The 72,089-nt window shown below is 39.1% G+C and overlaps 2 protein-coding genes across 5 annotated transcripts in view; one reads left to right on the plus strand and one right to left on the minus strand.

The window, feature by feature from the left end:
• Positions 1-26,116: 26,116 nt before the first annotated feature.
• LOC121375159 lies at positions 26,117-30,801 on the minus strand. The gene is made up of 2 exons (XM_041502430.1): positions 30,681-30,801; positions 26,117-27,637 (listed from the first exon to the last, which is right to left on the minus strand). Exons 1-2 carry the CDS (start codon positions 30,716-30,718, stop codon positions 27,025-27,027), a joined length of 651 nt encoding a protein of 216 aa, XP_041358364.1. The 5' UTR covers positions 30,719-30,801; the 3' UTR covers positions 26,117-27,024.
• A 9,621-nt stretch (positions 30,802-40,422) lies between these two features.
• LOC121374175 (LIM and calponin homology domains-containing protein 1-like) overlaps positions 40,423-72,089 on the plus strand; it is a 190,846-nt gene continuing 159,179 nt past the window's right edge. For all 4 annotated transcript variants that reach the window (XM_041501150.1, XM_041501148.1, XM_041501152.1 and 1 more), the window contains exons 1-3: positions 40,423-40,777; positions 68,933-69,006; positions 70,742-70,811. In XM_041501150.1, the coding sequence (XP_041357084.1) occupies positions 40,670-40,777; positions 68,933-69,006; positions 70,742-70,811 (252 nt within the window). In that variant the 5' untranslated portion in view covers positions 40,423-40,669. The remainder of the gene's footprint in view (positions 40,778-68,932; positions 69,007-70,741; positions 70,812-72,089) is intronic.

A 72,089-nucleotide genomic window follows, 5' to 3' on the forward strand; every position in this document is an offset into this window, starting at 1 on the left:
AATACACTTTGGAATCTGTATTATCCTACGCTGACAAATGTACAGCCGTAGTAGTTAATTAATAACAGCAATAATAACAACCCAGAACTGATCACTTAATTAGTTAATTTCTAGGTGTCTAGTTACACAACATGTGAATCACTTCACCGTTACACCACACCCACACGTATGATAATTGAGAAACGCTTCCAGGAGAAGTTAATTAATAAAGGAATTACAACACCATTCCTAACTGGTTAATTTTTAATTAACCCTTACTACTCGTTCAGTAACGTGTGATAATTTAGAAACGCTTCCAGGGGAACTTAATTAATAAAGGAATTACAGCTCTATTCCTAACGGGTTAATTTTTAATTAACCCTTAACTACTCTTTCAGTAATCTTGCAACACAGAATTAATACTGGTACCTATCACAATAAAGACAATAACCTACAGTTTACCTAGGTCGTCTAGGATGACTGGCTAAGCTTTATATTACCAAATACTCGTATAATGTTAGAACAAAAAGTCTACGATTTACTTCGTCAGATGACCGAAGACACTGTCTAAAGAATATTGGTATAATACAGTATTAAAATATTTAAAGTCACATCAATCACATCAAGGTTATACACAGAGCAGAAATAAAAATATTTACCAAAGTCCAACGGACTACGTTCCCTGGGAGCCGTCCTTTTCGTTCTCCTCGATATCTCTAAAACACTAGCTATTTATTATAAATCAGGATACGCCTGGGGGTACAAGGCGGTACCTCACGTATCATCTCATATTCTACCTCTACTAGAGTCGGTATATTTCTCTCTGATCGTCAGTCTGGCTGTCGCCAACCGCGAGCAATCTCCTGGCCATAAACAGCACTACCGGAGATATTACGTAACTACTAGCCACATGGCCTCCGCACCTGGCTGGGTGTGTATTAGGCGTACCGATCGAGGACCGTCGCGCAGAAGTATTACGTAACAAGTTGCCCATCTGGGTTAAGTGCAATGAAACTGCACACGGCCCTCTAACACAATTAAAATCGCCACAGGCGAAACAAAATTAAGAGCATGTACCGTCACAATTGTCATAGTAAGTGAATCTACAAATGTCAAGCGTAGCCTGTCCAGAGGCAATTAGATGCTTTCCATAGTCATACTTTCTTAGTTTATACACAGGAGAGATGTCAGGACTGAACGGGTACTAGTATTCCTGAAGGTGTGAAGATCGGTTATTTGCTACACCTATACTTTGGCCGCTTAAAATACAAGTATTTTAGCGATTTGGGATCCGATTTGGCTGGCCGCTGGCCGCGTTAGACAGGTGACCGCTTATTACAGGTGCATTTACGTTATAAATCGTTTGGGAAGGAAAAAAGTGGCCGCTTAAGGCAGGTGACCGTTGAATACAGGTGGCAGCAAGGACAGGTTTGACTGTGTGTGTGTGTGTGTGTGTGTGTGTGTGTGTGTGTGTGTGTATATATATATATATATATATATATATATATATATATATATATATAAAAAACAACCGCGTGAATTTGTTTCTTTTGTGCCTTTAAAAATAAAACCTAGCGATTGCATGATGAGAATATTTTTTTCAAATTGGTTACCTAAACGTCACCAACTAATAACTTAGATGATATATAACCTGATACTCTATTACTCTATGACGTGAATTATGCGCTATTTACAGACCCGTTTATTTCCAAGCATGTGGATAATGAAATGAAGATATTAAAATGTCTGCAGCAGGTGCAGCTCGGATTTCTAAGATCAATCTTGAATACTGCTACGAACTGGAGCATGGTGCACCGCGAACACTGGTGCACCGACGCTAAAAACCGCTGCTGCCCAGCTTTGCGGTTCGTTTGGCGACTGGTGGAGTCTATAATCACTGGATAATGATGTCATCTCAATGGTTGACTTTCCGTCTTAGATATAATAACATGGAATAGGACATGTAAACGCCACGCAGCACGCACCTGGGGCTTATGGATTACCTGTATTGATTCCGAACTCTGAGGATTAAGAAAAGCAAAACGCCAGCATCTAACTGTAACCCTATTACACTCTACTGTAGACTTCTTTCTGCTTGGTTAACTGCATAATGTTAACTGTAAACCAGCTGCATGTAGCCTAACTGCAAACGTACTGCATTTAATTGTAAACAAAGTTCAAGTTCAAGTTCTTTATTGCGTTAAGTTTTCCAACTTAACAGCATTATAACAATGAAATACAATATTATGTACAATAGTGCGGAACAATGGTGGAGAATGTCTTATATAAATACATACACATACACCGATAAAACAATCCATCAATATCTATATATAAACAATCGGCAATATGTGTTACACAAATATAGATATATTAAGTTGTTTGTAGTAATAGCATATCCCTCATTTTGTTCGCCTGTAGTAAGTATTTGCCAAGGTTATTTATCTCCTTATTGTTTGTAGTTGACAATAGCTGTATTAGTTTAAAAGCACTGGGATTCTTGGAGTAGTATTTCTTAATAAATATATTTCTTAACCCAACATACTGCATTTAATTGTAAAGCCACCGACTTATCTTTCACTAACCACTAGCTGTGTGACGGTGGATGAACTTGCAGGACACTGAATTCTATGATGAAGGAATCGAAAAACTAGTCCAGGGTTATGACAAATGCCTCAACTATGGTGGGGACTGTTTTGAAAAATAACACCGGCCTTGGTAGCGTCGTGGTTAAGCCATCGGACATAAGGCTGTTAGGTACAGGGTTCGCAACGGGTACAGGGGCGTGCGCAGGAAATTTTGCAGTGGGGGGGGGGGGTCGAGGTGTCTGGCGAAGCCCGATAACATCTCAGTACTTCCATATCCATTCACAGGAATGTAAAAAATCGGGATATGAAAACCACCAACCACCACCCCCACCACCCACCCCTGCGCATGTGCCTAGGGTAGGTGTAAGACCACTATACCATCTTCTCTCTCACTAACCACTAACAACTAACCCTCTGTCCTGGACAGACAGCCTAGATAGCTGAGATGTGTGTTCAGGACGGCGTGCTTGAATCTTAATTGGAGATATACCGGCCTCGGTGGCGTCGTGGCAGGCCATCGGTCTACAGGCTGGTAGGTAATGGGTTCGGATCCCAGTCGAGGCATGGGATTTTTAATCCAGATACCGACTCCAAACCCTGAGTGAGTGCTCAATGGGTAGGTGTAAACCACTTGCACCGACCAGTGATCCATAACTGGTTCAACAAAGGCCATGGTTTGTGCTATCCTGAGGTGCTTGCATCGCAGGATCGAACCACCTTGGTGGATCCATTTAACTCATTGGGTTTTTCAAAGGTCGTGGTATGTGCTTTCTTGTCTGTTCAAAAAATCATATAAAAGATCCCTTGCTTACTAATTGAAAAATGTAGCGGGTTTCCTCACTAAGACTGTCAGAGTTACCAAATGTTTGACATCCAACAGCCGATGATTGATTAATCAAGGTGCTCTAGTGGTGTCGTTTAACAAAACAAACTTTTTGTAAACCTGCTTGGTTAACTGCATTTAACTGTTGTCAACTTCATTTAACTGTAAACCTGCTCCGAAGCTAAATTCTTTAAACTGTAACCTGCTACAGTTCAGTGTAAACCCACTGCCTGACTAACTGCAATTGGCTGCAAAGATATCGTCTTTGATTGTAAACCTACTGAATGTAAATGTAAACTTCTTATGTACAGTATGTAATACAAATGAAGTAGAAGATGAGTACCATTTCATTCTACAATGTCCAAGATACAATGATATAAGAACACAATTTATAAAACAATATTGTTATAAACGTCCAAGTGTTTTCAAGCTTATACAACTTTTAAGAACTGACAATAATAAGGATCTTAATAACCTTGGGAAATATTTACAACGGGCAAATAAGGTAAGAAATGAACTAGTGGAATAAAGACGTAATGCTAATAGTGATGTACAATGTAGTGCATCATACATGTGTATCCCGGTAGCACCTCAAGTATTTAACATTTTCTCTTATGTAATAACGACCTATATCTTTATGTGATATAAGTCAGCAGTACTGTGGTACTTTGTATTATATATGTCTATAATGTTAAATCACTCTCCACCATTATCCTGTACATTAATGTGTACATATCTGTATAATATATGCTATATTGTTTGTATGATGCTGATGAGTTGTAAAACTTAAGGCAATAAAAGGAACTTGACTGACTACCTATTGAATTGTAAACCTACCACATGGCTAATCGCATTTCGCTGTAAACCTACGTAACTTTAAAGGGACATTCCTGAGTTTGCTACATTCTAAGATGTTTCCGACTAATAAAATATTTCTTCGATTAAACTTACATATTAAATATATTTTCTTGTTTAGAATATTAGTATCTGTAGATTCAATGTGTTGCTGGTCCTCTTAATATTTGTAAGAAGCCCAAACTGGATTTTGTCTTCTAATAATTGCGTATGTACGAAAAAAATTATTTTAGGAAATAAAATGAAATTTAACCTAGTACACATATTAGAACGATCAGATACACGTTTAATATACAGCCACTAATATTTTATCCAGAAAAATATATTTGATATGTGATTACAATCGCTAAAAAGTCTCTGTTAGTCGATAACGTCTTAAAAATGGCCGCAAACTCAGGAATGTCCCTTTAAATCTATTGCATGACTAACAGCATTTAATAATAAACCTACGTGTAATTTCAAACGTTCACGTGCGTATGTGCATATAACATGAAACTGACCTTTACGTTCGTATTATTGAAATTGTTCAGTTAAAAATATGTCTTTCATCTTCATTTCCAGATGGCGGCCATATTTAATAATAAACGAAAAACCGAATGTACACACAAACCAACTTGCTTCTATGTCAGATATTGATCAGCATTTTATAACCACTGTTTGTACCAAATTTGTTGAACCCATCTTCACCAATAAGTCTACAAATTAACAAACGCATGTCATTTTCATTTCAACTTATTTTCTTGCTTATATCCAATTACGGTTCAAGCACGCTGTCCTGGGCACACACATCAGCGGTCTGGGCTGTGAGAGAGTAGAGGGTGTAAGTGGTCTTACACCTTACCCACTTTGTCGTTAAAACTCGTTCTGGGTGGGAGCCGGCACCGGGATGCGAACCCAGTACCTACCAGCCTTATGTCCGATGTTTTAACCACGACACCATTGAGGCCGGTTTGACGCGTGTCAAAGTAAAAAAAAAAAAAAAAATGTTTTATTTAACGACGCCACTAGAGCACATTGATGTTTTATCTTAATATCGGCTATTGGAACGCGTATCAAAGATACAACTGTATAATATGACCAAAATCACAAAAACAAGGGTAACGTTATCAGCAGTGTACGACTTCATATAATGCTATCGAAATAGTCTCTTCGATTTTGGTAGAGTTTTGTACCAGTGACTAAGTACACACTAGGGACACACGGACACATAATAAACAAGCTTCCGTTCCATACTGTTTATGTCCCTACAGGAATAATGTTCATTTCCTAAGATCAGTTTCAATTTGTGCGATTACTGATTAATTTGTGTGAAATTTTAATTTGGAAATCAGCAGCTTTCTTCGTTTGTTTTGAAATATTAATATATCAGTTTAAAGGGGCTATCTCAAAGTTTAATAATGACCAAAAATATATTTTTATTTGCCTTGTGAAATGTAAAGATTAGGTTATACCTTGAATTATATGCGAATAAAAATGGCATTCAAATAATTTCATTTAATATTTCATATACCAGTCGTGGTGCTCTGGCGGGGCGGGATTTAGGTCAGTCGCGTGAGTGCTCGCGTCGCAGGACCGTACCACCTTGGTGGGTCCATTCAACTGATTGGGATTTTTCTCGTTCCAACCAGTGCACCAAAACTGGTCAAAGGCCGTGGTATGTGTTTTCCTGTCTGTGGGAAAAGTGCATATAAAAGATCTCTTGCTGCATCAGAAGAAAACAAAATGTGTCAGAATTATTAAATGTTTGACATGCAGTAGCCGATGATTAATTAACACATTACAGTTTTGATATTCGTGAACTAAATATGCAAATATTTTAAGTGGGATCGATTAATATGACACTTGGAATTTTAACACCGCCCCCCGCTCCCCTTGAAAAATGTTAAAGGTCACAAACTTGTTATGACCCCTAAATATGTTTAATTAATATAGGCACAATAGTTTCATATACGGCATTAAAATAAATTATGTACATTAAATTTTATCTTTTTTAATTGCATCCCTCGTTTCTGCATTTGTGTATCAAAGGCTGTGGTATGTGCTATCCTGTCTATTTGGATGCTGCATATAAAAGATCCCTCGCTACTAATGGGAAAAAAATGTAGCGGGTTTCCTCTCTAAGACTATAAGTCAAAATTACCAAATGCCGATGATTAATAAATCAATGTGATCTAGTGGTGTCGTTAAACTAAACAAATTTTTCAAGACACTTTGTCACAAAGAAATGACGTTCGTGCGCATAATTTTTACTTTCATTTTGCTTGTTATAACCTTTGAGCGAACAAAAGAAAACTGAATGTAAACTGATATATCTATGATTGCTCTCTATGGTACTTATGCCCAAGTCACATTTGCCGCGGCGGCCGTGGGGTCTAAAATATCTACGGCTAATAGCAATTATAGGGCCGCCGCAGCATTCCCACGGTCACATCCTGTAGAAGTCATATATGTTAGGGTAGCCGCACGGCGTATTTTGAATTTGTGGTGACAGAAAACCTGCGGCTTCCGTACGGCCTTTGAAGTGATGACGCACGGTCGCCTTAGGGCGTCCTGCGGCGGCCGTAGGGGGACCATACTTTTGTGACACAGCGGTGTGACGTAAAATTAACTTGTTTGAATTATCGCGCATCTGTCGCAGTTGCATGAAAAGTGAAAAGTGAAATCATAATAAAATGAAATAAAATAATGAAATCGCAATTTTTGGGGGGTCCGCAAAGGTCAATTGTAATTCATAAGACCCTAGGGCAGCCGCACGGCAAACACAAGGACACCGTACGCCCGACGTATGGTCGCCGTGAACCGCTCTACGGCATGGCTACGGCGTGTCGAATTGCTACGGCGAACCTAGAAATGAAAAAAGTTTATAACTCCGCGCTATAATCCCACGGCGACCCCTACGGCCTGTAAAATATAGGGATACGCCCTAGGGCGACCCTGAGGCCACCGCAGATCCTCTGCGGCCGCCGCAGGTATCTCTCGATTTCGGGGGGGGGGGGGGGGGTACGGCCGCCGTATCCTAGCCGTAGAGCAAATGTGACTTAGGCATTAGACTGGTGAAAACGTTACCATATAAACATCAACAATCCTTTGACGTGACGTGACGTCAACAATGCCGCGACATTTCAATATGCTTATTGATGTCAAAGCGATACTACGTACATTCTTTTGATTCTAGTTTAACTTCAGAAATGTGCGTAAAGAATCGCTGTTTGACATTTATAAGCATGTTTACTTTAAATGTGCATAAATGTAAAATGTTCATGGATCTAACACTACCTAATGACGACAGCTAACTACTGTGCTGTTCTGTTGTAATGGTTTCTACAAGTGATGAATGGATAGACGTAAGTGTTTGATTGTTTGTTTGTCGGGAGGAAGTGGGGGTGCGTAGGCATTGGCGGGGCGAGGATTTTATGGGTGAGAGCCCATGCAAATCTCGACCCAGCTAAATCTGTTTGGGCTGTAAGTCAGTGTAAGGGGGTGGGGGGAGAGAGAGATAAAAATGTAACTGGGAGGGACAGGGTCATCGTGCACTTCCGTTGCTATGCCAATGTGTTTTAATAACATTGTACAAGAAATGTTCGCGAGCTTAATTAAGTTTAGTTCAATTCAGTTACTGCATCCATTTAACCATAAAAACTTCCCTCGAGGGGCTGCAAGCTTTGATCCAAGGGGAGAATGTTGAGGTGCGCCCCCGAAATTCGAAATACCAGTATTTAGCAGATGAATATAATGCATTTATTAACATTTTATCAGATGGCATGTAATTGGTTGGATTCATACTTCTGTGGAAGATTACCATAGTTATAATAATGTTAAAGCGACATTCCTGAGTTTGATGCATTGTAAGATGTTTTTGACTAATAAAATATTTCTACGATTAAACTTACATATTAAATATATTTTCTTGTTTAGAATATCAGTGTTTGTATATTCAATGTGTTTCTGGTCGTCTTAATATATGTAAGCAGCACAAACTGAATTTTGTCTTCAAATAATTTCGTACGTATGAAAAAATCCTTTTTAGGAAATAAAATGAAATTTAACCTAGTACACATATTAGAACGATCAGAAACACATTTAATATACAGCCACTAATATTTTATGCCGAAAAATATATTTGATGTGTAATTACAGTCGTCAAAAAGTCTCTGTTAGTCGATAACATCTTTAAAAATGCAGCAAACTCAGGAATGTCCCTTTAACGTAGACTACTTTTCAACAGGTCAGGTCAGGTCAAAGGCCTTAACGTGCACATTCAGAACAAGCTACTGTAGCGCACGCCTGTCATGACCGCAGGTGTCGATTTATGCCGGCTCCTGCGTCCAGGACAAAAAAAGGGGGTTGGAGTGGGACGAGGATACTTGTCAACAGTGCAGCTGCTCTTTTAAGCATTGTACCTCCTCCCTAAAACAAATCATGCATCCTCCCCTGCCTGATGTGATTTTTTTAAAAATTAGCAAAATTACAACTCATCCACACTTTCCCCATCCGTCAGTTTCGCAGCCTCGTTGTTACCCCCTGCTCAGTTTCACGCTGGATTCGCCACTGAATGTTGACGAATGTCGTTAATATCTCTATTACGAAAATAATACATTTATTATATAACATTTAGTGAAATATCTTAAAATATCAGTGAAATAAAAGAGTTATCAGTCATTCAGTGACGATAACAATTTTTAGAGTGAAAATTTCACTCTAAAATGTGTTATCGTGATTGTAGAAAGCAGGACCTATTTTGCTGCTGGCATTTTAAAAATAAAGGTAAATTGCCAAAAGTTATATAATAAATAGAAATTTTCGTGTTTTTTGTCATATATGATTTATATCTCATCTCGCAAGCGCTACTCGTGAGATATGATTGCAAACTTCACTCGATGAGATATAAATCATATTTGACCAAAAAAACCCATGAAATATCCTATATATATCCAGTTGATATTCTACAGTCTACGTGAAGCGATTTATGGGGGGGGGGGGGGGGGGGGGCCATTTGATTTCACCACTAAGATGCGTTTCCATATGGCCGAATGCGGATATGTTTACAGTTGCATCATGCGGGTGCATCATGAAAATGCAGATGTTTGTGTTTCCATATATGCCGATACTGTTGCGTTATTCCTTTTTTTTTTTTTTTTTTCTTCTTCTGTTTTTTTTTTTTTTTTTTTTTATCTTTTCTTTTTTATTTGTGGGTTGGGGGTATTGCACTGTATATTCAAGATGTTTCTGGTCACCCTGGGTGTTTTCGTGCTAGCTCTATCAATGTTTCAAATTAAAAACATTTACCGCATGTTTACTCCAAGGTATATCATTCGCTAAAATTCCAGTAGATATTACGTCATTCGAGGGAATTTCACATATAAACGTAGATTTTATACCGTTTGTTATTATGTACAATCGGCCAAATATACACACGCATTCACGCAACTAAACAGTTAAAATCCGTGTTTGTGTAATGTTAAACAATTAAGAGAACATTGCAAATATTATAGAAATTCTCGTTTATCTGTCAGTATAAAAACTCAAAATCAAACGATTGATAATGAATGAATGAAATGTTTTATTTTACGACGCATTCAACACATTTTATTTACGGTTATATGGCGTCAGACATATGGTTAAGGACCACACAGATATTGAGAGAGGAAATCCGCTGTCGCCACTTCATGGGCTACTCTTTTCGATTAGCAGCAAGGGATCTTTTATATGCACCATCCCATAGACAGGATAGCACATTCCACGGTCTTTGATGTACCAGTCGTGGTGCACTGGTTGGAGCGAGAAGTAGCCCAATGGGCACACCGACGGGGATCGATCCCAGACCGACCGCGCATCAAGCGAACGCTTTACCATTGAGCTACGTCCCGCCCTCAAAACGATTGATAAATTCACAACAAAACCTGATGTACTTTGGTTAGTCTAGTACATTAGTTGGCAATGCCTAATACTTAAAGCCGACTAGAATACCGCAGGTACAAATGTACTAATAGTGATTGTTTGTGGTGGATTAAAATATAAAGTAATTTTTTAAAGGTAGCCATTAACATTTGTGAACCAAATGCAGCAAAAATCGGTTTACATAGTGCGATAAATCCTCTCGTTTTAGAACTAATAAGTATTGATATTTGTTTAAAACTACCCACGTCGACATTCTAATCGACTTTTCTGTTTGCAAAATGAGTCTTAGTGAAGCGGATATTCTCGTTAATTGTGTTCTACTTTTTAGGGTAATAAGTATTTATCAGTGTATTAACGTGTGGGTTATTAATTATTTGCATTTTCGACATAACGTAGAGGACAGTAACAAACGAAAGCACTTTTTATTTGTTGCGCGATACTTAACCCAGTGGTAAAGCGCTCGCTTGATGTGCGGTCGGTTTGAGATTGATCCCCGTCAATGGGCCCATTGGGCTATTTCTCGCTCCAGCCAGTGCATCAGGACTGGTGCATCAAAGGCCGTGGTAAGTGCTATCCTGTCTATGGGATGGTGCATATAAAAGATCCCTTGCTGCTAATCGAAAAGAGTAGCCCTTGAAGTGGTGACAGAGAGTTTCCTCCCTCAATATCTGTGTGGTCCTTAACCATATGTCCGACACCATATAACCGTAAATAAAATGTGTTGAGTGCGTTGTTAAATAAAACATTTCCTTCTTTTTATTTGTTTTGTGTGTGGGAATTGGGGGGAGGTTGTGGATAGGGAGGGGCGGTGGTTAATAATGTGTGATGGGAATTATTGTCAAATGTCTCCTATTCTTTAGAGGAAATAAAGTGTACATGAAATTGGAATGAATTACTGTTAAGTCATATTTAACGACATGACTTTAACATCATATCAGACTCAAAACATTATTTCATACACATCCGTTGGTGAGCAGTGGCGGATCCAGAAAACCCATTTAGGGGCCCCCAATGACATGAGGCGGAATGCCAATGGAACTTTGGGGGAGGTTTGGAGGGGGAATGAAAATTAATATATAATAAAATTATAACTGTCGCAAAATTTAGGGGTGGGGCGGACCCTTCCCCCCTAGAGCCGCCTCTGGTGAGAACATCATTCGTTATTTTTTATAACACATACTTGTTTACACATGAACGTGTGTTAACAATTTCAAGACATACGACTGGTTGGTCCTAGGTGATGACCGGGTCACCAATATCATACATCCAATGAAACAACAGCATATTCGAAATCGATTACACTGTGACGTATAGTTAACCTGACACTCATGTGTCTATGACAAATAAGTTAGCTACAAGTGGAAGGATTGTAAATAACGTTTAGTCCCAAAAAATGTTAACATTTGCTTAAAACCTGTTTTTTGAGGATATGTAAAAAATAGAATAATACATTCGTGTCCGTTAGATACCATTTATCTTAGAACGACTTGTTTAAAAACGTATGAACTTCGCTTTCGCTCGTTAGATACATTTTAAAACAACTCGTTGTAAAGATAAACGGTATCTAACGGCCACTCATGTATTATTCTCTATTTCATACTGAACACTAGTCTAAGTATTCCTGTAAATGCCATGAGGTCAATTATAAAATAATCAAGGATCACAAGGTAAAAACATTCACACACGCATATGAGAAAGACAGAGAGAGAGAGAGAGAGAGAGAGAGAGAGAGAGAGAGAGAGAGAGAGAGAGAGAGAGAGAGAGAGAGAGAGAGAGAGAGAGAGAGAGAGAGAGACGAGAGAGAGAGAGAGAGAGAGACAGAGACAGAGACAGAGACAGACAGACAGACAGAGAGACAGAGCGAGAGACAGACAGACATACAGACCGAGAGACAGGGAGAGAGGGGAGAGAGAGGGGAGAGAGAGAGGGCGAGATTGAGAGAGAGGGGGCAGAGAGAGGGGGGGGGGGCATTTCTTGACTAAAAAGGCAATATTTCAGGAAGATAATCCCTGCTGGGTGCGGATCCAGGGACTTTTAGGGGTCTCCACCTATCCTGCTTGCAAAACTTCTAGTTTTATTAATTTTAAAGAACTTATCTGTAATACGTTGTGTGTGGGGGTTTTCTCGTTCTTGTCGTTTGTTTTCTTTGTTGTTGGTGTTTTTTTGTTTTCATTTATAACTAATTTTAGATCCTCCCTAGAAAAAAATCCTAAAACCGTGCCTGTTTGCATCTCTCGTGTGATCTTTTGAAATGGTGCAAAACTATAAGGGAGCACAAGCAACAAACAAGGTATTAAAATTTATTAGACATGTGATAACCACGGGCGAATCAGTGGGTTCACAAACGTGATCAAACTGCTTGACAATTATACACGTCATACTGGCTCATTTCAAGTGCCCTTTACACTTACGTAAATAGGGATGTGGTCGACCGTCTTTGCAAATTTGTTTTCTTTCTTCAGTTTTAAAAATCTTTTTATTTGCAATCAATATCCAAATCTGCTCCTCGGCTGGGTAATCCAGCTGCTTAATCATTTGGTCGTCTGCGAGTTTTAGTATGGTACGTCCATATTGTATTAGCATCGATGCGAAGAGAAATTATTTTTCGACGCACTTTTTTATAAAATCAAATTAGAGTAATCTTTATTACAGTATTCGTCATAAAAAAGAAGTTAAATTGTGTTTATACTTTTGTATAATATATTGAAGAAATAATGAAAAATATATTATATTTCGACTTCATACAGGTACCGAGTTTAACCAGATAATTAATTTTTTTTATCTTCTTAAGTTACGGAACGGCAACTTTTGCGTTTAGCTCAACATTAAAGTTTTGCGTTTAACTTAATTTTTCATAAACTTATAAGTCCTGAATCAATTAAACTTGGTTTATAGCTTCAATTATGGATGTTAACCACCATGCATATGGAAAACCAAAATTAAAATCTTAACTCTTTCTTATAAACCTGTTAATTCAGTTATTGCAAGAATGTTTAATAAAGAAGAAAAAACACAACAACTTGAACAATAAAACTATTTATTATAAAACATTTAGTGAAATATCTTAAAATATCAGTGAAATAAAAGTGTTTTCAGTCAACCAGTAACAATAACACATTTTAGAGTGAAAACTTCACTATTTCACTCTAAAATGTGTTATCGTCACTGTAGAAAGTGTTATCTTCACTATAAGAAAGCCGGAACTATTTTGCTGCTGGCATTTTAAAAATAAAGGTAAATTGCCAAAAGTTATATAATAAATAAAAATTTCATGTGTTTTGTCAAATATGATTTATATCTCATCTCGTGAAATTTGCAATCACATCACACTCGTCGAGCAAGCGCGACTCGTGAGATACGATTGCAAACTTCACTCAATGAGTTATAAATCATATTTGACAAAAAACATGAAATGTCCTCTATCCAACACATGACCGTATGAACCGGGAAGGAGTGGTGGTGGTGGTGTGGGGGGGGGGGGGGGGGGGGGGGGGGGCAGTGACCCAGAATATTTACTCTTTTAGTTTTATATACACACGTACATACATGTTTAAATAGAGAATAACTAGGATATCTGCTTTATCACGTGAAAGTAAGAATGGGAAATTTAACGAAGCTCTACCGAGCGGAATTTCGCATTCGGCCTGAACAGAATAAAGCAGATATCCGACGTCATTAACTAGTTATTATCGTTATCCTGCAGACCATGAAAATTAAGGGGAAAAGCCTATTATTTCTGTTATTTCAGCCACATTGTGCAATGACCTAGAGCCTAGGTCAAATGAGCGATTTTGTAGTGTAGCTATGCGTGTGACGTCACATGAGTAACGTCAAAAGTCATATCCAGCTAGTAGCAGGATATGACTTTGCTTTATCCGTCATCATATTCTGTGAGTAGAAACGGTGGTTGCAGGATAAAATGTGTTTGTGACCTTCCCTCCACCCGCCCCTAAAGCGTGTGCACTTTATACACACAACCCAACTCTATATTACACTAGCACATTATATATTAGCGTTGGAAAAGGATCATTAAATGCAAGGTATATTTAAAAGTAGTGATATGTTGGAAGCTTGCCAAACCGTGATGAAATAATTAATGAGTACTGATAAGGTCATTGGTCAGTAAACGCTAAATCACCAAACAACATGTAGTACATTACAGCTTCAAGGTGGCGCAGTGGTTAATCCGTCGGACTACAGACTGGTAGGTACAGGGCTTGCAGCCCGGTACCGGCTCCAACCCAAAGCGAGTTCTTAAGGGCTCAATGGGTAGATGTAAGGCCACTACACCCTCTTCTCTCTCACTGACCAATAACCAACTAACACACTGTTCTGGACAGACTGACCAGATAGCTGAGGTGTGTGCCCAGGACAGCGTGCTTGAACCTTAATTGGATAGGCCTGTAAGCACGAAAATAAGTTGAAATGATAATGAAATGAATCAATGTTTAATCCTATACTACTAGCATAGTATAGTTTATTTGTTTTAAACCTTGGGGATCACAGGCATAAAATATTAGGGTCTCCACGAGTACTCGGTACTCGAGTACTCGGGCACGGGCCGAGTCTAGCAAGACTCGAGTCCGTTCACAGGACTCGCGTACTCGTGCAAGGAAGAGGACTTCCATTTAATTATATTTTTAATGTAATTTTATTATTATGCTTGCCGCCGGTTCCATTATATGGTTATCAGACATGAAGGGAAACAAAAGTTGAATGTGTAGAATACAGTATTATCAATGGCATGATTTGGCATCCATGTTCAGCGCAGGAATTAAGATGCATAATGCTATTTTACTTTATTCCTTAGTCTCATTAGCATCTAAAGTGTCGGGTACTCGGGTCCGGATCGAGTTTGACCCTTGAGTATTCGAGTCCAATATGTTGGACTCGCGGAGGCCCTATAAAATATACAATGAGAGATTGTGTAATTGCAGGATTACAGAAATGTGTGATGTTTTATTTGCGAAAAAATATAAAAGAAAAATAACAACATTTTCACCGTTATAACTGTGCTGCGGAATAAGAAAGATATTTATTACATAAAACGTAGTGAAATCTCTATTCAAAGAATATCAGTGAAATACAATTGTTGTTCGTCACCAATGAAGATAGCATCTTTCTTTTCAAACTAAAGACGATATGTACAACACGATACGAGTGCCTCGTACTCTGACCGCAAGAGAGCAAGACGGTCAGAATAGGCGGGCTAGATAATATGACCTTAAAGGGACAGACCCTAGTTTCAACCCGTGAAAATTAATATTAAGTTTAGTTATCTACAAACCTGTAACACATTTGGATAAAGTCACAATTGAAAGAAACATGAGTGTGTGACTTTGAAATGGTGAAATACCCTCTAAAAATAGACTAAAAGTCGACTCCATAACTGTTACATCTCAGACGAACGTGCGTTTTTAAAAATATGATAAAGGCATTTTGTGATATTAAAAACACTCAGGATGACCAAAAACATTTCGAATGTACGGAAATTTGATAATCTAACACCATAAAATCTAAGTAAAGTATGATTTCAGTTATAAAAAACGGCTATAATAGTCAAAAATATGTCTTAATGTTTAAAAACTATAGTATGTCCCTTTAATAAGGACCATTTTCAAAGTGAGCGATTTTTGGCGCGATGTCGGCACGGATCGCGGAAAATGGACGGATTGAAAATCGATTTTATCGATATGAATAGTAAGGTTTCAATATGAGAATCAAAACCAGCGTACATGGAAAACAGGTTAAAGAGTATTTTGTTTAACGACACTACTACTAGTAGTACTACTAGAGCATGTTAAAGGAACTGTCCTGAGTTTGCAGCCATTGTAAGATGTTTGCAATAACAGAGCCTAGTTGGCGACTACTGTTTCATACTAAATACATTTTCTTGTTTAGAATACCAGTGTCTGTATATCGAATGCATTTGCGGTCGTATACTAATGTTTGTAGCACTCAGTTTTTTACTTTAATTCGTGATATATATTTTTTGGTACGTACGAAATTATTGGGAGGTAAAATCCGGTTCGGGCTACTACAAGCATTAGGACAACAACAAACATCTTGTAAATACTGACACTGATATTTAAAAAAGAAAATGTATTTAATTTGTATGTGACGACATCGAAAAGGCTCTTATTGGTCGGAAATATTTTACAATGGTTGTAAACTCAGGACTGTCCCTTTAAGTAATCATCTGGGGCCTAATCCACAAAGGTCTCTTAGGCTCTGCTAAACAACAAAGCATCCTCTTTGCAAGTCTTGTAGCATTGCACTGCGAGATCGCAACGTTGCAAGAGTTTAGTGAATTAGGCCCCTTAAGTTGGATATCTGACATTTTGGTAATTCCGACACACAGTTTTCAGAAAAAAACTCACTGACTTGTTCCAATAGTTAACCTTTGTTATGTTTAACGACACCACTAGAGCACACCGATTTATTAATCGTCGGCTATTGTATGTCAAACATTTTGGTACTTCTGACAATGTAGTGTTCAGAGAAAACCCGTTACATTTTTCAAACAGCAACAAGGGATCTTTTATATACACTTTCTCACAGACAGGACAGAACATGCCACGGACTTTTATATACCAGTCATGAGGCAATGGTTAGGACGGAAGAAAATCAGCCGTAAAAGTGTTATTGTCATTGAAGAGCTCTCGAAGCATGGGTCGAAACTCGGGAAATGACACATAATATATAGTTTAAAGTTGTTTGCTTTTCTATTTGCACTTTTTCTGTGTTCATTTTCACCAATTCTTTTCCATTGTCATATACAGTTTATTAGTTTCCAGGTAAAAAAATCGATATCACCAAAGTTCTGACTCAATAAAAATAACAAAACTGCGCGCGCACACACACCGGTTCCGGAAACATAGGTATCAGAAGATTTAGGGGAGGGGATATATAAATATATATTAAGTCTCGTTTCAACTAGGAAGCGGTCAGTTTACAAACTTCAGATTGGGGGGGGGGGGGGGGGATAGTGTCTTGAGTCACTATCCATTGTGGGGGTTTTGTTGTTGTCTTGTATGTTATTTTTATATTATCTTTTTTTTAAATATCTTGTTTGATTTGTTTTGGATTTTTTTTTTCGGATTTTTTATTTTTTTTTACTTGTTAACGGTGTATTATGTAACTGTACATAATCTGTAATAGACTAGTGACGTGTCATATTTCGAAACAGTCAGTGCTCGATGGCCTTAGTAAACTTGCAGGGAGCGGTTTGAGACTAATGGTAAACCGACGGCAGTCTAACAAATAGAAAATGTCAGGCATTGCATGTTATTATTATTCTAAACGTCATCGCGGAGGATACAGTTTCAGATAACACGAGTCGCTCTGTGATTGCATACTTTAATCGATGATAAACTATAAATCATATTTTACACAAAACATTACGAGATCATGTCAAAACCCAATTATAGCAAAATGACGAAATTACTTGGTTTTGGTTACCATTTATATCATTACCATTTCGTCTTTGTGTTAGCCTATATTTATGACATCGTGTTAGCTTTTAAGACAAAACATCTGCAAATCTCGCATGCGCGGGCGAATTATAGCCCAGTGGTAAAGCATCCATCTGATGCGCGATCGGTTATAACGCTGGTGTAACAAAGGCCGTGGTATGTACGATCCTGTTTGTGGGATGGGGCATATATATGATATAAAAGATCCCTTGCTGTTAACAGAAAAAAAGAGAGAATGGCCACTGAAGTAGCGTCCGCTGGTTTCCTCTCTTATTATATGTGTGGTTCTTAACATATGTCTGACGCCTTGTAGATGAAAATATGTTGAGTGCGTTGTTACATAAAAACATTTCTTTCTTTCTTTCTTTTTGTAGTGTACACAGACCTGATCATAATGCATGTATCGATTAAATGAATCTCAAAACGATTTGGTTGTTTCAATCAGGCCATTCAAAAATTATGAACCAATTTGCCATGGTCTGCTTTGTAATCTGTCGGGTGTGGAGTTGTTTGGAATGTATCCACCAGAACTGGATTTTGACTTCTTTTTTTTCTTTTTTTTTTTCTAGTTTCAATAATGTATGTAGAGGTGTATGACCGTTCAGACGTTGCTTCTAAATTATTGTTAATTGTGTATAGCCGTCGTGTGTTTAATATGAATTAAACGTTGACAAATGCCTGTAAGCGTATGAGACCAGGATCCGAAGGTGTCATCTGTCTCTCCCCCCACCCCTGAAGCCCTGTTAACAGACATCTTGTTGTTTACAAAATGGTTTCACTGTAAGTCGACTAGGTAACTCTAGACGATGCCGTCACGCAGATATATCTGCGCAGTCTGGACTTAATGGCTTATTGCACTTAGCCTTCCAATGTTTACCGCGGTTGCCGTGGAAACCGTAACTTCCAATTGAGTATTAGTCGCGATTTGATGCGTGGAGCCCAGCGCTAATTACTGCTACGAGAACACCTCAGGATCGAGATAAAAGATCTTCTGTCATGTGAGAGTCTCCTTTGTCGTCTGTTGGGTCTTTATTCTCAGAGAACATCGGGGGATATTACTTAAATTAAGAACCATTCTGACAAGATGCACCACTAGTAAAGCGTATTGCTATCGCGCGTTCGCTCGTTCGCTCTCCCAGAGATATGGGTAAGGATTTTTTTCCCCTCAAACAAGGATTAAGAAACCAATATGCCCCAGCCAATCGTTCCAGAACCGTGGCACTAATGTGAATGAATCCTTCTTCCCAGTTTCTGATTTGACCAACTTGGTCTTCACCCTCTTGATGTGTCATCCTATTAAAGTAAAGAAAAAAATAATAAAAGGAACTCGAGCGGATGTAACAAAATTAGTCGGCACCACACTTCCGGTAATGAAAAGATACACTTGGTGATGAAGCGTCTGGTGATAGAATGTATATTAAAAGTACGCCACGCACTTACATGCTGCCAATTTTTAATACAACACCCCAGCACTGTAGATAAACGGGCCTGTTGCGTGTAGGTGTGGATCATGCTGTAATTGCGATGTGGGTGAAAGTGAGAGGACATGCCGCCGTGAACATAATTATATACATATTCGTAACAAAGGGGTCCTTTGTATATATTTTTTTCAGTCCCAAAATATCAGACTTAATATAGCAGTAAAGAAACTGTGGTGTAGTTTTAACCGGACATAAGGCTGGTAGGTACAGGGTTCGCAGCCCGGTACCGGCTCCCACCCAGAGCGAGGTTTAATGACTCAGTGGGTAGGTGTAATACCACTACACCCTCTCCTCTCTCACTAACCACTAACAATTAACATCTACCCCTACCATGGACAGACAGCCCATACAGCGGAGGTGTGTGTCCAGGACAGCGAGCTTAAACCTTAATTGGATATAAGCACGAAAATAAGTTGAAATGAATGAAATGTAGTTTTCATTCATTTCCTCTTAAGCTGAATTTAGTGCTAATATTCAATTAATGTTCAAGCACGCAGTCGTGGACACACACCTCGGATACCTGGGATGTTTGTCCATTACTGGGGTTAATAGTTGTTAGTGAGAAAGAAGTCGCTGTTTTGACCCTACATCTACTCAGAGAGCCGTTAAAATTCCTTTTGGAAGTGCTTATTATCTTTAAGACTAACATTTGTATCACTGTGTCACCAAGACTGGTGTGTAGTTGAAACATCAATGGACATATTAAAGAGAGAGGGCCTATCTCACCTCACACGTTTTGTCAAGTGGGCTAAATCTGGATTACAGAATTGTGTTTAGAGGTACCTGTTCAATATATCATATATACATAACAAACAAAATTACTAGTAGTAGTAAGTTTTATATAAATAATTTTAAACTAAGAAGTACCTTGGTATTACACTGACCAAATGTATAATCTGGCATAAAAAAATACAACAAACAAACAAAATGTGAGCTTATTCTGAATAACCCATAAGGCTTGAGTTTCCCAATTTTCACGTGTCATGATTCACTTTTCACCGTTCACGCTTTAACAGAACGAACAAGTCATTTTCAAAGTGCAGGCCCCATAGGCGTTCACGTGTCACTTTACACCTTCATGTCATGGGTCACGCGTGAATAAAGAAACGAACATGCTCGGGGTTTTTTTTGGTTTTTTGTTGTGGGTGTTTTGGGGTTTGTTTTGGGGGGAGGGGGTTTGTCAAGTACTGTGACGGTACATGCTCTTAATTTCTTTTCGCCTGTGGCGTTATTAATTGTTTTAGAAGGCCGTGTGCAGTTCCAAATCCATTTAGCTAGGTGGGCAACTTGTTACGTAATACTTCTGCGCGATGGTCGTCTAATACACACCCAGGTGCGGAGCCATGTGGCCAGTAGTTACGTAATACCTCTGCGAGTGCGGTTTTTACTACCGTGATTTGGCGACGATGGCGTCAGTAAGTCTGGCGATCAAAGAGAAAAATGCGTCTCTGGGAGAGGTGGAATATCAGATGATAGGGGGAGCACCGCCTTGTACCCCCAGGCGATATTCTGATTTTTATAATAAATAGCTAGAATTTTAGAGTTATGGGGAGAAGCAAAAAGGAGAACGAAATAGGAAGGCGTCCAGGGGGAACGTTAGTCCGTTTGGACTTTGGTAAATATCATTTCTGCTCTGTTGTATAACCTTGATGTGATTGATGTGACTTTTAAATATTTTAATACTGTATTATACCAATATTCTTTAGACAGTGTCTCGGTCATCTGACGAAGTAAATCGTAGACTTTTTGTTCTAACATTATATGAGTATTTGGTAATATAAAGCTTAGCCAGTCATCCTAGAAGACTGTGACGGTACATGCTCTTAACTTCTTTTCGCCTGTGGCGATATTAATTGTTTTAGAAGGCCGTGTGCAGTTCCAAAATGCACTTAGCCCAGATGGGCGATTTGTTACGTAATACTTCTGCGCGATGGTTGTCTAATATACACCTAGCCGAGGTGCGGAGCCATGTGGCCAGTAGTTACGTAATACCTCTGCGAGTGCGGTTTTTACAACCGTGATTTGGCGACGATGGCGTCAGTAAGTCTGGCGATCAAAGAGAAAAATGCGTTTCTGGGAGAGGTGGTATATCAGATGATAGGTGGAGGACCGCCTTGTACCCCCAGGCAATATTCTGATTTTTGTCATAAATAGCTAGAATTTTAGAGTTAGGAGGAGAACGAAAAAGGACGGCTCCCAGGGAACGTAGTCCGTTGGACTTTGGTAAATATTTTTATTTCTGCTCTGTTGTATAACCTTGATGTGATTGATGTGACTTTAAATATTTTAATACTGTATTATACCAATATTCTTTAGACAGTGTCTCGGTCATCTGACGAAGTAAATCGTAGACTTTTTGTTCTAACATTATATGAGTATTTGGTAATATAAAGCTTAGCCAGTCATCCTAGAAGACCTAGGTAAACTGTAGGTTATTGTCTTTATTGTGATAGGTACCAGTATTAATTCTGTGTTACAAGGTTACTGAATGAGTAGTTAAGGGTTAATTAAAAATTAACCAGTTAGGAATAGAGTGGCAATTCCTTTATTAATTAACTTCTCCTAGAAGCGTTTCTCAATTATCACACGTGTGGGTGTTGTGTCACGGTGAAGTGATTCGCATATTGTGTAAACGAGACACCTAGAGATTAACTAATTAAGTGATCAGTTCTGGGTTGTTATTATTGTTGTTATTAATTAACTACTACGGCTGTACATTTGTCAGCGTAGGTTAATACAGATTCCAAAGTGTATTGTGTTTTTGTTGTGTTTTCTAGTGAACTAACCGTGCTATAATAATATATACTTTATATAAGATCGTATCTCTGACCATACCTAGACGAGCCAAAGCGGTTTTGAACTGCCCGTTACAGAAAGATCTAATAGATATACAGTTCGGAGAGATATTTGGATAATCGTGTTTTATTCAGTTACGGGAATTATAAAAATCCCCGTGACAAGTACAATTACACTAGATTTGTAAATATTCATTTTAAAAACATTTTATCCTTGTTTGGCAAAAATAGCTTTGTAGTTGCAAAATGAACCTACATAGTGCAAAAACTATTACATTATGTTGAAAATGTAGTTTCTACCTGCATGGATTTTGGATACATTTTACAAAAATCTATGATTGATGTTAGGTTGCTAACTGGTTGGAAATGATATGATATCATTCGATTATGGTATGGTAAGATATGGTATGGTATGACATATGGTATGGAAATTATGGTATGGTAATTATGGTATGGTGACAAATGAACTCAAGTCTTACGTGAACTTGGTGGAAACCGTCTTGCAAGTGAATTGGGAAACGTTAATCATGACACGTGAAAAGTGAACTTCTAATACAGTAACAAGAAAGTCATGACTATATGAATAAGCCCTGGTGTTATTTTGGATGGCTTGTTCCCGTGATAAGAAGGGAACAAGGTCAAAGTCTTTCTTAATAAATAATTTCACTTTATTCTGAGACAACCGAGAATCGACGATTAAAACGTGTAAGGACAGTCATTCAATAACGTGTTCTTGTCTAGTCATAAATTCATTTCGGTGTTTTCAAAAATCATGTATTTAGTTTCAAAGTAATAACCCTCAGGATCTAATCATTCATGCAACATTTTTACTTTTAAGATATAACGTATGAGATGCTCCGAGCCTAAATACACTATACCCCAAATACATTACACAAGCCCGGTGGATTTCATTTAGGACGTTAACTTTCACGATATAACGCATGAGATGTTCTCAGCCTAAATACACTATACCCCAAATACATTACACAGGGTGGATTTCATTTAGGATCTACTGGGCATAGTAATATCACTGAATTTGAAACATTTAATGTAGTGAGTGTACTACATGTACATATAAAACATTATTCAAGAATAAATTGTAGTAATATTATTTATTGCGACTCAAATCCTATGTATATTTAATAGGTGTCAGTACAGTAATAGTTACATTATCATTTTCTCTGGAATCGCCGTGCGGGGAACAATTATGAGAACGTAGACAAATGGCCCCACAGACACACACATTATGATGACAGCAGTTCCACTTATCCGGAGGAGTTAAAAATAAATGGCAATATTTCGCGTCTTAACTGTGACACATGATTTAAAGTGTAGGGAGGAATAACGCTGTTCCTGCTCCTGCGATATAAACTATTATTTTGCCATTAGCACCTAGGCTTTTACGTGCCATTTCCCGCAAACATGTACTTATTACGACCTTGAATAAACATACTGGTAGCCGTCTTCGGCTGGGGACCTAAACTGGCAAAGGGTTCACCAACTGGTCTTTATTTTGATTATCCTCGAAGGACCGGCCTCGGTGGTGTCGTGGTTAAGCCATCGGACATAAGGCTGGTAGGTACAGGGTTCGTAGCCCGGTACCGGCTCCAACCCAGAGCGAGTTTTAACGACTCAGTGGGTAGGTGTAAGACCACTACACTCTCTCAACTAACACACTTTCCTGGACATAGCCCAGATAACTGAGGTATGTATCCAGAACAGCGTGCTTGAACCTTAATTGGATATAAGTTGAAATTAAGTGTCCTCGAAGTCTTGACCATAGGGGATATACGGATTTTTGATAGTAACAAAAGTTGCTAATACCAAAGTTATAGCACAGTTTTGGGCACACGATAAAGCTGTCTGTACCGGGTTATTTTAGGACATGAATGAATTATGCACCGGCCTTGGTGGAGCAGTGGTTAAGCTATCGGACTACAGGTAGGTACATGATTCGCAGCCCGGTACCGGCTCCAACCCAGAGGAGTTCTTAAGGGATCAATGGGTAAATGTAAGGTCACTACACCCTCTTCTCTCTGACTAACCAACTTACAACTAACCCACTGTCCTGGACAGACAGCCCAGACAGCTGAGGTGTATGCCCAGGACAGCGTGCTTGAACCATAATCGGATAGAAGCACGAAAATATGTTGAAATGAAATTAATTAGATCTCCGTGAGAAAAAAGCAACTTCTGCTACATAAGCTACATTTTATTTATGGATAGCAAAATGGGCTATTATATAGCAATTAAGAACCAATTCCAACAAACATGATACTCCCAGTACCACTACTTGTTTGTTTAGTGAAGAAGAAAAAAAAGGTCATTGATCGGTATGCAAAATAAATTAGTATCAGCAGTGATTTTACTTACATTTGTACTGATCAATCATTCGTGTTGACAGAAACATAAAATATTGACCAGACACTAATTTACCAAATTCATCACGTACAGATATCGTGTTAGTAGAAAATGTATAGAAACCCAAGCCGATGACAGAATAACATGCTCGAATATAGCTCGACTAGATATAGATCCATGATTCTGTGTACTTTAGCCAGCCAAGTCAACCAAATTAAAAGGAGTCTGATAGAAATTATTTCTGCTATGCCCGCGACAGAATACCATTGCATATTCAGCAGATGAACGCATCACCTTCTTTGATGTAGAGTCTGTAGGAATTAAACTCTTCTGATGCCTTCGAGGGTTGACTGTAATTTTGGTTCTTATTTTCATTAAGAAATCACAAGAACACAGATATCCATCCAGCCGTGTTAAAGAGATTCAAATATATTAGCAGAGAAATTTCAGAGAAGCATTCGCTGCAATGTACTTTGTAGTACACGTGACACGAATAACAGTACACCAAAACATTGTTTTAAATGAAAGGCCGAAATGAAAAAAGCACAGGGTTCGGCATTGTTTGAAAACATATTTTATTGTACAAACAGGCTTTCAAGCAAGATTTTGTGAAAAATAAGGGCTTTTTTTAGGGCAAAATTCTTAAAAAATAAGGGCTATTTTTAGGACTTTTTAGACAAAAATAAGGACTGAAATTCAATAATCAATATAAAAGAAAAACATTCTGTACTCACCTCCAGGGAGAACATAAATACAAAAGCTAATTACCAACTCAGAAGATCATGCCAATGGTCATCAACAGCAATATTCAGCATATCAATACGACCAGATTAAAGTAATCTGATATGGTGCAAATCCATGCTGAATATGATGCTGATAACCACCAAGATGTCTTCTGAGAAATACATTAATTCAACATATTCATTATCTAAAAGTATACTAAGGCTAGATTTAATTAATTCCAACACTTATTTTATGTTGCATTTATCAAAAAAAATTGAAAATTTGAAAATTTAGGATTTTCACCAAAAAAATTTGGGCTTTTTAGGATTTTGAAGCTTTAATAAGGAATATTAGGGCTGCTGTCAAAAAATAAGGAAAATTAGGAAAATAAGGGCCCGCTTGCAAGCCTGTACAAAGAACAAAAGAATCGGGCACAGTGGGTGCGGGATATAGCTCAGTGGTAGACCTACAGCTCTTGCCTGAACTACAAAGGATTGTATGGTCGATTGCGATTGGTGGATTTGGGGAGGAGATTGTTGTGGTTGGGGTTGGAGGGAGGGGGGGGGGGGGGGGGGGGATTTTTTCCTTCTAATCTCAAGCAGTACCCCACGACTTGTACATGTAGTGTTCTTAGTGTCCTGTCTATGGTAAAGTCCATGTAAAGGATTCTTTGCAGATTTTTCACGAGAAGCTTAGGTAGCAGAGCATTTCCTCTCTCCCCCTCCCTCTTTCTGTCTTGACAGTGTTTAAATAGCAATGTTAGACACCAAATAGCTGTTGTTTAAAATGTGCAGAGTTGTCATTAAATAAATCTTACTTCCTTTCTTTTGAAAAGCACAGAAGGCCCTATTATAAATTTAATTAATACCTTTTTATACAATGTAAGATGGCCATAACATCAACAACTTAAACACCACAACTGGTAAAAAAGGATGTGGTATGTGCATTCCTGTCTGTGGGAAAGTGCATATAAATGATCCCTTGCTGTTAATGAAAAAATGTAGCAGTTTCTTCTGATGACTAAGATTCATATTTAACAAATGTTTGACATCCAATAGCTGATGATTAATTAATCAATGTGCTCCAGTGGTGTCGTTTTATAAAACTTAAACAACATAAAAAACAAAATTTACAAATAAATAGTACACACACCATTTATTTTGTAATAACATGTGTCCACATCAAGTGTGACTGTGAGACAGCGAGACTGCATAGGTCCAATCTACCAATTGAAAGCCATAAATACCGATTTGATTTCACAAACCATTAGTGAAATGAGCTCCGAATTCCAACCCCATACAGGAGGTCCACCCAATTTTGAATGTTTGTTATGCATCCATAACACACCCATCTCAGGTGGATTAATATATTTCTGGCCCTTCCAGCTGCTGGCATCTGTCAATGCCTATGATCCCAGTTTGTGGGTCATTAGTAAAGACAAAAATGTACACAATGATGTTATAAAGTTATTTATAACTGGTATGCTGCTTGAATAATTTTATGTTACTTTTTCTTTTTAATTTTAAATATTGACAGAAATCAGCAGTCATATGAGGTGATGCAAGCCAAGTGGCATGCCCTCCCCAATTCCCAACACCAATTTAACTTTTTTAAATACTGATATCTGGTCATATATTCAGTCATATATTCTAAACATAGTACAAACAATCTAAAAGAAGAGAATAATAGCAAATCCTCTTTTAAACCCCAAACAATGAAAACACCAGCCTCGTTATATTAAATCAGTTCATACATGAATAATTCTAGTGCATAAATAGTATACTGGGACGGAGGTCCACAGGCAATGTTTAAAATTCAGGTACTCACCACTCACATACTAAAATTAAATCATTTGGCATTATACATACAGTACTTGCATTAAAATATTCCTTTAAAACAACCCATTCAAGCTGTTTCACTATCAACAAAATAATATTACCTCACTCTAATCTGAACCTACCCACCCCAACCCCAACATCATCACTTACAGCAATTCTAGAATGAGCCCTAATAAACAAGACACATAATTTTGTTTAATGTTATGTTTTATTTATTGCCAGCTTCAAAAATAGCATCTACCAGATTTCCTGTCTTTCTTAAGCTGACCACAGCAGTGTTTCTGTCAATTCCCAACTGTTTCATCATTAAACTGATGTCACATTGGTTAAGTCCATCCTCATTGGCAGCTTGTTCACCAATCACCTGAAACACTGCCTTGGGTCTCACAAACTGCACAATATTGTCCTTATCCACCATCTTACCCTTGTGGATTACCTTGATCTTCTCCAGAGGAATCTTCACCTCAGAAGCAAGCACTTTAAAAATATCATCTCCTGACCAAGCTGTTTGCATTTTTATCAAATGTTTTTCTTTGTTAGCTTTGACAGTAACACAACAGCAATCAGAGTCTGGTTTGAGTTCTGGAACATCATGGTGGATTTCGTTATGGTAGAGATAGCCTGGCTTTCTTTCTGTTTCTTTAGACTGGTCTTCATACTCGGTATCTTGCTCTAGCTCTACACCGTCATCATCAAATATAGATTTGGAAAACTTATGTCGTCGGTTCTGTAAATTTTCATTCTTGCTGTCAATAGGTAGCACTGGCTTTGAACAGGTAATTTTATGTGTTGGCCAGTCCTTCCTTTGACAGTCACGAGAACTATAAATACAAAATATATTTTTAAAGTGCCACATTCAAAAATATAGTTTCATAAATTGCATAATACTGTAGATCCTGAAATTAAACAAACCATGCATTTACATTGTGTAAATGTGTAATTTAAGCCCTTGTAAGTTAACATGTAACAAGAATCACTTCATATAAAATTAATTAATATTCAGGCGCATGTGCAGTAATTATAGCAGAGGGGAATCTAAAGGCACAGTGGAAGCAGTAGACATTGGTGGGGGGCTGATTGAAGTCAAGGGTGCAAAGCAAAGTTTCTAGGGGGTTTGGGGATATGCTTCCCGTAAAGTTTTGAAAACCAGATGTCCTGAAATGCTATTTCCTGCATTCTACAAGTAAAAGCCCCCTATGTTGTTAACCAGTACCAACTCTACACGAAGAAACTCCGACATCACCACAAGAAAGTACAGATCAAGTTCGTTTTGCATATGGGCATCAGGTTTCTTCATGTATCGTTGGTACTGGTTACCAAAATGTACCATCAACGTCCCAAACTGCGTTCACCTAACGACAAAAACACGAATACGATATTTATGAAAATACTATTCTACATTTTTTCAGCTACAAGACTTGAAACAAAATAGATTGCAATCAGTTAACGTGAAAAATCATCAATGTGGACATAAAACAAATCCATTCTAGTAAACAGAAGTGAAGCATCCTCCAGTAAACACGAAAGAGTGCAACATTTCTAACTGCATTCAGGTGCATGCGTATGCAAAATTTATTGTACCGCATATGTGCGGTTCCTCATTTCCCATGTTTAAGGCCACTACATGAATAAATATAGGTTTCTTAACTATGCACAATCAATGAAAACTTTGTTTAAAAAAAAAAAATTAAGAAAATTCAGTTTGTTAAGCATTCTGGTCCGATCCACGTTTTACCAACACCCATCGCTAACACATTATGTCAATACGAATAGGCATTACATTCATACAAATGAATAGTTTGTAAAATATTATTTTTTAAATAAATTGATTCTTGATTAACACAATTTATGCACTCAAAATTATTTACAATTGTTATGAATGGATTATGAATGCTATTAACTACAGTAGAGGCACAAAAATGTAGCATACCTTTTGCAAATCAAATATAATAATTGAAAACAAATTCTAACAACAGGGGGCTTAAAAATCGTGAAAATGATTTGGCCTCATTGATATGGCACATGTGAGGTCATGTGACATGCATCAAATGTTAATTCATCTTCCTCCATTTTAAGCCAATTTCTACAAGTCATGTGGACCCGATGGAATCCATGACGTTTCGCCCCCAGCCAGTTCGCCCCCGGTCAGTTCGCCCCCAGTTTGACCTGTTCGCCCCATGTACCAGTTCGCCCCCAAGATGATTCGCCCCCAACTGTTTGCCTGTTCGCCCCCAAATATTTGTCAGTTCGCTCCCAACTTTTAGTTAGTTCGCCCCCAATTATTTGTTACTTTTAAACAATTATTGTACTGTTTCTTTAGAGGATGTTAAAGTGTGTCTGTGTGTGTGCGTTGTGTGCGTTTCTTTTCTTAAAGGGGAGGGGTTGTTGTCCTTCCACAATTTGGACTGATCATGACTCATGAGAATTGTAATACGGGGTTATATTTTTTTCAGATGTAATTAAACGTAGGGTGCCGAATAAGCATAGACACCGACATTTTTTTTTACAAATTCACAAACCACATCATCAACATTTATTAAAACATCCATTCCTGCCAGATATGATCTGTTTTAAGAAGAAAGAAATAAAACAATGGTTACATAACCTTGATGCCGATTATGCATCTTCAGCTAACACCTAAGAAGGCTTTGAACAGCAATTCGATATGGCCTCTTCTGGTGAGCATTATTCTACTTGAGGGATTATTGCGGGGGTTCTTTTGGCCACTAATTAGTAACCATAAAAACACTATGACTGATTACAGTTAACAGGTTAACGTGTGATAATGGCCATAAAAGCGCGTATGACCAGCCTAACCTGGCCTGTCATGACAGGTGTGCACTACAACAGCTTGTTCTGAATGTGCACGTAAAACCCTATGACCTGACCTGACCTGGCATTCGTATTCAACACAGAACAAACATGTATGGATATATCAAACAGAACTTTATTACACTCAGGCCGTTCCATGACCAATATAAAATTTCCATGACTTTCCAGGCCAGGAACATGACCTGAACTGATTGGGGGTGAACTGGTACCTTTATAGGGGCGACCTGGTTATGCACGTGGGGGCGAACTGACATCCTATTTGGGGGCGAACTGACTGGGGGCGAACAGACCTGGGGGCGAATTGACTGGGGGCGAACTGGCTCGGGGGCGAAACGTCTGGTACCCAACCCGATGTCAGTAATTTTAAGAAATAAACAAAAAAGACTTAGTAAAATTAATGGTTTTAGGGGTTTCTAAAGTTTTTATTTTTATATACTTGTCTGAAATTTATTGCTGATGAAATTGTTCACAAACTGAAGAAAAACCTCACAAATGAACGACAATCTGACGAACCGAACCGTGCACGAAAAAACAAACTGAACGAAGTTGGAAGCATAACGCAGTTAGGGACGTTGACGATAACTTTAATGTCGTGACTGGACTCGAGAATAATCAAACTAAAGCTCTCTGGCATCAGATTTAGGACAAAAATTGTATTTTAGAAACAGTAGCTTGCGACCATTTGGTTGTCGACGATTGCCAAAACATTACATAAAGTTTCGTCTAGCCTTCCCGCTGGTGGTGACTAAGCTAACAACGAGCTGCTTCAACATTAAATTAATATAAGCACGTTAATTCCTAACAGTCATTTGTGGGAATACATGTATACTACTGCTTATTTACGAGACTAAAAATAGTACAGTATGTATTTTCTGGATCAACATATTTGATAAAAACATGAACTTGGCAGACGACGAATTAACCTTCAAATCAAAGTTCATCTGCTCGGACGACAGTTTCGCCTCGATTAGATTTTGTCGTCAGTAACTGTGTGTTTTAATGTAACATATACAACAACAAAGTTATGCCTACCAATATACTGCATTATGACACTGTACACATCGCTTCATAATGCGGCTGCCTTGACCACAACTTTGACAACACTTTTTTTGGCATATTTCCTCTGGAAACTTCCGCCATTTCGTGTTTTTTAGTCACCAAAGAACAGGGGAGACTACCCAAACATAAGTTCAGTCACTGTAGATATTTTGGCCACGTTAAAGCAGCAATCAAATTTCCACATCCTAACTTAATTTAAATGTTATTGTAGGCCTGTAGGAACCACAGGTATCCCCAGACAATAACATCAGATATGTTATACTTACGTTATATAATAATACTCTTTATGTATGTAACTATAGTATATATGTACTAGGAGTTTCTGTTTAGGGGTAGGGGGTCTATCTGTGGTAGGAACCAGGAGAAGTCGGAGGCCTGTGCCCCACCCCATGAGGATACAAAGGTACGTGGAGTTTTTTGTTTTTTTGTATTATGCTATACAAACAAACATAAAATAGGGCCTGTGCACCCACACTAAAATCTGCGCCCACTTTACTAAGTTTAGTGAATGCGCCGCAAAATGTATACACAAACTAAGCCATTGCATTTTCACATTTAAATAACGCAAATTACTTACACAAACTGAGGCGTCTCTAAATTTGTCATGGAAAGCTATTACCGGCATCGGTGGCGTAGTGGTTATGTCATCGGCCTACAGGCTGGTAGGTACAGGGTTCGCAGCCCGGTATCGGCTCCAACCCAGACCGATTTCTTAAGGGCTCAATGGGTGGTGTAAGGCCACTACACCCTTTTCTCTCTCACTAACTACTAACCATCTAACAACTAACCTACTGTCCTGGACAGACAGCACAGATAGCTGAGGTGTGTGCCCAGGACAGCGTGCTTGAACCTTAATTGGATATCAGCATGAAAATAAGTTGAAATGACATGAAATGAAAGGAAAGCTACTCCGAACATTTTCTTTCGCTCGTTAGATACATTTTAAAACAACTCGTTGTGAGATAAATGGTATGTAACGGACACGAATGTATTATTATTCTCTATATTCATAACCGTTAAATCCTGGGAAATGCAGATTTTTTCCATTTCAAGACTATATGTCAGAATTACCAAATGTTTGACATCCAATAACCGATGTCATATATCGATGTGCTCTAGTGGTGTCGTTAAACAAAATAAACTATATCATCCAAATATGTCACGGGTCAATCGGTCACATCACTGTCTTGAGATTTTATAGATTCTAGGACAATCAACAACACACTGGGTGAACATTAATTAATGTTTGTTTTGTTTTAACAACACCACTAGAGTACATTGATTTATTAATCATCGGCTATTCGATGTCAAACATTTCATAATTCTGACAAGTAGTCTTCAGAGGAAACCCGCTATATTTTCCCATTACTTGCCAGGTATGTTTTATATGCACCATCCCACAGACAGGATAGCACATACCATGGTCTTTGATATACTTACTAGTTGTAACGCACTGGCTGGAACTAGAAATAGGTCAATGGGTCCAACGGCTCCACTAGAGCACACTGATTTATTTATCACCGGCATCTGTCTGTCAAATAGTGGTTCACTCCCATAAGACAGACATGCCATTTGATAGACAAAACTCTTTATTGGGTTATGTAATGTATCCTGTACACCCCTGACTGCGTTAATGGTATTGCTCCAATCTGCTCAGCAAGCTATGCTGCAGTGCAACAGCAGTCTTAATTAATGAGCTGATTTCATGCAAACAACAGCGAGAGCTTAATTGTAATCTGGTAAATGCAATTAATAAATGTAAAGATACAGTGCTTGGTGGATTTTCCACTGCAATATCTCCATTCAATTCATTTCACTTCAGATTGACAATGTTTTGTTTTTATATCAATGATTACCGCACAGTTATGACAGTACCTATTTAAAAAAATTGTTATATCTACCAATTCCACACAGGCAACTAGGAGAAGTTAATTGTAATCTGCTAAACAGAATTAACAAATGTAAAGATACTGTGTTTTATGATGTCCGTGTTTTTAGAGTTTAGCAACATCCGTATACAATTCATTTCACTTCAGATAGACATTGTTTGTATATCAATGAGTATTATGTCTCTGACGACCAATGTCTTGTATTTCATTGACCATACATTTAAACCATAGCTAAGCACAGAGATAACATAAAAGTTCTTATATATTAACTGCATGTAGCTACCAAAAACAGTCATTCAATCATTCCAATTCTTGTTACGATGAAGCAGGACGTATGTTCATGCTCTCTGGGGTTACCCCCCCCCCCCCCCCACCTGGGGGGACTCATAACAACGTATGGAGTGTTATTGGAGTACCGCGTCGCGTACACCGGGTCACGGGCAACCGTGTCTTTGGTGTACGGCGACCCGGTAAAGAAACCAACTAGGAGGAGAAGGAGGAGGAAGACGGACGCGCCAGGGGCGGACCGGGGGAGGTCAAAACCGGTAGCTCAACTACCGGCGGCGACTTTTCCCGTTGTACCCCCCAAGCCCAAGTCAACACCAGTGAGGCCAGCTGTTCCAGCTTTGCAGGATCCAGTCGACGACTCGCCAGTGGCGGACACGGTCCTTAACCAGGCCCAGATGGAATCGCCACCATCAACTCCGACTACTTCAACCCCCGGGATTCCAGCGATGCCACCCCCACCCAGGAAGAGTGGAGCTGTAGAATCCCAGGCCCGTCTTGTACTCGTTGGAAAACGAAAGGCAAGGCGATGGTGTCACCAGGCGACCAATCAGCCAAGCCAAGTCCGCCGACACAACCGCCCCCACCTATTTCATCTCCAGTGAATGACGACCAGCCTTCTGAACAACCTTGGTCACTGCAGGCCGGCAAGCTACCAACACGCTACTCGAGGCTGGTGAAGACTAACATTGGGGATGTCCGTCAGCTCCTTTGTGGACCGACTCCGGAGTCTTATCAACCTCTGCCATGAACTGAAGGAGAGTTCTCGGTGCGTAGGATCACGATAAACGATGGGCGAGGGATCTGCCTTACCGTTCGCCGGAAGGGACTTTTCAACCAAGGGATGCTTCTCGATGAAATGGACAACCCGACCATCCACCGCGTCATCAAGACCGTTGCCGGGGAAGATTACCGTCCAATCACCGAGAGCATCGCCAAGTCCGCAAACCGGTACGCCCTCGCCCATCTGGACTCGTCCCTATTCATCGCCTCTCCTTGACGACATCCCCGCTAACAACCTTTCCTAGGACAGGTAACAACCTCTTTTTTTGGGCTAGTTAGACTTTACACGTTTTGGAAGCAATTCAAAATTCTTATGTTTATTTTTTTATAAGTAGTCTAACGCATTTTATTTTGGCGCCCGTTCAATTGCTCAAAATCACCTTAAAAACCTTTTGGCTGAGCAGTCTTAACTATTTTGGGTTAAATTTTAGAGTCCGGACATGTTTTGGATGCAGTTACTCTTTGTAGACTTAGGTAAAATACAGGCTTCACCGAGGAATCGAAATTCAGCCAATCAGAGCACGGCTCCCACTCGGTGTACTTCAAGTTTACGAAGTGTCTGCTATTTGGTCCGCGCTCGCGTTGACCTTACTAAATGGCTTTTTTCCAAATTCCGCCCACCTCCGAACGTGCTAAATTGAGACAGATAAACTTTGGAGCTGCCCCACCACCATGAAAGAGAGCGTATAAGCAGAATGAAAATAGAATCGTGAGATTGAAGGCGCAACTAAAACAGAAAACGCCCATTCAGTTCTTGGATGCCGTTGGACATCTGTTAAAATTAGTATAAATTGTGGAACAGACAGAAAATTGAATCGTGAGACATGTTAAAATGTGTATCCCGGGTATATGTATGTGTATAAATAAATCTAATTTTATATAATTTTGTTATGTGTTTTGTATTTAATTGTATCCGACTATTCCATTATTTACTACATGTATTATTCAAGGTAAACGGCAGGTAATTAGTAATGGGTCTTGTGTTGTTTTAACGCGTCTGCGTTATGGGACGTCTGTCTTATGGGAGGACACCCAAACGGTTGGTTCTTGTAACACAGGGGAACCGATGGCTTAACCACGACGTCAGCAACGCCGGTACGTTGGGTCAACTGGGTGTACAAGAAAGGGTTTGTTTTGTTTAACGACACCACTAGAACACATTGATTTATTAATCATCAGCTATGTCAGACATTTTATAATTTTGTGACACGTAGTCTTGAGAGCAGACCTACTACATTTTTAAATGTCATCCAAATTCTTGGACGCGCCAGTCAGTCACCTCAAGGCACTGCCTTGTGATTTTATGGACATTGGGACAACCAAAACATGCAAGATTTAAAGTTTGTTTTCTTTAACGACACCACTAGAGCATATTGATTTATTATTCATCGGTTGTTAGACATTTGGTAATTCTGACACGAAGTCTTCAGAAAAAGAAAAAAAACTCTACAATTTTTCATTAGGAGCAAGAGATCGTTTCTTTGCATTTTCCCACAGACAGGATAGCATGTACCAAGACCTTTCACATACCAATCGTGGAACACTGGTTGGAACGGGGTAAAAAAAAAAGTCAATTGATCCACCGGAAAGGTTTGATCCTAAGACACAAGCACCCCAGACAAGCGCACTACCGTCCGAGCTCGATCCCATCTTTGGGTGTACTAGAATGAAAGAAAGAAAGACATGTTTTATTTAACGACGCACTCAACACATTTTGTTTCTGTTATATGGCGTCAGACATATGGTTAAGGATCACACAGATATTGAGAGAGGAAACCCGCTGTCGCCACTTCGTGGGCTACTCTTTTCGATTAGCAGCAAGGGGTCTTTTATATGCACCATCCCACAGACAGGGTAGTACATACCACGGTCTTTAAAAGAATGAATGAATGAATGAATGTTTAACGACACCCCAGCACGAAAAATACATCGGCTATTGGGTGTCAAACTATGGTAAATGCAAATAAATAAAGTGATGATCAACATCAATATAAAATTCAAGGTTTAAACAAAAACAGTGTAAAGAACTGTGCAAAAATGCAAATACAAATATCACAGAATTTTACGGACACCGAATTTTACTCTAAACTTCAATTTGTGCTGTATTGGCCATTCTCAAAGAGAATGTTACACCCCTGCACCACGGTGAGGTTACAGCACACGCAGGGGTCTTTAAAAGACCACGCACCCTTGAGTAATGTTTTAAAGGTAAATCTAAATGACCAAATCGTTAACCACAATCAAGACCATATATCTCCACAATGCAGTCGAATGGGCATCTGACAAAATAGGGATAACTGATTCTATGACCCATCTCATCTAATGCCTTGTCGTAAGAAGACTGCCACTCCCGAGAAGATCCTTTACTCGACAATAAATCTCTCTTGCGCCGCCACAAAGAAGACTGCCATTCACAGACTAGTTTACTGAATTAAAACTAGCACAGGACAGTTTAGCACAAATATATTTATTAAACATCGTTTGTCTACGTACCATCTTAGGGACGAAACCCGCTACATTTTTGTATTAGTACCAAGGGTTATTCTATATGCACAATGCCACAGACAGGATAACACGTACCACGGCCTTTGATATACCAGTCGTGGTGCACAGGCTGGAACAAGAAATACTCCCAATGGGTCTACCGACGGGGATTGATCCTAGACCGAACGCGCAGCAAGCAAGCGGGCTACGTCCCGACAGGACAGAGTTCACTGGAATAAATGTAGCTGTGATAACATGCACTCATGAATCATTGTCAAGAAGATGCATGGTTTTTTTTTTCTTTTCTATATAAATAGACGTAGCCCAGTGGTAAAGCTATCGCTTGATGCACGGTCGGTCTTCGATCGATCCCCGTTGGTAGGCCCATTTGGCTATTTCTCGTTCCAGCCAGTGCACCAGGACTGGTATATCAAAGGCCGTGGTATGTGCTATCCTGTCTGTGGGATGGTACATATACACGATCCATTGCTACTAATGGCAAAAATGTAGCGGGTTTCCTCTCTACGACTATATGTCAAAATTATCAAATGTTTGACATCCAATAGCCGATGATTAATAAATCAATGTGCTCTAGTGGTGTTGTTAAACAAAACAAACTTTATATCTAAATATAACTGTGATAACATGCACTCATGAATCATTGTCACGAAAATGTACGGATTTTGTTCTACTCTATATAATTAAAGGTGAAAATATGGCTTATGCGTCCCCCTCCCCCACACACATACTTGAGGCTATGACTCCTGCAAGAGATTGTGCCCCCTCCCCCATCCCCACTCCAGATATCATTCCAACGGACCTTAAAGGGACATTCCTGAGTTTGCTCCATTGTAAGATGTTTCCGACTAATAAAATATTTCTACGATTAAACTTACATATTAAATATATTTTCTTGTTTAGAATATCAGTGTCTGTATATTTAATGTGTTTCTGGTCGTCTTAATATTTCTAAGAAGCTCAAACTGGATTTTGTCTTCAAATAATTTCGTACGTACGAAAAAAACAATATTTTAGGAAATAAAAGGAAATTTAACCTAGTACAAATATTAAAACGATCAGAAACACGTTTAATATTTTATGCAGAAAAATATATTTGATATGTGATTACAATCGTTAAAAAGTCTCTTTTTCAATAACATCTTAAAAATTGCAGCAAACTCAGGAATGTCCCTTTAAATTGTTTCGCTGTGACAGGAAGGAGGGAACTACAGGGGTCTGTACCACAGTTAGTGAATATCCCTGTCAAAATACACACGCCACTGGGATATTGATCCACGCTCTCTACCTGATGGCCTTATTAATGTTTGACAAAGTCAGCGACTGTTTAATTATTTGTTTAATGGCACGTGTAGTACATTATCACATATACGGAGGCCAAAACTCTTCCGAAGTTCTCTGAAACATACTCATTATTTATTTTGTTTATTATAGTCTTGTCTTGTGATATTTCCCGACTCAAACAGTGCGCACGACTGGTTTATTAATTAAAGGTTGGATTTTTTTTTTTTTTTTTTTTTTTTTTTTTTTACCACATTCTACAAAATCTCACTCAAGTGTAAAATAAAAATGATGATTAAATGGATCCCGTTGATATATACATTATTTTATTGTATTTTAATGTGTAATACATGTATACTCGTTTCCATTCCCCTGATTTCAATTGGTAAATTGTGGTCATTATAATGATTATGCTAATTAAGCAAATTAAAACTGTCGAATTTATTTTTTTATTCATTTTTTTAAAATTAATTTTTATAAAACAAATAACACTTCAAAATATGGTTATGGACATAGGCCTATTATGCATTCTGGATTCTGACATGGTAAAAATTCTCACTAGTCCTGTTACTAAATTATTTGAACAGTATACTAGTATACCACTTTGATGTATTAGTTCCGGGTCAATGATTGGGGCTATTTTTTTTTTTTTGAAAAACCCACCCACAAACAACCCTTGACTATTGCTATAACTGAATAAAGGTTGTTTGGGCAGTATTTACCACGACCTTTGATGTATTAGTCCCGGGGCACTGACTGGGACCGCAAAACCTCCAGTCCACAGACGGCGATCGATCCTTCGACCCATCGCACCTCGAGAAAGCGCCCTACCACAATTCTACGTTTTGCTCTAAAAGCCTCTGGTTCTATACTAGTAGTTATTAGCCAGTATAAAATACTTTTGGCTATTACAGTGAGGTGGGTGGTTTTATAGCTAACTTGCAGATTAATTACAACTTTTGGCTTAAATCCTAACAAATATAACATGCATTTAAAGAAAAAGTTTAAAAAAATTATAAATATAAAAAATTGTCCTGTTGTTTGTAAGTAGCTCAAAATTAATTTTATACAAAACGAAAACGGTATGGATAGGCTACGTAACCTATATTAGAAAATAGTTTTGGCTCCTATAAATGCATGAAGGTTGTATTTTTCAAGTCTGGCTCTACAACTTTGACACGTGTCATATACAAAGGAGAACTGTTCAGTTTGAACCATGATGTGAATAATAAATTTATGTATACATGACGTTTATTACGCTGTGTGCTGTAGGAAATTCATGAAAAGTATTTGTGACATATTTTATTTAAAGAGTGAGAGCAAGCCCTTATATAGAATTGTTCTCAAACGAATTTGATTAAAGGGACATTCCTGAGTTTGCTGCACGTTTTAAGATGTTATCAACTAATAAAGACTTTTTAACGATTGTAATTACATATCAAATATATTTTTCTGCATAAAATATTAGTGGCTGTATATTAAACGTGATTCTGATCGTTCTAATATTTGTACTAGGTTAAATTTAATTTAATTTCCAAAAATAAAAAAATTTCGTACGTACGAAATTATTTGAAGACAAAATCCAGTTTGGGCTTCTTACAAATGTTAAGTCGACCAGAAACACATTGAATATACAAACACTGATATTCAAAACAAGAAAATAAATTTAATATGCAAGTTTAATCGTAGAAATATTTTATTAGTCAGAAACATCTTACAATGCAGCAAACTCAGGAATGTCCCTTTAAAAAAATGTATACAGTAGGCTAAATACGCGCCAGTGATACTTTACCATTATCACATTCCACAATGTCGGAGTGTGTAAAACAAATCGAAACTTTTTTTCAGTAATGATGAAAACCGCCTATGCATATTAGTGGTTGCTTGTGACATTTTCATCAGACTATAAGATTGTGCTATCACCAATAGGCTACTTTTAAAACATTGACAATTGTTTTAACATCACAGACGCGTGTGAAGAAGGACACTTGAGGATTCGAAACCCTTCCTACTCCAAGCGCAATTTTTTTTTTTTTTTTTTAATTTTTTTTTGGGACGGCATGACTCGACCACCCTAAAAACTTCGCTCGCCACAGTTAGCCCCCCCCCCCCCCACCACACACACACCTGCACAATTACCTATACACGTATTTTAGCGGGGGGGGGGGGGGGGGGTCTGGTCTGCGGCGACCATATATTGAAACCCTCACCCTGCACACGCGACTGAAGAAATACCTAAAACAAAATAAAAAAATCGACAATTTAAATAACTACTGTTTTTTGTGTGGTTTTTTTCAAGCAAGTGTGATTTATTATAGCTAGACTACAACCAATCTAACACGCTGGTAAGTGATATAAGATAAGAGAGAATTAAAGTACGTATCGCCATTACCTGAAGTCTGACAGATCGGTGTTTGCGATAGCTGGTGACCCTTCAGTTATGGTCAGTCATGAGTAGCCTCATGAGATCTTGTGTAAACAAAGCCCTCCTCGGGGCCAGTGGAAGCAGGTATTGCTTTGAAGTATGCCGAAAATCATCGCTTCGTTGAATATATCATATATGTGGTCTGATAAGACATATTTGAATAAAGTGGTCATTACATTTTGCGTGGCGCATTCCTTAGCCATCGATGGAAATTGCGAGTAATTAACTTGCGAACTACAGGTGCCTTAAAAATTAAATTCTATTATTATTTTATTTTATTATATTTTTTTGTTGGATTTAGGAGCTAAGCCTAGGGGAATGGGTACACGTGTATAAACTACATTTATCTTTCTATTTTTGTGGCTGACAAAATGTTTAAAACAGAACGAAGCCTACATACATGTTGCTGACTGTGTACCGTAGTGGTCGAATGAGAGAACATTAATATCGCCTGTCCCAGTTTTAGGAATGGACAGTGGTGATCACGTGACCTCCAAGTTCTCATTCATGGTATTTTTATATATAGCTGATGTGAGTGTGTGGGGTTTTGTTTACGTCAACTTTGTTAAGTCTGTTGAAAAAGCTGGACGTAACGAGTGGGGTCGTCGATGATGTTACCGCTACTCTGACTGGGATTGTACGGGTTTCTAGCGACACCTGACTGTGGAACGTGAAATGATTATAGCGGCTGTTCTCGCAAGATACGGACTGCAACAAGTGCCCGCGGCATTTATCTTCTGCTAAAAGTTCGTCACCATTCCCAAGTGGCAGAACATCCCATTGTTGTACGTAGGAAAATGGCAGACACGGATAACGTGGAAGAATGGAATTACAAAGCTCGCCAGGAGGAAGAGATGGAATTCTTTACAGAACTGGCTCTACATGAAACAGAAAGATGGATCCAGGTATATATTGTAAAATTTTAAGTGTTAAAAATAACCTGTCTGATTTCTGTTTATATTCAAAGTGTAAGAGTTTCACCCGTCCCCCCCATGTAATATAAGAAATATTTATTTTTTAAACATTATTTTCTTTTAACAGTTATATTTTTAAATAATTTAATTAGTGGTTAGGTTCAGGTTAGATGTTTCATTCAAGAATACCAACATAATGTTCCTATTTGAAGTATTTCATAATCCAATATATTACCATGCAAATTCAAGACATCAAAGGGTTATCTTTCCATTCAGAGTAGTGTTAAAGGAACAGACCCTAGTTTTTAAACACTAAAGCATATTTTTCACCTACACCCTAGTTTCAACCTGTAAAAATGAAGACTAATTTTGTTTAATTTACAAACCTGTAACAAATTTGGATACAACAGAGTGAAACAAAGGTCTGTTATGTTGAAATACCCTGAAAAATGGACTAAAACGCGACTCCATAACCGTAACTTCTCAGATGCACATGCGTTTTTTAAAATATGAAAAATTCATTTTGTGATACATGTATTAGAAACACCAGGATGACCAGAAACACTTCGGTTGTATGGAAATGGATAATGTAAACTAAACATTTTAGTGATCATAAACGTCTCTAATATTGAAAAACATGCCTTAGTGTTTAAAAATTAGGGTCTGTTCCTTTAAGCAATATTCAGTATGATCCATTTTTAATTAAACCAATTAACAGTCAGAATATTACAATATCAGTATTATAAAGAAATAAGTTACTTTGAAATTTTAGATATAGGCTTATTATATATAATTATGATTTAAAATTTCCTAAAATTCATGCTTTAAGATATTAATAAGTCAGAATGAATGAATGAATGAATGAATGAATGTTTAAGATACCCCAGCACAAAAATACACGTTGGCTATTGGGTGTCACAAATGGTACTCTGTCAATGAACTTTTAAAAATAAAACTCATTTAAAAAACAAACATTCCTGTCTACAAACCAATGGGTGGTAAATTAGTTTTATCATGCCTGGTTAGACAACATGTGCATATGTACAACAAGCCAAACATGTTTCAATGACTACAGTGAAGGCCCTTTAAATCGGACACATACAGGACCAAGTAAAAAGTCCGGTTTTAAAGGGTAACTTTATAATAAAGTAATGTTAAAACAGACAAACATTTTTTGCCAGATAACTTTACATATATTTTTATATCCAATTAAGGCTTTTTCAATTTGATAAAATTCTGCATTAAATACAAAGTATACAGTACAATAAATGTAAACCATGTATACAGTTCATAGTTCATAAAAAATTTTTTTTTAATTTTTTTTTATTATTCCCATTTTTATTGACCTGATATCCACACACAGATGTATACAGTACATATGATAAAAAGATCCACATGAAAAAACCCGAAGTAGCTAAAGAGATATTTAGCTACGATCAAATATATGTGACTCATAATCAGACATACATGTATGAAAAATTCAAAAGGAGTTTAAGGACATAATAAGTATCAAAATTTTTAATTAATAATTAAGTTAACCTTTAAAGAGTATTCAGTTTAGAGAGGTTCTACATGTACAGTGTTGTTCCTAGAAGTTTGGCAAGGCATGGTTGACTTAAAGGGAGAGTAAACTCAAACATGAGCCTTAGGTGTTAAAAAGATGCATACCCGGACCACCAACACATATTGACACTTTAACAAATGAAAAATGCATAATTTTAGAGTTAATAATTTTTTTTAGATTATTCCTGCTAACTGAGGGCAGCCATTTTCTTTTCTCTAGCTTGGGACGAATTGACGCCAGCTCAGACCATCTCCTGTATGCACAGTGTAAACAAAAGCAGTAATTTACGACAAGGCGCTTCTCTTTGATCAACCTGTCTCGTAAAACAACAAATGACGTGACAATATAATAAACTATTTTGCTAAATATATTTTAAGTTGCATTAATGGAACGAAATGGGATTATGGTATTTTGCTCTGTTAAATAATCCAAAGAAAAAATGTACACTATTTGGTCTATTGGTATGCTACGTTGGAGCAAAAACGACAACCCACGATACCCAAGTGTATCTTTACTTGCCAAACCGGCCTCGGTGGTGTCGTGGTTAGGCCATCGGTCTACAGGCCGGTACGTACTGGGTTCGGATCCCAGTCGAGGCATGGGATTTTTAAGCCAGATACCAACTCCAAACCCTGAGATAGTGCTCCGCAAGGCTCAGTGGGTAGGTGTAAACCACTTGCACTGACCAGTGATCCATAACTGGTTCAACAAAGGCCATGGTTTGTGCTATCCTGCCTGTGGGAAGTGCAACTAAAAGATCCCTTGCTGCTAATTGGAAAGAGTAGTCCATGTAGTGGCGACAGCGGGTTTCCTCTAAAAATCTGTGTGGTCCTTAACCATATGTTCTGATGCCATATAACCGTAAATAAAATGTGTTGAGTGCGTCGTTAAATAAAACATTTCTTTTTTTCTTTACTTGCCAACACAAAAATTATGTTAAATATATTTAATTGTATTGCTGAGTTATTCTCTTTCAAACATGAATTAACAATACCTGTATTTGTTACGCATGGTCGTCTAAATATTTCTGTGTAAACACTCATGGTATTTTAATCCCGACAGTTAGAAGATTTCAGTAATACCTGAATGCTTGCTTTCACATGAAAGTATAAATATACAGCATACCTTTAAGTTTAACGAATGTTTAACCTCTCACATACCTGTATATATAAAAGGTGATGTAACAAGATATTACATATGTATGTACATGTTTACTAGTAGGTCATCAAGTAATATGATACATGTACTACATGTTGATGAATATAATTATGTATGTAATGACACTCTTGTTAATTCAGTTGACACATTTCTTCTGAGTACGAACATTTTTCGCATACATGCTTAATGCAATTAACCTACTAGTTCTATAGCCATCTGTACAAGTTAACACATAACTGTCATATGAACGTGTAATTATACTGTTAATGGTTATATACAGTCAAACTCCATAAAACCGAACACTCAGTATAAAACTGGAAATCCCTAAAAACCCACCCACACTACCTTACCCACCATCTCCTGTCATACTGTCTCCTATCTCACCCTACCCACACTACCTTACCCACTGTCTCCTATCACCCCCCCCACACACACACACACACACACTACCTTACTCGCCCTCTCCTGTCATACTGTCTCCTATCTCACCCCACCCATACTACCTTACCCACCCTCTCCTGTCATACTGTCCATCTCACCCAACCCACACTACCTTACCCACCCTCTCCTGTCATACTGTCTATCTCACCCCACCCACACTACCTTACGCACCCTCTCCTGTTATACTGTCTCCTATCACCCCACCCACACTACCTTACCCACCCTCTCCTGTCATACTGTCTCCTATCATCCCACCCACACTACCTTACCCACCCTTTCCTGTCATACTGTCTCCTATCACCCCACCCACACTACCTTACCCACCCTCTCCTGTCATACTGTCTCCTATCTCATCCCACCCAAACTACCTTACCCACCCTCTCCTGTCATACTGTCTCCTATCACCCCACCCACACTACCTTACCCACCCTCTCCTGTCATACTGTCTCCTATCACCCCACCCACACTACCTTACCCACCCTCTCCTGTCATACTGTCACCTATCACCCCACCCACACTACCTTACCCACCCTTTCCTGTCATACTGTCTCCTATCTCATCCCACCCACACTACCGTACCCACCCTCTCCTGTCATACTGTCGCCTATCACCCCACCCACACTACCTTACCCACCCTCTCCTGTCATACTGTCTCCAATCTCACCCAACCCACACTAGCTTACCCACCCTCTCCTGTCATACTGTCTCCTATCACCCCACCCACACTACCTTGCCCACCCTCTCCTGTCATACTGTCTCCTATCTCACCCCACCCACACTACCTTACCCACCCTCTCCTGTCATACTGTCTCCTATCTCACCCCACACACACACCACCTTACCCACCCTCTCCTGTCAAGCTGTCTCCTATCTCAACCCACCCACACTACCTTACCCACCCTATCCTGTCATACCGTCTATCTCACCCCACCCACACTACCTTACGCACCCTCTCCTATCATACTGTCTCCTATCACCCCACCCACACTACCTTACCCACCCTCTCCTGTCAATCTGTCTCCTATCTCACCCCACCCACATTACCTTGCATACCCTCTCCTGTCATACTGGCTATCTCACCCCACCCACACTACCTTACCCACCATCTCCTGACATACTGTCTCCTATTTCACCCCACCCACACTGCCATACCCACCCTCTTCTGTCATACTGGCTATCTCACCCCACCCACACTACCTTACCCACCCTCTCCTGTCATACTATCTCACCCCACCCACACTACCCTACCCACCCTCTCCTGTCATACTGTCTCCTATCTCACCCCACCCACACTACCTTACTCACCCTCTCCTGTCATACTGTCTCCTATCTCACCCCACCCACACTACCTTACCCACCCTCTCCTGTCATACTGTCTCCTATCACCCCACCCACACTACCTTACCCACCCTCTCCTGTCATACTGTCTCACCCCACCCACACTACCCTACCCACCCTCTCCTGTCATACTGTCTCCTATCTCACCCCACCCACACTACCTTACTCACCCTCTCCTGTCATACTGTCTCCTATCTCACCCCACCCACACTACCTTACCCACCCTCTCCTGTCATACTGTCTCCTATCACCCCACCCACACTACCTTACCCACCCTCTCCTGTCATACTGTCTCCTATCACCCCACCCACACTACCTTACCCACCCTCTCCTGTCATACTGTCTCCTATCACCCCACCCACACTACCTTACCCACCCTCTCCTGTCATACTGTCACCTATCACCCCACCCACACTACCTTACCCACCCTTTCCTGTCATACTGTCTCCTATCTCATCCCACCCACACTACCGTACCCACCCTCTCCTGTCATACTGTCGCCTATCACCCCACCCACACTACCTTACCCACCCTCTCCTGTCATACTGTCTCCAATCTCACCCAACCCACACTAGCTTACCCACCCTCTCCTGTCATACTGTCTCCTATCACCCCACCCACACTACCTTGCCCACCCTCTCCTGTCATACTGTCTCCTATCTCACCCCACCCACACTACCTTACCCACCCTCTCCTGTCATACTGTCTCCTATCTCACCCCACACACACACCACCTTACCCACCCTCTCCTGTCAAGCTGTCTCCTATCTCAACCCACCCACACTACCTTACCCACCCTATCCTGTCATACCGTCTATCTCACCCCACCCACACTACCTTACGCACCCTCTCCTATCATACTGTCTCCTATCACCCCACCCACACTACCTTACCCACCCTCTCCTGTCAATCTGTCTCCTATCTCACCCCACCCACATTACCTTGCATACCCTCTCCTGTCATACTGGCTATCTCACCCCACCCACACTACCTTACCCACCATCTCCTGACATACTGTCTCCTATTTCACCCCACCCACACTGCCATACCCACCCTCTTCTGTCATACTGGCTATCTCACCCCACCCACACTACCTTACCCACCCTCTCCTGTCATACTATCTCACCCCACCCACACTACCCTACCCACCCTCTCCTGTCATACTGTCTCCTATCTCACCCCACCCACACTACCTTACTCACCCTCTCCTGTCATACTGTCTCCTATCTCACCCCACCCACACTACCTTACCCACCCTCTCCTGTCATACTGTCTCCTATCTCACCCCACCCACACTACTTTACCCACCCTCTCCTGTCACCAGGTAACATTTTGTTTATTAATGCATTGTGATTCACTATGCAAGCTTCAGAGATCGCTACACAATTTTCAAACATCAAACAGTGCCTGCTAATAAATTTTCAATTGACTAAAAATATTGCTAATCAAGATATGTTCCCTGATCACACACTCTACTACCCAGGGATCCTACATGGAGACCCGATGTCTGAGACCAGTGTTTTTATCGCGGTCCTACCTATTAACCAGTCACATGATCTCCAACCTTACATCACTATCTCGATCTTACCCACCCTCTCCTGACATACATTCTCCTATCTAATTACACCAACTCCTATTTTTACTGTCCACCTAACTTTGCCAAACAGTCATCTATTGTTTGCCAGTCACCTATACTTTTGTCAGATACCTGCTTGTGACAGTGTTTAACAGTACATGTACCCCAACACCTTTATACATGTATATTATACTAGCTGTTCTTTGCTAACAGCCACTTGTATGCTCTCTGCTAACACTAACATCCACATGCGTTTTACTAACAGCCACCTGCTCTTTGCTAACAGCCACATGTACATGACCAAACATTTGCCTACATTTGCTAAACAGCCACCAGCCACCTGTACTTCACCAAACAGCCACCTGTTCTTTGCCAAATGGCCATCAGCAACCTGTTCTTTGTTAAACAGCCACCTGCTATTTGCCAACAGCCACATGTTCTTTATCAAACAGCTACCTGCATGTGTCAACAACCACCTGTTATTTGCCAACAGCCACGTATTCTTTTTCAAAACAGACAACAGCCACCTGTTCTTTGTCAAATTAACAGCCACCTGCATGTGCCAACAGCCACCTGTTCTTTGCCAAACAGACAACAGCCACATACACTTTGTCAAACAGACAACAGCCACCTGTTCTTTGTCAAATTAACAGCCACCTGCATGTGCCAACAGCCACCTGTTCTTTGCCAAACAGACAACAGCCACATACACTTTGTCAAACAGACAACAGCCACCTGTTCTTTGTCAAATTAACAGCCACCTGCATGTGCCAACAGCCACCTGTTCTTTGCCAAACAGACAACAGCCACATACACTTTGTCAAACAGACAACAACCACCTGTTCTTTGTCAAACAGCTAACAGTCACCTGTTCTTTGTCAAACAGCTAACAGCCACCGGTTCTTTGTCAAACAGCTAACAGTCACCTGTTCTTTGTCCAACAGCTAACAGCCACCAGTTCTTTGTCCAACAGCTAACAGCCACCTGTTCTTTGTCAAACAACTAACAGCCACCTGTTCTTTGTCAAACAGCTAACAGTCACCTGTTCTTGTCAAACAGCTAACAGTCACCGGTTCTTTGTCAAACAGCTAACAGCCACCGGTTCTTTGTCAAACAGCTAACAGTCACCTGTTCTTTGTCAAACAGCTAACAGCTACCTGTTCTTTGTCAAACAGCTAACAGTCACTTGTTCTTTGTAAACAGCTAACAGCCACCGGTTCTTTGTCAAACAGCTAACAGTCACCTGTTCTTTGTCAAATTAACAGCCACCTGCATGTGCCAACAGCCACCTGTTCTTTGCCAAACAGACAACAGCCACATACACTTTGTCAAACAGACAACAACCACCTGTTCTTTGTCAAACAGCTAACAGTCACCTGTTCTTTGTCAAACAGCTAACAGCCACCGGTTCTTTGTCAAACAGCTAACAGTCACCTGTTCTTTGTCCAACAGCTAACAGCCACCAGTTCTTTGTTCAACAGCTAACAGCCACCTGTTCTTTGTCAAACAACTAACAGCCACCTGTTCTTTGTCAAACAGCTAACAGTCACCTGTTCTTGTCAAACAGCTAACAGTCACCGGTTCTTTGTCAAACAGCTAACAGCCACCGGTTCTTTGTCAAACAGCTAACAGTCACCTGTTCTTTGTCAAACAGCTAACAGCTACCTGTTCTTTGTCAAACAGCTAACAGTCACTTGTTCTTTGTAAACAGCTAACAGCCACCGGTTCTTTGTCAAACAGCTAACAGTCACCTGTTCTTTGTCAAACAGCTAACGGCCCGGTTCTTTGTCAAACAACTAACAGCCACCTGTTCTTTGTCAAACAGCTAACAGTCACCTGTTCTTTGTCTAACAGCTAACAGCCACTGGTTCTTTGTCAAACAGCTAACAGTCACCTGCAACATTTGACTTTTTTGTTTGTTCACTACTGACTAGCCATTAGGCATAGCAATAATAGTTATTTATTAGCCCAACATTGAATATCACTAGCCACGAGAGTGGGGCTACCATAATATAGAAGCCCTGCATAGTTGGGATTGGAAAAACAACCATCAATACTCTTGCCAACAAGCGCTTACTTTAAAAAAATTTAAGACAGCTGCTTATAAATCAAGCAATAGCTTACATACATGTTCATGTATATTTGCCAACGAGCCATCTACACTGTAGTGACTGTACTTCTGTACTTAATGGACAGTGAAAGTTTAGTTTTAGTTTGACCTGAATTCCTAAGTGACAATGAGCGCAGCCTTTTGTGACAATAGCAGCAGTTTATATTTCGAAAGGCTGGATTTCTGTCACTTCCAATAGTGACATCAACATGGCCACCACACAACAGAACAAACAATGGACTCAGAAGGTACACAGGTCCACATTTCGTCTACAGTGATTACATGTACATAAAACACAAAGAGAACTTGACCTTTGCTGACCACATTCCTCTGTGTTTGACTTGATATTTGTATATATGTAAACACCAAACTGTCTCCCTGATATTTACAATCAACTCAAAATATTAAGTAGATGTTTTTCATATTTTATACTGTTCAAATGGTCGTCCATGTTAATCTGTCATTGGGTTTTCCAATCCTAATTAGCACCCTATGAGTCTGACTGGTATATCAAATAACTACTGTGGTATGTGCTATCCTGTCTGTGAACAAATGCATACAGATCCCTTGCTGCTAAGGAAGTAGTATATTGGGTTTCTTCTGAAGACTGCATGCCTGAATTATCAAATGTTGAACATCCTATAGCTGATGATTAATTAATTAATGTGCTCTAGTGGTGTTGTTAAACAAAACAAAGTAGCTTTATTTTATGATGTCATTTTACTAGCCTCACAAATCAATGAATGTGATACAAACTGACCTTTAGTAAGCAGTAATCTGTCTTAAAAGGCCAACAATACTGTATTGATGCTATATTGGCTGGTTAACACAGGTTTGAAAGAAAGAAAGAAATGTTTTATTTAACGACGCACTCAACACATTTTATGGTATAATATCCACCCGGTCCCCTCCATTATTATTTTTAGTTAGGGTTAGGGGTTAGGGTTGGGATTGAGGTTAGGTTGGGGTTAAGGTTAGGGTTAGGGATGGGGGGGGACCGGGCGGATATTTTTCCGCCACTACATGGGCTACTCTTCCGATTAGCAGCAAGGGATCTTTTATTTGCACTTCCCACAGGCAGGATAGCACAAACCATGGCCTTTGTTGAACCAGTTATGGATCACTGGTCGGTGCAAGTGGTTTATACCTACCCATTGAGCCTTGCGGAGCACTCACTCAGGGTTTGGAGTCGGTATCTGGATTAAAAATCCCATGCCTCGACTGGGATCCGAACCCAGTACCTACCAGCCTGTAGACCGATGGCCTGCCACGACGCCACCGAGGCCAGTATACTGTATTGATGCTATATTGGCTGGTTAACACAGGTTTGAATGTATATGTTACTGTATACATACATACATGTTTGAATTAACTAGTCAGCCCATTAACAGAATGTGGTCTCTTAGGGCAGCTGGCTGCTTGCACAATACAGATAAAAATGCACCATGGACTATATGAAGGTGGAAAAAAAAAATGTTTTATTTAATGATGCCATCAACAGAGGTAATCAATTGAGCAGACGTACTGTAACTCTATTTATTTTAAATGAAATTTAAAAACCTGGGGCCATACCAAGCCTAAAAGAGCTAGAGAGTTATATATTGAAAAGAAAAGAAAAAGGCCTTTTCCAAAAAGTCGTATATATATATATATATATATATATTTATATAACTTTTAAACTAAAAGGAGCACTTTTTCATATTTCCCCTCTCCAGGTAAAAACTTAAAAGCAGTGGAATGTTTAGGATTCTGAGTACTCATGAACAGTTTGATTGGTACCACCATCTTCTATCACATCACATTCATTTAACATTAGGCACAAAAACCAGTCTAGCCAGCCATAGAATATTTGTTTCATTTCAACTTATTTCCGTCCTTATATCCAATTAAGGTTCAAGCACACTTTCCTGGGCACACACCTCAGCTATCTGGGCTGTCTAGTCCAGGACAGTAGGTTAGTTGTTAATTGTTAGTGGTTAGTGAGAGAGAAGGTGTATATATAGTGGCCTTACATTTACCGACTGAGTTGTTAAAACTCGCTCTGGGTGGAAGCTGCTACCAGGTTGCGAACCCTGTACCTACCAATCTTATATCTGATAGCTTAACCACGGCACCATTGAGGCCGGTACTGATAGCAATCACTCACCCTCCTGAACATGTCTCTGTTCTTGTAGTCAGACAGACGAAATTAGATTATACAAGGAGAGCCAGATCATGATACTAGGAAATGGCTCTGCCTCGTGATCAAACCGTGGAATACAAAAAAACATTAACGATTTTGTTTTAAAGGTTATCTTTTATCTGAAGAAGTCTAACAGAAGTGTGGTCATACAAGGAGAGCTAGATCTTGATATTAGGAAAGGCTTTGCCTTTGGATCAATCCACAACATACTAAAAAACCCACCTATTAACAATTTAAAGGTTATCTTTCATCTGAAGAAGTCTTAACAGAAGACATTAAGTTATATATAAGAGAACAAGATCTTTATATGTATCTAGGCTTTGGTAATCAATCCACAGCATACAAACACATTTGTGAATATTGTTTTAAAGGTTATCTCTGATCTGAAGAAGTCTAACACAAGAAGGTAGGTTATACAAGGAGAAGATCTTGATATAATCAATCCTTAACATGAAAACACGTTAAGTGAAGATTGTTTTAAAGGTTATCTCTGGTGGAAGTGATAAGCCTGAGTGCTCATCCAGACTTAACCTGCATGTTTACCTACAAGATAACGCGAGAACAATGTGTCTTGTCCAACCATGCAATTAATGTCCTCTGGAATGTTTTTATCAAACCTGTTTATAGCACGGCCATTTTTGCCTGGTGTATTGTGCTGGTGGGGTTTTTATTACTAGTGGTCTGCACTCACTACATTTACAAGTCATATAACGTGAGATCTGTACACCCACCTCCAGGCATAGGACGGGCAGTAATAATACATGTAGCTCAGTCTGTAGAGTGCTGGCCTAAGGCACCTGGATACAAAGTCCGAATTTCCTTGGTGAACCAATACAATGATTGCATTTTTTTCCCATTCCGACCAGTGCCCCGCGACATGTACATCAACGGCCATGGTACATGTATGTGGTTTTCCTTCTTTGGGAAAGTGTTTGTACAAGATCCGTTGTTAATGATGGAAAAATGAAGTGGGTTTCTACTGATGACTGTGTGTCAGAATTACCAGATGTTTGACATCCATCAGCTGATGATTAATTAATCATTGTGCTCTAGTGGTGTTATTAAACAAAACAGACTTTTTATGTGTCAAAATTACCAAATGTGTGACAGTCATTAATTAATCAATGTGCTTTAATGAAGTCATTAAGCAAAACAAACTTAACTTTTTTTTAAGGGCAATGGTATGTATATACTCTCCTGTCTATAGACAAGTACTATTTGGTTGGAATAGCCACTGAATTTGCTTCAGATGTCTTACAAGTATGTATGTTTTAACAGACATGTAGTCTAGCCTACATAGGACCAAACATATAGCCTAAATGATGAGAGGTGGCAATACAAAAACTGATAGGAAACGGTGACACATGGTCTTCTCCACACAGGGGGCGGGACATAGTCCAGTGGTAAATGTAAAGAGCTTGCTTGATGTGCATTCGGTTTAGGATCGACCCCTGTCGGTGGCCCCATTCAGGGTTTTTCTGTCAGAGGATAAAACGGGTATGGCGCCATACCCAAATGTTTTTTGCATATATATTTTTTTTTAAGTTAACCTTTTGACAAAATTAATTACTCTTATCATTTTCTTAACCCTAACCCTAACCTTGACCCATTTTCTTTCTGGTGGAGGCCCCCTATACCCCCTGTTGAATGTGGTTTCATTTAATTCCATAGTGCCATACCCAAAAATGTCTTTCTGGCAGAAACACTGCCATTGGGCTATTTCTCATTCCAGCCAGTGCTCCACAATTGCTGTTACGAAGGTTGTGGTATGTACCATCCTGTCTGTGGAATAGTGCATATAAAAGATCCCTTGCTGCTGATTGACAAGAGTAGCCCATGAAGTGTGGTCCTTAACCACATGTCTGATGTCATATAACCATAAATAAAATGTGTTGAGTGCGTCGTTAAATAAATGTTCATTTCCTTCTTTCTCCACACAGCTACACAAAATGGACACATCTACATGTAAATTATCTAAAACTTGGTAAAAAGACAATTTTATATTTTATCATGGTGGCAACTGCTCCTAGTCCCTCTAGTTACGGCTCCACTACAAAGTTTACAGTTCATTTCAGTCTGTAAACAAGGCCAACACTGTTGTCGGAGAGTACAATGTAAATATATATACAATATCTTTTTTCCTAATTTATTAGATTCGTGTTTGTACAGGTTTTGTCAGAGCCACTGATAAACACAGCAGCTAGAGTATTAAACTGATGGCAGTGAACCCAGCCTGTCGGAGATTTCATAATTTGTTTGATTAATCGCCGGCTGACCATGTGACCCAGCAAGTCAATTTGTTTCAATTAACTTGGGACACGGATCAGTGAACATGAAAGCTATATTAACTCCAGTATTCTGGACAGGTGCTGGCCTGAGGCTGATCAACATGGTGGGGGTGCAGTATGCAGGTTTCAACAGCCACTTGTGTGTGCTCCGTTAAGTTTACCCAGGGCAAATGTCATCTGTAATTATATTAAAGTTCACACTTACCTACATACAACATGATTACAACCTGTTTCCTGCAGGTGATAACCCCATTACTATACAGGTGTAATTACTTTTACCTGGGTGTTGTAGAGGTAATTACATCTTCTAAACAAATTAATCAGTGTTAGATGGAAAAAGAAGTTTAAAAGTTTGGGTTTTTGGGGTTTTTTTTATTTAAAGACACCACTAAAGTACATTGATTTATTAATCATTGGTTATTGGATTTCAAACATTTGGTAATTTTGACATACAGTCTTAGAGAGTAAACAGTACATTTTCCCCATTAGTAGAAAGTGATCTTTTTATATGCATCATCCCACAGACAGGAGAGCACATACCATGGCCTTTGATATACCAGTCATGGTGCACTGGCTGGAACAAGAAATAGCCCAATGGGCCTACCAACAGGGATTGATCTCAGACTGACAGCAAATGAGGCAAGCGCTATACCACTGAGTTACGTCCGGCCCCTGTTAGATGGAAAGACAGGATTTAGCTTAGTGGTAGAACACTCGTGAATCTGAGGTGCTTTAGTTGTAGGATCAACCCCCCTTCCCCCCCCCCCCAATCACCTGACATACTGGAGTTTTCCCATCCCAATCAGTGTCCTACAAATGGTATATCAAAGGCTGTGGTATGTGTCTGTCTGGAAAAGTGCATATAAAAGATCCTTTGCTGCTATTGCTAATGGAAAATGTAACATGTTTCTTCTAAGACTATATATATCAGAAATGTTTGACTTGCAATTGTCAATTGTTAATTAACTAATCAATCAGTGTGCTCTAGTGGTGTTGTTAAACAAAACAAACTATATCATTGTTAGATGAAGCTTACTCGAAGTGCTGTAGGTCATGTGAGTGATTTTGCTGTGACCTCCATGGGGTTTGCCAGTTCCACCAGGTGCTGCTATGATAGGTACCGTATACATATCAAAGGTACCGTATATCAAAATGCTATTGTGTCTGTAGTTATATGATCCCCTCTGGAAAGGGGCGAGACGTAGCCCAGTGGTAAAGCGCTTGCTTGATGTGCAGTTGGTTTGGGATCGATCCCCATCGGTGGACCCATTGGGCTATTTCTCGCTCCAGCCAGTGCACCACGACTGGTACAGCAAAGGCCATGGTATGTGCTATCCTGTCTATTGGATGGTGCATATAAAAGATCCTTGCTGCTAATCGAAAAGAGTAGCCCATGAAGTGGCGACAGCAGGTTTCTTCCCTCAATATCTGTGTGGTCCTTAACCATATGTCCGACGCCATATAACCGTAAATAAAATGTATTGAGTGTGTCGTTAAATAAAACATTTCCTTTCTTCCTTCCTTCTGGAAAGAATTTTATTTGAGCTAATTTTCACATAAATATTATTTAGAGCATTTTGGTTGGAAATTATTAAAAAGTGGCTATAATTTAAACACAATTTAATTTTATTAGCTACATGCTAACTGTTGTAGCCATCTTGCATAAAAATTAGCAAATTGCTAATTTGACAATGGACAGGGTGAGCCCTGCATTGCTGCTAATTGATAAAAGTAGTCTGTCGGTATGTGCCAGCAAATGGGAGATAGTTTTCATGACTACCTGTGCAACCCACTGCCAGGTATTCATTTATTTCATTTCAACTTATTTTCGTTCTTATATCCAATTAAGGTTCAAGCACGTTGTCCTAGGCACACACCTCAGCTATCTGAGCTGTCTGTCTGGGACAGTGGGTTAGTTGTTAGTGGTTAGTGAAAGAGAAGAGGGTGTAGTGGTCTTAACCTACCCACTGAGTTGTTAAAACTTGCTCTGGTTGCGAGCCAGTACCGGGCTGTGAACCCAGTACCTACCTATGTCCGATGGCTTAACCACGACACCACCGAGTCTGGTGCCAGATATTCAGGTAGTTTGTAAATGGAACCTTTTTGCCCTTGGTCACATCCCTACAATACATGTATTTCCATTGTCAGCCTTTGAAGTTGTATGGTAATTAAGTCCAGTCTTGGTCAGTTAGCAATCTGTAATGGCTAACACCAGTAACAGATGGACACATTATTGTTATTAATGTTCCAATTATAGACGGTGACAGCTGTCTTTAGGCCCATCTTCAACAGCAGTAGTCTTTTCTACCCCAATCTGCACATTCCACCAGTAATTCATGTTACAGATGCAGACCCTACATGTAGTTTTACCCTATGGAAATGGAAACTAATTTTGGTTAATCTACAAATCTGTAATAAAATTAAATACAGTGAAACAAGAACTCGTGTGTTATTTTGAAACAAAGAAATATCCACTAAATATAGACTTAAATTTTGTCTCTATAACTTCTCATACCGGCCTCGGGGGCGTTGTTCGGTCATCGGTCTACAGGCTGGTAGGTACTGGGTTCAGATCCCAGTCGAGGCATGGGATTTTTAATCCAGATACCAACTCCAAACCCTGAGTGAGTGCTCCGCAAGGCTCAATGGGTAGGTGTAAACCACTTGCACCGACCAGTGATCCTTAACTGGTTCAACAAAGGCCATGGTTTGTGCTATCCTGCCTGTCGGAAGCGCAAATAAAATATCCCTTGCTGCTAATCGGAAAGAGTAGCCCATGTAGTGGCGACAGCGGGTTTCCTCTCAAAAATCTGTGTGGTCCTTAACCATATGTCTGATGCCATAAAACTGTAAATAAAATGTGTTGATTGCATCGTCAAATAAAACATTTCTTTCTTTCTTTCTTTCTATACCTTCTCAGAGGTACATGTACCTGTGTTTTTCCAATTATGGAAAATACATTTTGCTGTGTTACAAACATCAGCATTAGAGGAAACACTTGGATATACGGAAATGGATACTCTGAACAGTAAACTGTTAGTAAAGTCTATTTTTTAGATTATTAAAAAAAAAAATGAAACTAATACAAGTAGTGTAAAATATGTGATAGTGTTTAAAAACTAGGGTCTGTCATTTTAATAAAAGTTGAATTGTCAATTTATACTGCCATATTACCCCAGTAACGTATTCAATATAAGTAATATGGTACTAATTGGGTTGGTGGGGTTCTGTTAAAGAAATACTAGCACACTGTACATTCATAGAAACACTTATCTTGTCATCGATTATGTTGTGTATACCTACATACAGAGATCAGTTGTTTGGTGGAAAACATCATATTGTATTAAACTGACATGTCATCGTCACAGAAGTGGGTCAGAGTTTTCTGTCTTTTTCATTCTGCTCGGATGCTATTGCTAAATGTTTTGTCCATGACTCACTTGGTTCTGGAGACTGGTCATGAAAGAGATGAGCGTGTGATGGTATTTGACTTATTGTTTGAGTCCTCCGTTAATATCGGCACATCACAGTATAGTGCTCTAGGTCACACACACACCATGTATCTGGGCCCGGCCAGGGTGTGCATGCTTCACTGGGCAGAGTGGGCACCCACAGCTTTTAAACTATACCTACCACACTGGCCACAGGTATCTACCACATTGGCCACAGGTATCTACTACACTGTCCACAGGTATCTGCCATACTAGCCACAGGTATCTACCACACTGGCCACAGGGATCTACTACACTGGCCATAGATATATACCACACTGGCCACAGGTATCTACCACACTCGCCAAAGGTATCTACCACACTTGCCAAAGGTATCTACCACACTGGCCAAAGGTATCTACCACACTGGCCACAGGTATCTACCATTCTGGTCACAGGTATCTGCCACACTGGCTACAGGTATCTACCACACTGGCGGCTGGCCGCAGGTATCTACCACACTGGCCACAGGTATCTACAACACTGGCCACAGGTATCTACCGCACTGGCCACAGGTATCTACCACACTGGCCACAGGTATCTACCACACTGGCCACAGGTATCTACAACACTGGCCACAGGTATCTACAACACTGGCCACAGGTATCTACCACACTGGCCACAGATATCTACCACACTGGTCACAGATATCTACCACACTGGTCACAGGTATCTACCACGCTGGCCACAGGTATCTACAACACTGGCCACACGTATCTACCACACTGGCCACACGTATCTACCACACTGGCCACACGTATCTACCACACTGGCCACAGGTATCTACAACACTGGCCACACGTATGCTGGGACAGGAGCAGTGCCCTAAACTATACCTACCACACTGGCCACAGGTATCTACCACATTGGCCACAGGTATCTACTACACTGTCCACAGGTATCTGCCATACTAGCCACAGGTATCTACCACACTGGCCACAGGGATCTACTACACTGGCCATAGATATATACCACACTGGCCACAGGTATCTACCACACTCGCCAAAGGTATCTACCACACTTGCCAAAGGTATCTACCACACTGGCCAAAGGTATCTACCACACTGGCCACAGGTATCTACCATTCTGGTCACAGGTATCTGCCACACTGGCTACAGGTATCTACCACACTGGCGGCTGGCCGCAGGTATCTACCACACTGGCCACAGGTATCTACAACACTGGCCACAGGTATCTACCGCACTGGCCACAGGTATCTACCACACTGGCCACAGGTATCTACCACACTGGCCACAGGTATCTACAACACTGGCCACAGGTATCTACAACACTGGCCACAGGTATCTACCACACTGGCCACAGATATCTACCACACTGGTCACAGATATCTACCACACTGGTCACAGGTATCTACCATGCTGGCCACAGGTATCTACAACACTGGCCACACGTATCTACCACACTGGCCACACGTATCTACCACACTGGCCACACGTATCTACCACACTGGCCACAGGTATCTACAACACTGGCCACACGTATGCTGGGACAGGAGCAGTGCCCTAAACTCTGAAAATTATACATTGTTCTTCCCCCAGTTTAAAGGTTCATTTATATAATGACTCCCCCACCCCAATCAGTGGCATCTTCCAAAAAAAAAGGTTTGTTTGAAGACACCAGTAGAGCACTGATTAATTCATCATTGGCTATTAGATGTCAAACATTTGGTAATTTTGACATATAGGCTTAGAGAGGAAAGCTGATACATTTTGTTCCATTAGTAGCAAGAGATCTTTTATATGCACCATTCCATAGACACGATAGCACATACCACAACCTTTGATGTACCAGTCGTGGTGCACTGGCTGGAAAAAAAAATAGCCCAATATATAGGCCCACTGACAGGGATCGATCCCAAACCGACTGCGTATCAAGCGAGCACTTTACCATATATATGGCTAAGTTCCGCTCATCTGGCATCTTCAAAAGCATATGCATCCAATGCATATAACTACTCTATAGTCTGTTTGCATCAGAAAGGAACAGATGAATTGCTGTGTATCATTATGATTGTTTACGTAAATAAACCCTGAATAACAGAGTGCAAGAGTTTTGTGTACATGTATTTCATTGTCTTATTTTACTCAATGTTTAGAAGTTGAATGTGATCAAAACGTACTAAAATAATAAGACACTAACAAAGAATTAACACAAGTCTATACTGGCCCTTAATTAATTCTGTTGAGTGTAGTTACATGTAATTGTGCTGGGTGCAGATCAAATCTAATCCATTTATTCCAGCCTTCCCATACCACAAACTCTGAATTCATCTCTCTGCACCCATTGTTCTTTACATGCTGGACAATCAGTTTGAGTGATGTTGGTTTTCAAATGATTTCACAAACATGGCTGACAAACCTTGCCGATATTTCTTAGACACCTGTGAGATAGATCACAGTGTCTAAATGGACTGTATTGTCTTTCTGGATCCAGTGAAAGGCAGTTCCTTGTTGGCCCAGCATAGGGGTTAACATCTCTGACCTTTGTTTTCTTTATGTTATACACCAAAAAAGAAAATTGCAAATTTTTTTTTTTTTTTTTTTTTTTTTTTTCAATCTAATTTAATTTTACTTTACTTTACTTTACTTTACTTTACTTTACTTTACTTTACTTTACTTTACTTGTCTATCAAAGGCCGTGGTATGTACTACCCTGTCTATGGGGTGGTGCATATACATGTAAAAGATCCCTTGCTGCTAACTGAAAAGAGTAGCCCATGAAGTGGCGACAGCGGGTTTCTTCTCTCAATATCTGTGTGGTTCTTAACCATATATGTTTGATACCATATAACCCTAAATACAATGTGTCGTCATCAGTAGTAGCAGTAGTACGTAGTAGTATTTCTTTTTTTAAATTATTTTTTTTTTTTTTTTTTACATTATTTTATACTGTTACAGTACAAATAATGAAATGAAATGCAAATTAAAAATACTTGTAAGAGTCTCGGTGTGTATACATATATGTTTGCTTGTGTTGGATGGACACCACCTCTTTTGCACACGTCTCACACTGTTAAATTAATAGTCAGTTTTAAATGACAAGAAGAAAAGAAAGAAGAAAGGTTTTATTTAATGATGATCTCGACACATTTTTATTTATGGTTATAATTGTGTATATTATGTCTAAGAATAATGAGAGAGGAAGCTGCTACCATGTCAGGGTATACTCTTTTCGATTAGTAACAAAAGATCTTTTAAATGCAACGTCCAATAGACAGGATAGTACATACCACAACCTTAGGTAGACTAGTTGTGGAGCACTAGCTGGAAGAAGATATAGATCAATGGGCCCATCAACGTGGATTGATCATATATAAATACTGTTTGTTTTGTTTAACGACACCACTGGAGCATATTGATTTATCAATCATCGGCCATTGGATGTCAAACATTTGACAATTCTTACATATTATCTTAGAGAGAAAACCTGCTACATTTTCCAATTAGTAGCAAGGGATCTTTTGTATGCACCATCCCACAGACAGGATAGCACATACCATGACCTTTGAAATACCAGTCATGGTGCACTGGCGATCTTATATTGATTGCATATTGGCTGAATGTGTTACCACCTGCCCCAACTGACATGAAGGACAGAAAATTGACAGTTGGTGTAAATAGAGAGGAAACCTGCCATCACACAGGGTACTCCTACCAAATAACATCAAATATGAAATAATCTTTTATAGACTTTTCCATAGACTCCTAGACAGCACATACCACATTGTTTTATGTATCAGTTTCAGTGGTTGGGAGGGGGGAAAGGGTCCACCTAGGGTGATCAATCCTATGTAACTTTATGGAGGGGTGGGATTTAGCTCAGTCAAATCTCTTGTGGAGACATTGAGTTCTTCCCATCCCAGTCAGTGCTTCGTCATTGGTATTTCAAAGATCATGGTATGTGTTGTTCTGTCTATTGTAAAGTGCATATTAAAGGTCCCTTGCTGATAATGAAAACCAGCTGGTTTCTTCTTTCAGAATTACCAAATACATGTATTTGACATCCTGTAGCTAATGATTAGCTAATGATTAATCAACCAATTTGCTCTAGTGGTGTCTTTAAACAAAACAAACTTTAATAACTTGAGCACTCTACCCGAAGCCACATCATCCCTTCCCATATTAGTGGTACCAAAATGTTATGTATATTCAGTGTTGAAAATTAGCAGTCGCCTGGTCGCCATAGGCAACCTTTATTGACTACAGGCGACTAAGAATTTAACATAGGTAATCTGTTGGGCGACCATCAATTTTAGGGTCTGACGAGTATGGTACTAGTTAAAAAAGAAACACACTGATACTGAATTGAATATGATAAAACATACTACAGATCTGGCAGCAGAAGACACAGAACATGTTCTATATTTTGACAGCGCCAACATAATGAATAAAGATAAATACATATAAAAACATATTAATTTATTAAGTTTTAAACCCATACAGTCTCAAAATATAACATTTTATTGGGGGTAAAAGTGCAGAGTAAATAAATTTTTTAAAAATCTTTACAAATGACAATCAAACTGCATGAGTTAATTTTTTATGATACTTGTTTTAAAGCAATTGATGGAACATCCAAGGTAATCTGAATGACAAAACTGTAATACGTGATCAGGGCTGTATCTCTGCACAAAGCAGAGTCGAATGGGCATTTGGCAAAATAGTGGATGTTTCCAATGATCTTTATCTAGTGCCTCGTCTACAGAAGAATAGCAACTCCCGAGGAAATCATTTGCTGGGGATTTCACCCCTCTTACATCGCCACAAAGTTTATTCCATCCCTCTTGCATTGCCACAAAGAGGACTGCCACTCCCAGACTAGTTTACTAAAATATGTGCAGGTCTACATTTAATATCTTTGTTATGTTTGTACTGCATTATCTTTTACCCTGTATTAAAAATGAGATTTAATATGTATAATTTAATGGTACTTTTTAAAGAAACATGTTTATTTATGCTGGGTTTCTTTTTTAATTTGTTTATTTGTATGGGTTTAAAATTTAATAACATGTTTTTATATGAAATTTAACTTTATTCATTATGAAGTTAAATGCCAATTCTTTAACACAAACACACTACCGTATATACGATGAGCACATGGTTATTATTCAACAAAAAGCACTGGTTTAGATTTTGGCTGTGCAGTTAAATTCCAATGTGATAATTGGAGTGCTAGTTGAATTTGAGAAGGGCCAGTAAGATTTTTCTTCAACTGGCCCTACTGGTGACCATGGGTTTCATGTTAATTTTCATACCTATACACTGTTTATAGTGGTGCAAAGAGTGGCCCCAGGGCACATAGGTTTTACATGTGTTAAATTGCCCATGTCTGTATAGTTTGGTGATAATGACAATGAAAATCTATCTACACATTTAGTGATGACCACAATATTGTCACTCAGCTGATTAACAATAAAGATAGGAAAACGGTACCAGTAAGTTCTATAAGGAGCTGTTCATAATGGTCTATTTTTATCTCACCTTTTACAAAGTATATGTATAGGTACATTGAAACCCCTCTAAACCAGACATCCACAAGACCAAGTAAAATGTCCAGTTATAAGAGATATCCAGTTTAAAGAGGTTATGTTATGTACCAATAGTTTTCATATCATTTCAACTGATTTTCATGCTTATATCCAATTAAGGTTCAAGCACACTGTCCTGGGCACACACCTCAGCTATCTGGGCTATGTGTCCTGGACAGTGGGTTAGTTGGTTAGTGGTTAGTAAGAGAGAAGAGGGTGTAGTGGTCTTACACCTACCCACTGAGCCTTTAAGAACTCCCTCTGGGTTGGAGCTGGTAACGGGCTGTGAACCCTATACCTCCCAGCCTGTAGTCTGATGGCTTAACCACTGTGTCACTGAGGCCGGTACCAATATTTAAAAAGAGACTATAAAAAAATGTCTGGTGTTTGAGGAAATTCTGCTTTATGGAGGGTCTGTTTTTAAAGGGTTTCACTATATTAGTTTTCTAGTGGTGGTGGGGTGTGAAACATGGTTTGTAGTTATATCTTTGAATAGTCATGCATTGAGGTGAACATCTAAAGATGTAAATACGTGTGACACAGAATACATTTATTGTAGCTAGGTGAGACATTTATTTCTGAGACATTCGATTTGTACGAGTGTACAAACTATTTGCTGGTGGTAGGGTGGGGAAGGAGATTAATGCCAGCATATCCCTTGCAAAATCAACATTAAAAAATGTATGTGTGTATATATATTTACATATATTGTGTATTAAGTTTGTTTTGTTTAATGACACACCATTAGAGCACATTGATTAATTAATCATCGGCTATTGGATGTCAAACATTTGGTAATTCTGACTCGTAGTCTTCAGAGGAAACCCACTAGATTCTTTCTAATGCAGAAAGGGATCTTTTATATACACTTTTCCACAGACAGGAAAACACATACCGCGACCTTTGACCAGTTGTGGTGCACTGGCTGCAACAACTAAAAACTCAATCAGTTGAAGGGATCCACTGAGGTGGTTCGATCCTGCGATGCAAACACCTCAAACGAGCACTTAACCGACTAAGCTAAATCTATATATATATATATATACGTGTACATGTATATGCATATATATGCTGTTAGTAAAAAGTTTAAAAGTTAGTTTTGTTTAACGACACCACTTGAGCACATTGATTTATTAATCATCGGCTATTCGATATCAAACATTTGGTCATTTTGTCATATAGTCTAAGAGATAAAACTCGGTACATTTTTTTCATTAGTAGCAAGGGATCTCTTATATGCACCATCCCACAGTCAGGACAGCACATGCCACTGTCTTTGATATACCATTCGTGGTGCACTGGCTGAACAAGAAATAGCCCAATGGGCCCACTGATGGGGATCGATCCCAGACAGACCGTGCATCAAGCGAGCGCTTTACCACTGGGCTACATCCCGCCCACATTAGTAAAAAGAGTACACTTAGTACATTTGTGACAGTTTTTAATCATTGTTCATGGTCACCCAATTGTGACTCTTTTTTTTTTTTAATGTCTATTCATTCGTCATTGATGATGACTTGCAGTCTTCACAAAGTGCTGATCAGATACAGTGGCTGTTCGGTTGACTGGTTCCTAATTACAGTGATGACATTCAAACTAAACATACCCACTCATTGAGAGAAAAACCAGCCTTCTCCTATAATTTTGAACAGATGTTCTACAGTGTAATTACTGTCATTATTCAAATGTCTGGATTCACCATGGCTACATGTGGACCAGATTCTTGTGGTGATGAGCAGATGAAAAGAAGATGAATGCGGAACTGCATCTTTGTGGGTTTTCTGTGTGTCGCCTGTAGAGTATATACTAGTATACATGTATGTACAGGGTATTTGAAAGGAAAGGAATGTTTGTTCAAAAACACCTGAGCACATTGTTTAAAAACGAGCTATTTGCACGGGCATAGGAAGCTATCAAAATGGTGGAGGGACACGCTCTCACACACACACACACACAATACACACACATGTAAATATATAAAAAACCCACACACTGCTGCTACAAAGTGGGGGGGGGGCACACACCCCTTGTACACACCCACACACCCACCCCCCTACTTCCTACACCAGTGATTTGGTATGTACCATATGGTTGTTTCTACACATGGAGGGCAGGACGTAGCTCAGTAGTAAAGCACTTGCTTGATCAGTCTAGAATCAATCCCCATTCGATGGGCCCATCGGGTTATTTCTCATTTCAGTCAGTGCACCACAACTGATATATCAAAGGCCATGGTATGTGCTATCCTGTGTGTGGGATGGTGCATATTAAAAATCCCTTGCTACTAATAGAAAAATGTAGTGGGTTTCCTCTCTAAGACTATATATGTCAAAAGTACCAAATGTTTGACATCCAATAAATCAATGTGCTTTAGTGGTGTCATTAAACACAACAAACTTTGAACTTTTTCAACACTTGGTCCATAGAGAAAAACCTGTTTCCTACAAAAAACTAAACAAAAAACTAGAAGAGTATTTTTTGTATGCCATAGCAGGCCAGTATATGTACCATTTCCTTTAATGTTCCATGTCTGGGGCACTGGATTAAGGGCTGTTGATTCTGCAACCCTAAGCACCTTAGATGATCCCTCTACCGATGGATAGACCTAGGACATATTTTAGAGGGGGCACCTCCTGGAAAGGGCATTTCAATAAAATTTGGAAAGAAAGAAAGAAAGAAGTGTTTTATTTAACGATGCACTCAACACATTTTATTTACGGTTATATGGCGTCAGACATATGGTTAAGGACCACACAGATTTTGGGCTACTCTTCCGATTGGCAGCAAGGGATCTTTTATTTGCGCTTCCCACAGGCAGGATAGCACAAACCATGGCCTTTGTTGAACCAGTTATGGATCACTGGTCAGTGCAAGTGGTTTACACCTACCCATTGAGCCTTGCGAAGCACTCACTCAGGGTTTGGAGTCGGTATCTGGATTAAAAATCCCATGCCTCGACTGGGATCCGAACCCAGTACCTACCAGCCTGTAGACCGATGGCCTGCCACGACGCCACCGAGGCCGGTATAAAATTTGGAAGTCATGAAATGAAAATTGTAAACAAATTGTTTTAAAAAGGGACACATTAATATTTTTAGGGGAGGGTCAGAACCTCCTAGTGCTTCCTTTTGGAACCACCCTTGCTATCACTGAGCAACATCCTGACCCTAGAATGTACTGCCTGATGCAGATTAGTGTTCATTTGTTGTGCATGACACACAAGTCAACTTACATATCTGAGCTAACCAAGGGCCACATGAAATGTCAGGTCAGGGCCTGGGAACTACCAGTATTTATTTTTTTATGGAGGTGACCTTCATCCTCATTGGTTGAACGCTCTCTAGAAAGAGAGATGCATTTATTATACATGCCCATTGAAAAGAAAAACTAGTGTAGAGAACATGCCATTAAAATATGTGTTTATTGGACATGCATATGGAATGTATATGCTTTTTTATATAAAAGACAAGGGCAGATCCAGGATTTTGTAAGGGGTGGGGGGTCACAAAATTCTAAAAAGGGCAATTTGACTTTGCAAATAAGCCGAGCCTCCAAAGTTAAAAAAATTTGTTTTGTTAACGACACCGCTAGAGCATATTGGTTAATTAATCATTGGCTATTGGATGTTAAACATTTGGTAATTCTGAAATAGTCTTAGAGAGGAAACCCTAAAATTTAGTCATCAGAGAAAACTCGCTATATTTTTCCATTGGTAGCAAGGGATCTTTTATATGCACTATCCCACAGACAGGGTAGGACATACCACAGCTTTTTATATACCAGTCGTGATGCACTGGCTACAATGAGAAATAGCCCAATGGGCCCACCAACAGGGATCAATTTTTAAACTGACTGCGTTATCAAGCAAGCACTTTATAACTGGGCTACATCCCACCCAGTCTCCAAAGAGGGGTTTTGGGCTATTTCTTGTCCCAGCCAGTGCATGACAACTGGTATATCAATGGCCGTGGTATGTACTACCCTGTTTGTGGGATAGTGCATATAAAAGATCTCTTGCTCGGAAAGAGTAGCCCATGAAGTGGCGACAGCGGGTTTCCTCTCTCAATATCTGTGTGGTCCTTAACCATATGTCTGATGCCATATAACCTTAAATAAAATGTGTTGAGTGCATCGTTAAATAAAACATGTCTTTCTTTCTTTTATCCCCAGTAAATTTTGAAATGATGCTCAGAGATACACTTTTAGGGCAGTTTAGGCTTGTATATTGTGGATGAAGAATTTTTAAAAATCCCTAAAAATTAATTAAAAAGGGAACATCAATTGGGTGGGGTGGATCACGAGTTCTCAGTAACCTCCCTTTGGATACGCCATTGAAAGACTTTTCAACAAATGGGCCTACATCAGCACTGAGTCACTTTGTGGCTGTTACTGCACTCATTTGACAAGGCTGTGTGAGTTATAATCTTTTAAAGTTGCTCTTTGAGTAACTGCACATGGCAGATTTATCATGTTTGACTTAAACACCCACTGTACACATGACACACCCTCTTGAGAAAACACAATAGCTTATTATCAAACATTCCAGGAAAAGGAATCCCGATAATACAGTATTTCCATTTGATATTAAGTGACCTTTACTGGAATGCTGTATTCCAAGATAGTTCAAACATTTCATTGTTAATTATTTTCTTTTAAAGCAGAAATGTCTGAAATATGTACACAGTTAAAATCTTGTATATAATTTAACTGGGCTGAATTCAGCCAGACAAAACAGAAAATTGTGTCTGTACTAGTTTAAGAACTTTGTGTTGAACCACATGAGCACATCAGGAACCAGTTAAATAGTTCATGTATATTATGTGCACTCCTGCCTATGTGAAAGTGCATAAAAAGATCCCTTGCTGCTAATGGGAAAGTATAGCAGGTTTTCTCTCTAGACTAAATGTCCAATAGAAAATAATTAATAAATCAATGTGCTATTTAATGACACCACTAGAGCACATTGTTCTCCCCCTACCCCAGTTAAAAGGTCAGTTAATATAAAGATCCTGCCACCCCAGTCACTGGCATCTTCCAAAAAAGAGGTTGTTTTAAGACACCACTAGATCACATTGATTAAATAATCATCAGCTATTGGATGTCAAAAATTTGGTAATTCTGACATATAGTTTTAGAGAAGAAAACCGCTACATTTTTCAATTAGTAGCCAGGGATCTTTTATATGCACCATCCCATAGACAGGATAGCACATACCACAGCCTTTGGTATACCAGTCGTGGTGCACTAGTTGGAATGAGAAATAACTGAAGTAGGCCCACTGACTGGGATCGATCCCAAACTGACCGTGTATCAAGCGAGCACTTTACCACTGGGCAGACAGGATGGCCTTTGATACACCAGTCGTGGTGCATTGACTGGAACAAGAAATAGCCCAATGGGCCCACCAACGGGATCGATCCTAGATGACCATGCATCAGGCGAGCACTTTACCACTTGGCTACATCCCTTCCCTATTTTTCACACAAGATTACAGTTATCTTCCCATTTGGTTGTCCAAAATCCAGAAATTTGACCGCACAAGTAGTCTGCTGTTTGACTGTGATTATTTCATGGCAGACAGCTATGAAGTGGCAACTGTTTGACTGAAGTGACAGGGGATAGCATGTAGTTTGTAAACATGTGTAACTTGTTGACATTGAAGACTTGTTTGTGGTAATTCCGGCCCATGCAAAAGTAGTGCTTTTTGTGTAAAATGGGTGTACTCCGGCCTGGTTTAGAGGGTGTGTCTGTTTAAACCAATATGCTGGGAGAAAGAGCTGGACAACAGGGGTTGTCCTTTTCAGGGTATGTGTCCCCCATGCAGGCAAAGGTACATATAAAACTTCACGGGCCTGCTGATATTAATAAAATTGTTATAGCCACTAAGGCTATATAGAAACATATAGCGAAATTAATTGTGGTCTGAGGCCAAATGCCATAAATGGACAATTTGCCAATTCACAGTGTTAAGGGAGTTAACTCTAAATGTTTGGATGTCATCTGAGTTAACACTAGATTAACACCCCAGTGTTTCTGCCAAAAAGAAATGGAATTGAACGCTATGGAATTGAATGCAACCGCAGTCAACAGGGAGTATAGGGGGCCTCCCTCAGAAAGAAAATGGGTTAAGTTTAGGGTTAGGGTTAAGAAAATCATACAGCAATGACAAGAGTAATTGATTTTGTCAAAAATTTAACTTGAAAAAATAAAATCTGCCTAAACATTTGCGTATGACACCATACTCGTTTTACCCTCTGGCAGAAACCCTGCACACCAATAAAGCAAAGTAAAAATACTCAACAGTTTGCATACAAATATTTAATGCGTTGTTCCTTTTTTAAAAGGAAAAAAACAAACATCATGCATAAACAGTAAAATGTGTTTTCTGTATTTTTGAAAATAGTCTATAGTCTTAGTCTGATATTTCTTCTTCTTGTTTTTTTTCTGCAGGCTGTCACAAAGAAAGAGTTTCAGTATCCGGATGATCCAAGAAAGTCGCTGGAAAATGGAATTTTACTTTGCGAGTAAGTATGCCACACAATGTATTGAACTGTCATCCAAAAAATTTGACAACTAAAACCAATAATTTTGTTTTGTTCCTTTGTTCAATCGTATCAATCAGCTAGTCAGTCAGTCAGTCAAAAAAGTGAAGTTTGTTTTGTTTAACAACATCACTAGAGCACAATGGTTAAATGATCATCGGCTATTGGATATCAAACATTTGATAATGCTGACAGTTATCAGAGGAAACCCACTATATTTTTTCATTTGCAGCAAGAGATCTTTTATATGCACTTTCCCACAGACAGGAAAGCACTTACAACGGCCGTTGACCAGTTGTGGTACACTGGTTGGAATGAGAAAAAACTCAATCAGTTTAATGGATCCACCGAGGTGGTTCGATCCTGCGATACAAACACCTTAAGCAAGCACTCAACTGACTGAGATAAATCCCACCCATTTGTGTGTTGATACCTCAGCACTTTTTCAACTTAGCTATAAGGTCTCTGATTTTTAAAAGTTAAACTTTGTTTTACCAATATCATTAGAGCATATTGGTTAACTAATCACTGGCTATCAGATGTCAAACATTTGGTAATTCGTTCATGTAGTCTTCAGAGAAAACCCATTACATTTTGTCCATTAGCAGCATAGGGAATCTTTTATATGCACTTTCCCCACATACAGGACAGCACATACCATAGCATTTGATACACAAGTCATGGGGCACTAGTTGAGACAAAATCCAATGTGTCTGCTGATGAGGTTTGATCCTAAACCTCAGGCCAGTACTCTACTCATTGAGCTAACTCCAACCTTTTTACTAATACTTTCTCGTTTATGTTCTGTACCGATGTTTAAAGGTACATACCCTAGTTTCAACGCGTGAAAATTAACACTAAGTTTAGTTAATCTACAAACCTGTAACACATTTGGATAAAGTTACAACTGAGTGAAACATGAGTCTGTGACTTTGAAATGGTAAAATACCCTCTAAAAATAGACTAAAACTCTACTCCATAACTGTTACTTCTCAGACGCACGTGCGTTTTTAAAAAGATGAGAAATGCATTTTGTAATATTGAAAACACCAGGATGACCAAAACACTTCGAATGTATGGATATGAATAATCTAAACAATAAAATAAAGTATAGTATGATTTCAGTTATCAAAAACGGCTCTAATAGCCAGTGTACCACAACTGGTATGTCAAAGGCCGTGGTATGTACCATCCTGTCTGTGAGATGATGCATATAAGAGATCCCTAGCTGCTGATAGAAAAATGTGGCAGGTTTCCTGTCTAAGACTATACATCAAAATTACCAAATGTTTGACATCCAATGACTGATGATGTGCTCAATGTACACACCCCCCCAAAAAAAACCCTGGTCATTTTGACACTTCATTAAGAGAGTGAGAGAAAATTCACCATATGCTACTCTTACGATATAGCAGCATGTGATCTTTTATGTGCATTTTGTCCTAGACAGGACAGCATATACCACCGCCATTACATGTTCAGATAAAAGTTATATTGTAAAAACAGATTTAAACCTATAAAATGACCTGTATAAGTTTAGTTTTAGAATATTCAATTTTATTTCAGCATGTAGACCCACACAAACTCAGTCTTATTAGTAAATTTTAAGTACTCATTCTTTAAGGACTTTTTTGTTCATTACTGAGTAACTTTTGTTACTGAAGTATGGAATTTTAGGAAATAAGCATGATCTAATGAATGTATTTCTGAATTGCAGACTTTTAAACAATATCAAGCCTGGGTCAGTGAAGCGAATCAACAAACTGCCAACTCCCATTGCAGGCCTGGTATGTATCCATAGCACTTTTTCATAAATGATTCTTGATGAAATGGCAGTTTTTATTTTTTTCAAGCTACTAATACATGCACACACATTATATTATAAACCTAGGTATTCAAATCATATTAAAATTGCAAGAAGTAAAGAATACAATAAAGAAATATTTTTTCATGTACATAAGTATATACAGTCAGATCTCGTTACAACGAGTTGCGTGCGTCGTTAAATAAAACATTTCCTTCCTTCCTTCGTTACAATGACCACATTCGTCCCTGGGTCACTTTGTCGTTATATCAAAATTGCTGTTATAGCGAATTTGTCATGAGTTATCGCCTTTGCCAAAATGACGTAAGAAAAAATACTGATTAATAGGAACAGAAGACTAAATAGCATTTAAATAATTAATGCATTGCAATTATTATTAAAAACAACAAATACACGTACATATAAATATGGGTTTTTAAAAATATTAATCAAGGCGCATTCACTGTTAATCTAATCATTCCGTGGTTAAAGACATCTATGATTGGTACCTACTTTGTTTACAAAATGTCATAAAAATAGAAGATTTGATTCTTCGAAGTTAAGCCTTTAATTAAATGACTAACAGCTTATTTTTAAAAGCAATACATGTCTACAGATTTAGTGGACATTGGTAACTTGGACATCATGTGACACTGGCGGCTCGCAACAAGATCAAAGATGACAAGTGGCTGTGTATGTACTGCCAACGTGCTACGTCATCTGTGATTATGTAATGTCATTGTAAAGAGGTGTTTTCAGATGTCGGATGCACATTTGTTTCTAATTTGCTCTGTCAGTGTAGGAAGGTGTGAATTCTAGTGTAATGAACAGAATAACATTGATGTACATTTGTTCCCAAACAATTTACGAAAAGAGTAGCCTATGAAGTGGCGACAGCAGGTTTCCTCTCGCAATATCTGTGTTGTCCGTAATCATATGTTTGACACCATATAACCGTAAATAAAATGTGTTGAGTGCATCATTAAATAAAACATTTCCTTCATTCACAACTTTGGAAGGGGCTACAGTAATCCCCTCTCAACATTTTGGAAGCAAAGTCCCTGATAAAATTTGTTTTAATGAAATGTCAAATAATTATACTTCATAGTTTACATATGCAAAATAAACTCTCTTGTTATATAAATATACATACAAAGTAATACTTTAGCTTTGACATAGTTGTCTACTGAATATGTAATATCAAAACAGTTATGGATGGAGTAAAAAAAGGACATTTGATGGTAATGTGTTAACACAACAC

Source organism: Gigantopelta aegis, chromosome 6 (genome assembly GCF_016097555.1).
Source record: "Gigantopelta aegis isolate Gae_Host chromosome 6, Gae_host_genome, whole genome shotgun sequence".
NCBI lineage: Eukaryota > Metazoa > Mollusca > Gastropoda > Neomphalida > Peltospiridae > Gigantopelta > Gigantopelta aegis.

Bases quoted from the DNA above. Each gene is read 5' to 3' on its own strand.
- LOC121375159 (XM_041502430.1), bottom strand. From the start codon at position 30,718: ATGAAGCGATGTGTACAGTGTCATAATGCAGTATATTG. The intron at 27,638-30,680 runs GTAGGCATAACT...TTGTATTTATAG, and splicing joins TGTCATAATGCAGTATATTG to TTCTCGTGACTGTCAAAGGA.